General features: G+C 47.6%; 1 pseudogene; it reads right to left on the bottom strand.

Moving 5' to 3' along the window:
- Positions 1 to 28,177: 28,177 nt before the first annotated feature.
- On the bottom strand, positions 28,178 to 35,315 carry LOC139273903 (sorting nexin-18-like; annotated as a pseudogene).
- Between the last annotated feature and the right edge of the window lie 36,774 nt (positions 35,316 to 72,089).

Below are 72,089 nucleotides of genomic sequence, written 5' to 3' on the forward strand. Positions count from 1 at the left end.
TCCAACCCAAGCTTACTCACAACTGACGTTAAACTGACAGGCCTGTAGTTTCTCTCTCCCACCCTTCTTAAATAATGGAATGACATTAGCAATTCTCCAGTCCAATGGTACAAATCCCGACTCAAGAGAGTTTTGAAAGATCATGACTAATGTGTCTACAATTTCCTCACCTACTCTACTTCTTTTAATACCCTGCTGTGAAATCCATCAAGTCCTGGAGATGTATCTATCCTAAGTCCCATTATTTTCTCTATTACCATGTTTTACTAATATTGAATACTGTAAGTTCCTCCCCTTGATTTATTTTTAGTTTCCCTTTCACTGTACTTCATCCTCTTCCTCTACTCTGAAAACTGATAAAAGTATTTAATAAATCTGCCATTAACTTGTTGTCTATTACAGTATCACCTGCGTCTGTCTTTAATGGGCCCACATCTTCCTTAGCCAATCTCTTACTCTTACTATATTTATAAAACTTTGTCTATTAGCCTTTACATTACTTGCAAGATTTTTTTCATATTCCCTTTTTGCAGCTCTTAATACTTTCTTTGCGTCCCTTTGTTGTTTTCTATATTTCTCCCAGTCCTCTAGGTGACAACTTTTCTTGACACTTCCTTCAGCTTCATGCTGAATCTTACGTCACATGTTAAACATGGTTGTTTTATTATACAAATAATTGTTTTTTGCTCTTTAGGGATATGTATTGGTATTGTACTAAATACTTCTTTGAATAGCTGCCACTGTATTTCTGTAGGTTTACCTGTTAATAGCTCAGCCCAGTTTAACGTGGTCAGTTTATACCTCATTCTTTTGAAGTTAGCCTTACTTAAGGTTAAAACCTTAGTTAGTGTGTGATCTTTCTCCTTCTCAAATGTAATATCAAACTCTATCATATTATAATCATTGTTTACTAGATGCTCCCTTACTGTCAGATTATTAATTAATTCTGGCTCATTATTTATTAATAATTTGGAGCACTGATGCAGTAATGCTGGAGTGAGGCGAATCCAGCAACGCACGGCAAATCCGGCTTCCTGCTGCACCGCCGGTACAAGGTACCGCTGGGGACTTCAACGCCAGGCAGATGTAGACGTCATGCTCATTGGCCGCCCGATCTGTGAACTTGATTGTCGCCACCTACCTTAGCACCTTGACCAAATAACGCCAGGGAGAGCTGGCTTGAAGCACCAGGAAGCAGGCTCCAGAAACGTCAATTAAAGGGATCATGAGTAATGAGTCGCAGCTTGTCATGTTAGTGGAGTTTCAGTGCTTTTTTGTCAGTTTGACATTGTGCAACAGTTTAATTCAGTAATTTATAGGTTATTTTGTATGAGGAATGTTGTGGTACCTAAGAAGTAGCTACAATTATTCTTTAAAAATCAGACCGCTACACATGGCTTACATTAATGGGGGTTGTACTGGCAGTCGACCTCGCCCTCCAGGATCGATGGCGGAGGGAGTGGAGGCAGTGAGAAAGAGTGGAACATGTAGCCAGAGGGAGGAGGGCCATCAAGCCTCTCAGCAGGAAGCCTTACCCTCTGAGGTTATTCCGAGAGTACTTCTCCTACCTTCAATTAAGCGAGGAGCAGTGTATTAGGAGGCTCTGCTTTACCAAGGAGGTGGTCACAGAACTCTGCCACTTCCTGCAACCAGAACTCCAGCCTCAGTCCAGGGTGACCACGGCTCTCTCAGTGGCAGTCAAGGTCACTGGCGCTCTCAATTTCTTTGCTAGCAGATCCTTCCAGTCTGCAACAGGAGACATAGCTAACATTTCGCAGTTCGCCATCCATCACTGCATCCGGGAGGTCAGAGGCTCTCTACATTTCCTTCCCCATCACCAGAGAGAAACAGGATGAGCATGCATGTGGCTTTTCCAGGATAGCAGGCTTCCCCAACGTGCAGGGTGCCATTGACAGCACCCACGTGGCTTTGCGCACGCCGCATAACAATCCTGAGATCTTCCGTAACCGCAAAGACTACCACTCACTTAATGTGCAGTTGGTGCACCAGACCAGTGTGCCATCACTCGTAGCTGGCTGATGGGAGACAAGGGTTATCCGCTCTCCACCTGGCTCATGACCCCCCTCCACAACCCCAACACTCCTGCCCATTACTCATATAATGAGAGCCGTGCTGTGACTAGGAACATCATCGAACAAACCATCAAGGTGCTCAAGCAACACTTCCACTGCCATGAACGCTCGGGAGGAGTCCTCTGGTACTTGGCTGAGTGGGTGTCCCATTTCGTGGTCGTCTGCTGCATGCTCCACAACTTGGCAATCATGAGGGCCCAGCCCTTGCCACCAGGGATTGTGGGATCACCTCAGGAGGAGGAAGAGTTAGAAGAAGAGAAGGAGGAGGAGGAGGAGGAAGAGGAAGACAAGGAGGACGACGAGGAGGACAAGGAGAAGGAGGAACAGGAGTAAGGGAGGAGGCAGCCACTCAACCAACCTTTCGGAAGGGCAGATCCCGATTGCCTCATCAGATTGTGGTACCAATAAATTAAACCCCAGATCCCTGTTGGTCACCACATCCCATCATTCTATCCCTATCGTAAGCCCTATCACAGCGCAAAGCTGAAATTAGACACACCATGAAAGAATCCAAACTGAATGAATAAATTTATCAATGAGTGAACACGTGCTATCCCTTAGTACCTCTTGTTACTGTGCCTTAGCCTAGTCTAATGCTCCTACAAAGTGTTGGCCCAGTGGCTGCAGCAGGGCTGGTGGAAGGCTGCTGAGTCTCCGTGTGGGTGATTTCAGAGGGCCTTGCAGGATTCCCTCGACCAGCTCTGGACCTGGAAGGCCTGGCTATATACTGCACTACCTCAGCATGAATGGCAGCAGTCTGAGCTGGCTGGATAACAGGCAGCGACAAGGACAATGGTGGAGTGACAATGGTGGGAGCAGGAATGCTGTCACCCTGAGAGAGGACAGCAGGTTCCTGCTCCACTCCCCTGGGGCAGCAGATCAGCATCCCTAGCAATCTGTTGCAGCACAAATTGCTAGCCTGCTGCGACACCGTGAAAGCCCCAATCAGTGGTGGTGGACCCAGCCAGGATGGCAGCAGTCTGAGCTTGCATGGCATCAAGCTGGGACTGCATGAGAGCAGTCAGAGATTGGATGCCATTAAGCATAGACTGCATTACAGCACTAAGATGTTACGTTGCTTCCGCCTTTGCTGCAATGGAAGCTGCCACATCGCCCATTACATGCAGCATTAGGTCTGGGTTATCCATCTATCTGGAAATCCACCATTGTCTGCAGACTGGAAATGATGGGCTCCATGGTGTGTGCAGAGTCTTATGCAATATTGGATATGGTTGCCTCCATACCGCTTCATTTCCGAGAGGCTCTTGGGCACCCTTGCCTTTGCACCTATCATCTCTGTGTGCATGCCCATTACCCTTCACCTAAAGGCTTCGCCACCAAGGTCCTCATCGGAGTCCTGTGCAGCAGAACTCATGCGCGAACTCACGTTCCGGGGAGATGGCCCCCGAGCTTCCCTTTCACCCTGGCCTTCCTGCAGCCCACGCGTCCCCGGTTCCTCAGCCTGTGCAGATCGCGCAACTATACTAGCCTCTAAAGAACACATAGTACCAGTATCTGAGCTGGTGCCTGTGGGTGAGGCATGTAGTGACGTGGTGTGTTCATCCTCCTCATCTTCTCCCGCCTCACCCTCTACAGTGCCCTGAGGGACAGGCTGTTCAGGTGCTTGCTCATTATCGAAAAGCATAAAGGCGTAAGAGTCAGGTTAAGGTGAGGGGAGGGGGCAGGATGGGAGAAATGCATGCATACAGCATGATTAGCTGGAAAGTGCAAAATGCTTGTGGGATGAGGGGGAGGTGGGTTGTGAGAAGAAGTGGGAAGTGAGGATGTGGGATGTCAGACAGTGGTTGGCTGTCGGCTTGTCCCTGTCTGTGTGCTCCTGTTGTCAGCCACCTTGGCCTGCAAGGGAAAGGAAGTATGTGAGTGAGTGTGGAGCAATGTGATTGGGTGATGTGCCTGCCACAGATGAATAGCTGTCATTGTGTGCAAGGTGTGAGCTGTGGGTGTGAGTGTTGGTAGGTAAGGATTGTTGGTGGGTGAGTGCTGTGGGTGTAGTGCTTTGGGCGGTGTGTGAGAATATGTGAAGACTCTGGTTCAGATGGTGCTATGTAACATTTGTAGAAGCATTCACTCACCCTGACCACCCGAGTGAGGTTGTTAAATTTCTTCCTGCACTGTGTGTGGATCCTGGGGACCACAGTGCTGCCCGAGACATGCTGCGCTATCTCCCTCCACGTGGTGCGGAAGACCTGCAGTGAGGGCCTCCAGCCACTTGTTGGCTAGAGCACTGTCCTCCGTCTCTCCACAGTGAACACCAATGCCTCCAATGCTTGATCACAGAATCTGTGGTCTCCCTCTCTGGGGCATGGATCTGCCATGAGTACAGCTGCTTCAGTCCTCTGGCTCCTTCTCCCTGACCTCCTGTTTGCTGAGGCAGCTGCACAGCCTGTAATGCTGAGAATGAGGTTCTACAGCATCAGTGAATCTCTCCTTTAAGAACTGAAAAAAGTCTGTGGCAATGATGACTTGCAATTAGACTGCACGCAATATTGCTCCGGCCTTTGAATGTAACACCAATGAGCTTGGGCCTTAAGGCTTGAATTAGCACTCCAATCATTTCTTTGAGCAGTGAGAATGAATTTTGCATGCAGGCTAAAGCATTAGCATCTAGTGTTAATTCTCTAACATTTTTTAATGATACCACCCATTCCTGGGTTACAATGAATTTCTACCCCTTAGCTTCAATTCCTCGGGCACCACTGCTCCTTCCTCCGCTCTAACTATTTCAATAAAAATGTTGCTGCGTTTATTTGGCTGTCCGCTCTCTGCGCTCTATTTATTTCAGCTCCGGGGCCTCTCCGATGTGCTCACAGCTGTAATGAATTTAAATGTTTAAAATCAGGTAACACAGGCGACGTCATCAGCTTCTCAACTCTTTTAGAGGAGACAAAATAAAACATTTAAATCAAGTACCCCCCCAATCCTGGGGGGGCCACTCCAAACATTTTCCAATGCTTTTTTTTTTGTATTTTTGTCGTTTTTTGTTGTTGTTTTTTTTGGGCATTAAAATCGTATATTTTACAAGTGCCCCCTATAAAAGGGGAGGGGGACACTAAAACCCGGCAATTAAAACAAATGAAACTTTAAAACTCATCAGCTTCTCAAAGGCGAAGGTTAAAACACAGGTGATGCCATCAGCCTGATCTGCTGTGCCCACTCACCTTTGCTGACTTCACAGGTGCTCGAGATTGAGCGGGGCCATGGGGGGTGGGGGGGGGGAGTGGGGTGCCCAGAGCAGCAGCAATGCAGTGGCCTGAAGCAGGCTCATCTCAGGCGCACTCATCAACAGCTGCCTCAGTCACAAGCCCCCCTTGGCAGGCTCGTAGCTACCAGCCACCTCACAGGTACCCACCACAGAAAATGCACTGCAAGGACGCACCAGATTAGGTAGTTGACCACAAAACACACCAACAAGGAAGGGGAAGCACTGTAATAGCAAACACTGGTTACAGAGAAACTTCATTACGTTGGATAATAAATTATGCTCGCACAGTATTTGCAGCATTTGTGAGGCAGGGTAAAAAAGATGCAGCGAAGAGATGTGGTTTGCTGGCAGATAAGTAGGGCAGGCATGGAAATGTTGGGGGTTTTAATTTATTGTGGGGGAACTCTCCATTTCCCTGGCTGCTTGCCCAGGGGAAGGAACACAACGTACTGTTACAGCCACTGAATTTATGCTGACTGAATAAATCAAATTCCACTTCTATTACATGGTACTATGGGATTTTTACTGGCTCTTTCGAGGTTAGATTCCACAACTGTCTATTTTAGTATGAAAGTCACAATGAATGTTCTGAATGCGAGGGGGGAGGAAAGTGATCGGGAGAGAGGGGAGGAAGTGATTGGGATGGCGGGGGGAGGCAGCAATCCGGGGGGGCGGGGTAACGATCGGCAGGGGGAGGAAGTGATCGGCAGGGGGATGCAGCGTTTGGGAGGGAGTGAGAGGAATCTGGCAGCTCTCGGTGAGGGATCTGCCAACTCACAGTGAGAGAGATCTGGCAATATCCATAGTGGGAGGGAGCTGACTGGGGCTGCAGGATGGCAATTATGGAAATAGGAGTACACTGTGGGTAGGATCTGGCCAGAGCTGCAGTCCAGCACTGCCAAAAAACATTGAGTGCGAGAGATCTGGCTGGGGCTCGTACTCTTCTGTAGCTTCAAGTATTATTTAATTAAAATATCAACACAGTAAAAAAAGAACCTAAAGCCTCTGGTGCACGGAACTGTTCAGAACAGTACCACCCCAGCTCGGAGACCCAAATCAACAGCGGGGACGACCAGTAAATCACATGGAAAGAATGAGAACAATGGGCTCATAACCTGAAGCCTAAAGGTCCGCTGGGCTGATTGTGCTGCTGTATTGCCAATGGGGCAGGACTTGTGCCCACTAATGGATTGCATCCTTGACCCTGTGGAACTCGCACGGTCAGCTCATTTAAATATCGAATGATGGGGGGGGGGGACCAGGAACACAACTCCCATGTAACACAGGAGCAAATTGCTGGGGGTAGCAGCAGAAACTATCTGTTGCAAGATGTACAAGTCTGCAGCATCATAAGGTGGCAGCAGATTCCTGGTGATGCAGCAGGCAAATTAGATGTTTTCTCCAGCTTTTGTCAGAATGTTTAACTGCAGTGATTTCTTGCTGAAGAATTCATTTGTCAACTCTTCCTCGTGGCTTCAACTTCAGACATTGCTGGCCTTAGGCTAGAGGTGGCAGGAGGAGGTGAGTCCAGCATTTTGCAGATGCCGACCTACAGATCCTCCTGGATCAAACCCCACCAGGAGAGAGACCACCGGCTGGGCTCGAAGGGAAGGAGGCCACCCCAATCAGTCAGCAGAGCCATGTGGAGGGAGGTGGCAGTGATGCTGAATGCCACCTCTCTCATCCCCGGGACAAGAGAGCAATGCTGCAAAAAGCTTAAACGTGTTGATGGCAACCAAGGTAAATGGACTGCCAACTTTCCATTTTCACTTTGGCACCAGGGACCCCTTCTTTTGAGCACCTTCACTTCTCAACTGGAATGATAAGTATTTGTTCACAGTACAGTGTGATTCAATGACTCGCCAACTCTTACACCTGGGTCCAGTGTTTGAAACGCCCCTCAGAAGCCAGTTATTTCTCTCAATCTCTGATCTCACTCGCTACCGGGCCGACTGTCGCAACTGCCTGCTTATCGGGTTTGATGAGAGTTTCAGACTGAATGCAGCCCCTTATAATTCCAACCTCTCGTTACCAGGTTCTTCCATGTCTTGTCTGTTCAGTTACATCAGCTGTATGTTGCCACTGTGGCAATTCCTTTCAGATCCTACCTTCACTTACTGCTATTAATATTGTTCCAGGAGAAACTGGCACACAGTGCCCAGGTCACAAGCAGGGGTACGTCACCCTTGAGGCAGCTGAAGATTTTAAGGAATAGGCTACCGAGCACCAGGTGAGGCAACTGGCTTTGATAGTCAGTGGTGGCAAGGTTGGTAGACTACTGCCAGCTCGAGGTGAGCGGGTGATGAGCAGCACTTGTTCCTGCCATAGCACTTTAAAGGACCAAGCTGTCACAGAACTCAGTGCTCTCTGGATCTCATCGCCCTGTCTGGGTGCTGCATTGCTTGCACACTTATACTTAGCTCATTCTTCGTCTGCAGGTCCAGCACAACAAGGATGTCAGAAAAGGATCATGAGGAGGAGGTGGAAGAAGTCTTTATATGTTGCTAGATATTGATGCTGATGGTGACAATGTTGAGGATGATGACGATGACTATCCCACCTCTTGTACCTCTGGGGCCTCTATCCCATGTCCATCTGTTACACCACCTTCATCACCCGCCTATCTATCCCATACACCAATTCAGTGATTCTCATCTGGGGGACTTAAATAGTAGGGCTAAGGATATTGGACCTTTGACTAACTGAGCACAAGGAAGCTGTAAGAACGGAGAGAGGCTGAAGGCTTGACCATTCCTCAACAGAGGCTGCAGAGATACCTCCCTTTGGCTGAGGAGACAGTGAATCTCATGACTCTAATGATAGGAGTCTTATGGTTCAAGTTCACAACAATAGTCTTTAATGCCTTTATTAGCAGCACTGCAAAATATAGAAACTATCTCAGTTCAGAAACAGAAATATAGTGGTTTCAACGCGTCATTTTCTTGAGTCTGTTCTAACAAACAATGGCTATCCTAGCTGTATATATCTAACTTCATTGCCTAAAAATTACACAAAGTGACCATTAGAAGAGTAGTTTTAAGGAATATACAGCAATACAGGAATATGGTATATATATATATTTTCCTTTTTTATATATATATTCATTTTTGAGTGTCACTAGCAAGGCCAATATTTATTGTCCATCCTGAGAAAGTGGTGGTGAGCTGCCATCTTGAACTGTGCAGTCAGTGTGGTGAGCGATTTGATACAACTGAATAGCTTGCTGTGCCATTTCACAGGGCAGTTAATATGCCATTCATGGTCATGTCTTCCCAGCTGGCTGCTCGTCCTATAATACACTAACTATATCTACCTCTGGGCTGCTGCTTGTGTCAAGAATGTTGATGACGGGGAATGCTGCTTTGTAATGTGACACTCTGCTGGATCACATTGATAACTCTGGGTCCTGGCAATTCTCTGAAAGGAGAGGATTGAATGTGGGCTGGATTGTCTTCCGCTACACCACCATGACAAAAAATCACGGAAAATCAGGTAGGGAGGCTGACTACCACCTCCACCACCTAACCAGTCCCATCAGGGAGGGCCAACAACCACCCTTTCTCCTTCCCATCATTTGTAAATGATGTCAGGGACTAGGGTCCAGTAATCTATCTAATTTCTCTGTCTTCTACAGCTGGCAATGCTAACCCCAAAGACCACCAGAAGAGGGGTGATGGTCATCCCTGGGGCTGCAAAAAGAAAACTGTTGAACCCCCTATTGAAGAGAAATGGGCCCAGTAATGGGCATCTCTCCCTCTCCTCAGCCCCACAACCTTTGATCATATTGAATGGCAGAAATAGTAAAACAAGTCTATCACTAATGTATGTATGTATACTTGTGAAACTGCATTTTGCTAACCAGAAATCATGGCTGGAGATGAACATTTTATTACACTCATGCTATGATCTGCTGCTCTTCAGTTACTATATATAAGGACAGGAATAAATGTGAAAATGTTCTTGGTAACTTCCCTTTGTTTATGTGCAGCATATACTGGCTGGTTAGCTTGTGTTTTAAATTTGAATAATACTGACATTTTTATAGCACCATTTACATAGTATAATGTCCCATAGCGCCGAGCAGGAGTTAGGCGAGGTGCCTGAGAGGTCATGACATTATTGCTGACTGAATTCAGTGCTTTCTCTTGTAAAAGGGTATGGATTAATATCTTCTGTAACTTCAGGAACATTATCATATTACAAGTTGCAATAAACTTTAGCACTATTGTTGCTAACTAGCCTTTATCGACCTGACTTGCCCTGTTGTGGATAACGTTGGAAAGGGAATAGCTACGTGGACTTATCTTGGTATCAGTTGTGATTTAGGAGGATAACACTTCATTTCTGAGCACTGCATTAATATTCTTCCTTTCTTTATACTTGCCTTGATGTCTGACAGCTCTTCAGTTCTTGCAGTGGAAACATTTCATTCATATTCTCTGCCTCTTTCAATACCTGGTGTACCCTCTGAGTATTGATAGGGCTATCTATTTCCTCAAAAAGGGATTGGTGGTAATTTATGACCCCCTTATCAGTGCCTGAAAAGTATCATCTGGGAAGCAGGATTTCCTTTGTTGCTTTTCTTTCTATTAATTTAAGCAGAAAAATGTGCACCGTACAGTATTAAAGAAAAACTTACATTTATATAGCACCTTTCATGACCTCAGAATGTCACAAAACACGTGACAGTCCTTTTGCAGTGTAGTCACTGTTGTAATGTAGGAAATGCGGTAGCCAAATTGCGCACAGCAAGCTCCCACAAACAGCAATATGACAATGACCAGATAATCTGTTTTAGTGATGTTGATTGAGGGATAAATATTGGCCAGAACACCAGGCAACAATCCCCTGTACTTCTTTGAAATAGTACCATTGGATCTTTTACAGGGTAGAGGAGCCTTGGGTTAATGTCTCATAGGAACATAGGAACAGGAGTAGGCCATTCAGCCCATCAAGCCTGTTCTGCCATTCAATTAGATCATGGGTGATCTGTAGCTCAACTCTATCTATCTGCCTTGGTTCCATAACCCTTAATACCCTTGCTTAACAAAAGTCTATCAATTGTAATTTTGAAATTTTCAATTGACCTAGCTTTAACAGCATTTTTGGAGAGGGAGTTCCAGATTTCCACTAACCTTTGTGTGAAGAAGTGCTTCCTGACATCACCCCTGAACTGTCTAGCTCTAATTCTAAGGTTATGCCCCCTTGTTCTGGACTCCTCAACCAGAGGAAATAATTTTTCTCTATCTACTTTATCAATTCTGTTAATCATCGTAATCATCATCATCATAGGCAGTCCCTCGGAATTGAGGAAGACTTGCTTCCACTCTTAACATCTTAGGTGGCTGTACAGTCCAATACGAGAACCACAGTCTCTGTTACAGGTGGGGCAGATAGTCGTTGAGGGAAGGGGTGGGTGGGACTGGTTTGCCGCACGCTCCTCCCGCTGCCTGCGCTTGATTTCTGCATGCTCTCGGCGACAAGACTCGAGGTGCTCAGCGCCCTCCCGGATGCGCTTCCTCCACTTAGGGTGGTCTTTGGCCAGGGTCTCCCAGGTGTCAGTGGGGATGTTGCACTTTATCAGGGAGGCTTTGAGGGTGTCCTTGAAATGTTTCCGCTGCCCACCTTTGGCTCATTTGCCGTGAAGAAGTTCCGAGTAGAGCGCTTGCTTTGGGAGTCTTATGTCTGGCAGGCGAACTATGTAGCCTGCCCAGCGGACCTGATCAAGTGTGGTCAGTGCTTCAATGCTGGGCATGTTGACCTAGTCGAGGATGCTAATGTTGGTGTGTCTGTCCTCCCAGGGGATTTGTAGGATCTAGCGGAGACATTGTTGGTGGTATTTCTCCAGTGATTTGTGGTGTCTACTGTACATGGTCCAATCATCATAAACACATCAATTAGATCACCCCTTATTCTTCAATTCTCAAGGGAATACAAGTCTAGTCTATGCGACATGTCATAATTTAACTCTTCTAGCCCTGGTAACATTCTGGTGAATCTGCATTGCACCTCCTCCAAGGCCTTCCTGAGGTGTGGTGCCCAGAACTGAATGCAGCACTCCAGATGGGGTCTGACAAGAGCTCTGCACAGCTGTAACATAACTTCCACCACTATGTAATCCAGCTCCCTTGAGATAAAGGCCAACATTTCATGAGCCTTTTAAATTATTTTTTGTAACTGTCCACTTCCAGTTAATGATTTCTGTACTTGGACCCCTAAATCTCTTTGCTCCTCCACAGTTCCTAGTTTATGACCATGATGAAAATTTTCTGATCTATATTTCCTATGTCCAAAGTGGATGACCTCACACTTCCCCACATTGAACTCTACCTGCCATAGTTTTTCCCACTCACTTAATCTATCAATGTCACTTTGCAACTTGCTGCTCCCTTCTACGCTACTTACTGTGCTACCTAACTTGATATTGTCAGCAAACTTGGATATACAGCTCTCTATTCCTCCATCTAGTCATTTATAAATATAGTGAAAAGCTGAGGCCCCAGTACGGATCCTTGGGGTATACCACGAGTCCTCTCCTGATAAGTGGAATACATACCTATTGGCCCAGAAATTCCTCTGGGGGTCTTTCCGCGGGCAATTGCCTACTCGCTGGATATTTTAACGAATTACCTGGTGCCCTGATTTCCAATGGGGAGGCCTTCTCCTCTCGCGCTGTGAAGCATTTCCCTGTGCAGAGGATCCCGACGCAGTAGATGAGGTCATGTGTGACTGCTCAGCCAATCAGGTAAGTATTTCACAGGTTCCCATTAATAGCACTGAGACTCGCGTAACTATGAATTCTCAGTGCTATTAATGGGAACAAAAGCAATCATACAAAATAATAAAAATTAAAAAACAGACCACACATATTAATTGAAATTAAAGTTATTATGTCTTAAAAAATAAAATATTGTCCCGATTTTTAAAAAAGTTTTAAAAATGCCCATCCCAAGCTGCCTTGAGAAGGTGGAGGTGGGCCTTCTTCTTGAGTGACTGTACAGCTGAGAGCACTAAGTGTCAACAATGTAGTGTGGACCAGAGTCACATGTCAGTAATGGCCCCTCTAAAATGGGAGGGCACTTGTCACCACACTGATGGGATTAGGTTTTATTTTGGATCATTGGTCCAATCCAAATGGCACGTTTTCTCATTTGAAGTCTCCACGAATCCATTTTATATTTTCTGGGCTGTCAGTAAATTCTTGGTTGATGCTAATTGACCTGTTCCAAATGATTCAATGATAATGATGCGACAGCAATCTGGTATCAACCCCTCTTTAAGCTGCTGCAGGATTTTAAGCTGCAGCAACTCCTGATTTCCCATCCTGCAATGGCGAGCACCTGGCCACTTTGCAAAAATAAACATTTGCATTTATATAATGCCTTTAACATAGAAGAACATCCATGGTGCTTCGCAAATGCGTGATCAAAAATATTGACACTGAGCCTCAACTATTTACAAACTATATTAATGACTTGGATGAAGGGACCTAGTGTAATGTAGCCAAGTTTGCTGATGATACAAAGATGGGTGGGAAAGCAAGTTGTGAGGAGGACACAAAAAATCTGCAAAGGGATATAGACAGGCTAAGTGAGTGGGAAAAAATTTGCCAGATGGCATATAATGTGGGAAAGTACTTTGGCAGGAAAAATAAAAAGGCAAAGTATTATTTAAATGGAGAGAGATTACAAAATAATGCAGTACAGAGGGACCTGGGGGTCCTTGAGCATGAAACACAAAATGTTAATATGCAGGTACAAGTAATCAGGAAGGCAAATGGAATATAAAATCAGGGAAGTCTTGCTACATCTGTACAGGGTATTGGTGAGATCGCACCTAGAGTACTGTATACAGTTTTGGTCTCCTTATTTAAGGAGGAATATACTTGCATTGGAGGCAGTTCAGAGAAGGTTCACTAGGTTGATTCCTGAGATGAAGGAATTGACATAAAGAAAGGTTGAGCAGGTTGGATCTATACTGATTGGAGTATAGAAGAATGAGAGATGATCTTATTGAAACATATAAGACACTGAGGGGGCTCGACAAGGTAGCTGCGGAGAGGATCTTTCCACTCATGGGGGAATCTAGAACTAGGGGGCATAGTTTAAGAATAAGGTGTCACCCATTTAGAACTGAGATGAGGAGGAATTTTTTCTCTGAGGGCGGTAAATCTGTGGAATTCTCTGCCCCAGAGAGCTGTGGAGGCTGGGTAATTGAATACATTTAAAGTGGAGATAGATTTTTGAACGATAAGGGAATAAAGGGTTATGGGGAGTGGAGCTGAGCCATTTTATTAAATGGCGGAGCAGACTCGAGGGGCCAACTGGCCTACTCCTGCTTCTATTTCTTATGTTCTTATATTCTTATGAGCCAAAGAGGAAATATCAGGAGGGGGTAACCGAAAACATGGTCAAAGAGCCAGGTTTCAAGGAGGGTGTTAAAGGAGGTGTGGGAAGTGGAGAGCCCGAGGTTTTTAGGGAGAGGATTCCAGAGTATGTAGCCTCTGTAAGGACATAGATATGTTTTCACATTGTTGGAGATCTTACGGGAAAACTGACATCTTAGATGAGTTAGTGGAGATACTCGAGAAGGACCTCTTGAGTAACACCAAGAAAAACAGGACTAAGACCACTGTAATACAAGGATTGTTTGCTGTGACCAAAATCTTAACTGACACAAGTAAATGTTTAACAAAAGAGTTAAAGGAAAAAGAAAAGAATAAGAAATTGATGCAGCAACAGTTAGAAATGAAAGCACAGGAGATGAAATCCAGGAACTTAAAGATAGGATTGTTGAGCACCAAGCAGCAAGAGCAGCTTGCTCAGAAGCACTTAACATTTCTGTAGAAAGGGATTGACTCAAAATTGAGGATAAGATGTTCAGTGAAAAGAAGAACTGTGTGAGTGTTGTGTTTGTAAATAACAGACTAACTAAAACAGGAGTAAAGTAACTTAACTGTTCTTTATGGCAACACTCAAAATGGTGTCCCAAACCAGCATGAACCAGAATGATTACAGCAACTGTGAATAGCTCCCGCTGGGTCCTAATGCCTGTCTGGTATCCTGTAACAAACAGAGTATGAACACAACATATTTCCCCCCTTCTGAAAAATACAGTCTATGAGCAGACAAAGTCCTTGAGATAGCCAGGGCGTGTTCTGATACGCTGAGACTGGCGTGGAGCTTGTGGTGTTTGATTGAAGTTTTCGGTTGGGAAACAGAACGGTGCTTCTGTTCCATCCTGCTGGTCTGTTGGCCTTTGAGTTGGGATCAATCAAAGAGCGTTCCATCGAGTTCCATTATTAAGCTCATAGGTGTGAGGGACGAACTTTCGCCAATCTGTTTTGGAGGCGAAAGTGAAGATGCGAGCTTATGACTCCAGTTTGGGCGCTTACCTATGACCCATTCCCTGCTCTTCAGTTGAGGCTTTTGAGCCCTTGTTTTGTGTCAGTGTACGACTTTGCTTTTCGTTGGCGTTCCGAAATCTGGGATGCAAGTGTGGTTATCTTCATGCTATGTTTGGCTGATGGTTTGAGAATGTCCAGTAGCCAGCGAAGATTCCGCCCAATCATGAGCTCAGCAGGTGTCTTCCCCATTAGCGAGTGCGTTATCAAACGGTATGTGTGGAGAATGGTTTGAACTGCTTCATCGAATGTTTGGCCTGCTGCGAGGTTGGCTTTCAAATCCTCTTTGATGATGTGGTTAAAATGCTCAACACCTCCGTTGCTTGGAGGATTGTACCGAGCAGTAAGGCGATGTTCGATAGCATGACGAGTGAGGAAATCGCGAACTGGTCAGACACAAACTGTGGTCCATTGTCAGTGATTATGACCTCTGGGAGGCCCCACTTTGTGACCATACGCTGCGGCATAGTGACGATCGTTGATGAGATCACGAACTTGTAGCGATTTCTGGCCATTTGGAATGCAGGTCATGTACTACAACAAGGAACCACTGGTCCTGTGGAGCTGCTTCAACTGGACTGAAGATATCCAACTGAAGTTGTTGCCATGGTGTTTGTGGCCATGGAATGGGCTTCATTGGCGCTGGTCGGATGTTTGCGGCCTTTTCGCTCAGACTGCATGCTTCGCAGTGTGAGACAAACTCCTCGATGCGAGTGTCAATCCCAGGCCACCATACTGAATCGCGACATCCCTGCTTCATGCGGACAATACCAGGGTGTCCATCGTGTGCCAATGAGAGAACGCGCCGTTGAAGAGACTTGGGAATTACTGCTCTATCACCACGAACTAGGCAGCCATCGTTCCAAATGAAAAATTCATCGCGAAGTCTGTGGAAGGTTTTCAGCTCTTCTGGAATTTGCTTTGGCCACTCAGTCTGGAGGAAGTGGCTCACATGCTGCAGTGTAGCATCACTCTGTGATTCAGTTTTGAGTTTGTCGCAGGAGACAAGGTTTCTGATGGACTGAGTGATGATCGATGTAACATATGTGTCGTCATCTGTGAACAAGTCAGCACCAGAGTCCGAAGCAGATGTCGAGCGGCTGAGCATGTCATCTACATGGTTGTGACTGTCAGCGATGTACTGTACATCAAAGTTATACTGATGAAGGCGATCTGACCATTGGCTGAATCGTAGTGGTCTATGCCCAGATCCAGTTGTAACAAATAGCGTAGTTAGCGCTTGGTGATCCATATGGAGGTTAAATTTCCTGCCATAGAGGTTGATGCGCCAGTGTTCACATGCGTAGATGCAAGCGAGTGCTTCGCGTTCCCCTGTAGAGTATTTACATTCTACAGACGAGAGCGTGTGAGAGGCGAAGGCCACTGGGCATTCCAGGCCGTCAATCCATTGCGAGAGCACAGCATCTATGGCGGTGCCTGATGCATCCGTGGTGACGTATGTTGTGGCATTCGCATCAAAGTGCGCGAGGATAACAGGGGATGTGATTTTCTCCTTAAGAATGGTGAATGCCTGAGCCTGGGAATCTGTCCATTCCCAAGGGACGTCCTTGTGCAGCAACTTTCGAAGTGGTTCGACAATGTGCGCGTAGTGCGGGATGAACTTCAGATAGAAGTTGCAAGTGCTGAGGAATGATGAAAGTTCTTTGACGTTGGTAGCCTCCTGCATTCGCTGGATCGCATCAATGTTGTCAAGTGTTGGCTTGACACCTTGTGCTGTGACTCTGTAGCCCAGAAAGTTTATTTCTCCAGCAGCGAATGTACACTTATCGGCATTAAGTGTAAAGTTATGTATAGCAAGTCTAGCCATAAGTGCATGAAGTCGCTGGTCATGTTCTTCCATTGTCCATCCATGGACGACAATATCGTCAAGCAGATTGAGGGCTTCCTCTATGCCTGCTAGCATAGTAGTGACAATCTTCTGAAATGCACTTGGTGCAGAAGATAGTCCATAGGGCATACGTTGATACTGATACAGACCATCATGCTTCGTGAATGTCGTGAGCGGTTTGCTGTCCTCCGCTAGGGGTATTTTCAGGAAACTACGGCGCATGTCGAGTTTCGTAAAAACTATTGAGCCATGGAATTCTGAAAACAGTTCGTTGATGGTAGGAAGATGGTACTTGTCGGGGATGATGGCCTTGTTGATCTCTTTCAGGTCGATGCATAGGCGGATCTCCCCATTTTTACGCCAAGCAATGAGTAAGTTCAAGATCCAGGATGAGCAGATGATTCTCTCAATGATTCCCTGAGATTCGAGTCGCCTTAATTCTGCAGATACTTGGTCGCGAACCGCGAATGGGAGATGGCGAGGTTGCTGCATAACCGGTTTGACAGAATGGTCAATGTGTGGACGATGGCAGAATGTTGTTGTCACTCCAAACTCTGTGAAGATTGAGGGATACGGCTTGTCAAAGTCCACCGTGTACACAGGTGTGCTGGTTAGGTCATAAATTTTGAACCCAAGCTTATCAAAAAGGTTAACACCCATGGGGCTTCGTCCCTTCGTGATGTGAGAAATTTGCTAGAATTCTTTGAGGATGTAATGAACGGGGTGGATAAAGGGGAAGCAGTGGAGGTGGTATATTTGGACTTCCAGAAGGCATTTGACAAGGTGCCACATAAAAGGTTGCTGCACAAGATAAAAGTTCACGGGGTTGGCGATAATATATTAGCATGGATAGAGGATTGGCTAGCGAACAGAAAATAGAGAGTAGGGCTAAAGGGTTCATTCTCGGGTTGGCAATCAGTAACTAGTGGGGTGCTGCAGTGGTCAGTGCTGGGACCCCAACTATTTACAATCTACATTAATGACTTGGAGGAAAGGACCGAGTGTAACATAGCCAAGTTTGCTGATGATACAAAGATGGGAGGAAAAGCAATGTGTGAGGAGGACATAAAAAATCTGCAAAAGGACATAGGGTAAGTGAGTGGGCAAAAATTTGGCAGATGGAGTATAATGTTGGAAAGTGTGAGGTCATGCACTTTGGCAGAAAAAAATCAGAGAGCAAGTTATTATTTAAATGGAGAAAAATTGCAAAATGCTGCAGTACAGCGGGACCTGGGGGTACTTGTGCATGAAACACAACAGGTTAGTCCGCAGGTACAGCAAGTGATCAGGAAGGCCAATGGAATCTTGGCCTTTATTGCAAAGGGGATGGAGCATAAAAGCAGGGAAGTCTTGTTTCAATTGTACAGGATATTGGTGAGGCCACACCTGGAATACTGCGTACAGTTTTGGTTTCCATATTTACGAAAGGATATACTTGCTTTGGAGGCAGTTCAGAGAAGGTTCACTAGATTGATTCCTGTGATGAGGGGTTTGATTTATGAGGAAAGGTTGAGTAGGTTGGGCCTCTACTCATTGGAATTCAGAAGGATGAGAGGTGATCTTATTGAAATGTAAAAGATTATGAGGAGGCTTGACGGGATGGATGCAGGGAGGATGTTTCCATTGATAGGGGAGACTAGAACTAGAGGGCAAAATCTCAGAATAAGGGGTCGCTCATTTAAAACTGAGATGAGGAGAAATTTCTTCTCCCAGAGGGTTGTGGATCTGTGGAATTCACTGCCTCAGAGAGCTGTGGAAGATGGGACATTGAATAAATTTAAGACAGAAATAGACAGTTTCTTAACCGATAAGGGAATAAGGAGTTATGGAGTGGGCAGGGAAGTGGACCTGAGTCCATGATCGGATCAGCCATGATCATATTAAATGGCGGAGCAGGCTCGAGGGGCCATATGGCCTACTCCTGCTCCTATTTCTTATGTTTGTATGAAAGGAAAAGTTCTCTAATGTTATGTCCTTGTAGTATATTGGGACAGATATAACCCCAAGTACCTCAATTTTGGAATCGGAATACGCATGTAAAGTGGAAGTTGCAGGCTGCAGTTGACCGTGCATGAAGTGGGTTTTGTACACAGCCTCACTCAATATGGAGAATTTGGCTCCAAGGTCAATAAGGAGGCAGCAGGGCCATCAATGTTTACCTCACAGTCCTTGAATTTGCCTGAACCGATGTATGAAATGTCACTAACGGTGTAAACTATACTGGGTTCATCACTATCGGGGTTGTCCACATGTTGAATATGCTGCATTGAGTGACAGACACTAGCAGAGCATTTCTTCCAAAGTGCAGGGTATTATGTATTTCACCCCTTGTAACCCGCATCACACCTGACCACCAGAGGGCCTACCAGTTGAAGTCCCAAGCGATCCCAGCATCCCTTGGGAGCACAGTATATAAACAGGCCACCCACGAGGTACCTGCACTCTGGAACCTTAATAAAGGAGCAAAGGTCATACTTGCTCATTACACACAGTACTCAGTCTGACCATTTATTATGTGTAACAATTGGCGACGAGGTAACGAACAACCGTGCGAAAATGCAAAGAACAGTCAGCATCCTGGAAAAGTTCTCAGAGGGGCACGATTGGGAGGCCATTCGTGGAGAGACTCGACCAATATTTTGTGGCCAACGAGATGGAAGGGGACGAGAATGCGACCAAATGAAGGCCGATCCTGCTTACTAACTGTGGGGCAACAACCTGTGGCCTCATGAAGAATCTCCTGGCCGCGGCAAAACCAACAGAGAAATCCTATGAAGAACTGTGTACGCTGGTCCGGGAGCACCTAAATCCTAAGGAAAGCGTTTTGATGGCGAGATATCGGTTCTACACGTGTCAACGATCGAAGGGCCAGGAAGTGGCCAGCTCCGTCGCCGAACTAAGGCGCCTTGCAGGACATTGTGAGTTTGAGGGATTCCTAGAACAAATGCTCAGAGACTTTTTTGTACTGGGCATCAGACATGAGACAATCCTTTGCAAACTGTCGACTGTAGAAACACCGAATCTGAGTAAAGCCATAATGATTGCCCAGGCATTTATGTCCACCAGAGACAACACCAAGCAGATTTCACAGAACAAAGAAGTTTCGGACAGTAACGTCGGTTTTGAGCAGAAATGTACAGGGCAGAATGTACACACTGGCTGCTGTGGCCTGACCTCAATGGACCTGGAGTCTACTATCATCTGTTAATGCGAAGCAGTTAACACCCTGTTGGCGCTGTGGGGGTGATCATCAGCCCCATCAATGCCGCTTTAAGCACTATGCGTGCAATCTGTGTCATTACACCTCTCCTTTTGTCCAACAGAGAAGAAGGAATTAACTTGTGCAACAGGATGAGAAGTTAATATCAAGAAAAGCCTGAGTGCACTGGTTACAGCAAAGGATATGGGCCCTGACAACATCCTGGCTGTCATGCTGAATACTTGTGCTCCTGAACTAACCACGCGTCTGGCCAAGTTGTTCCAATACAGCTACAACACTGGCACCTACCCAACAATGTGGAAAACCACCCAGGTATATCCTGTTATGTCTTGAATAAAGAGTCAGACCAGATACTGCAAGCTCAAAGTAAGGTGTGACCGTAGTCCTTTATTACAGGTCTCAAAGTGTCTCTCCAGCCTGTGAGGCTCCTTATGTACAGGTGCTCCCAAGGGATTGTGGGATCCCTTGGGACTTCAGGGCATGAGCCCTCTGGTGGGTAAACATGGTATTTACAGGTTTACATATATAACAACACTCCCCCCCCTCCAAAGTCAATAATGTAACTATTTACAATATGAGTCGATCTGGGACCTTCCTTTCCCTGGTTGATTGTCTCAGTGCAAATGCTGGTTTTGGTGAGTCGTTTGTTGCGCCGTTGATGGGCTGCTGCACAGCTGGCCTTGCGGGGCTGCTGGGCGTGATGAGTCTTGCTGGGCTGCTGCGGGTGATGGGTTCTGCTTTGTGGTCAACCACTGGGTCGGTTGTCACTTGTGTGTGTGTTGGAGGGTCAAAAAAGGTAGAGTCTATTGTGGGTTGTTCTGGATAGTTGGTGAATCTGAGTTTGGTTTGGTCCAAGTGTTTCCTGCAGGTGAGTCCATTTGAAAGTTTGACCAGAAACACCCTACACCCCTCTTTGGCCAAGACAGTGCCAGAAAGCCACTTGGGACCTTGTCCATAGTTCAACACAAATACAGGATCATTAATCTTGATTTCACGTGACACATTTGTGCGATCATGATATGTATTCTGTTGAAGCCGCATGCTCTCTACCTGTTCGTGTAGATCAGGGTGGACTAACGAGAGCCTTGTCTTAAGTGCCCTTTTCATGAGTAGTTCAACGGGGGGATTCCCAGTGAGCGAGTGGAGTCTTGTGCGATAACTAAACAGGACTCGGGATAGATGTTACATTTGTGCACGCAGGACTCTCAGTCCGCATCGATACTGGGCCACCACACGTGAGATCTGGCTATCGCTTTCATCGTTCCGATGCCTGGGTGGGTGCTGTGGAGGTCACTAATGAAAGTGTCCCTGCCCTTTTTTGGCACCACTACCCGATTACCCCATAGGAGGCAGTCTGCCTGTATAGACTTTTCATCTCTGCGCCGCTGGTACGGATTTATTTCTTCCTGCATCTCTAACGGGACACTAGACCAACTCCCGTGGAGCACACAGTTTTTTACTAAAGACAGTAAGGGGTCCTGGCTCGTCCAGGTTCTAATCTGTTGAGCGGTAACAGGTGATTGCTCACTCTCGAATGCTTCCATTACCATAAATAAATCTGCGGGCTGTGCCATCTCCTCCCCAGTGGTGGGCAATGGCAGCCTACTGAAAGCATCGGCACAGTTTTCTGTGCGTGTCCTGTGGCGGATGGCGTAATTGTATGCGGACAATGTGAGCGCCCATCTCTGGATGCGGGACGAGGCATTCGTATTTATCCCCTTACTTTCAGAAAACAGGGATATAAGTGGCTTATGGTCGGTTTCCAATTCAAATTTGAGCCCAAACAGATATTGATGCATTTTCTTTACCCCATAAACACATGCTAACGCTTCTTTTTTGATGATGCTGTAGACCTTCTCAGACTTAGACAGACTTCTGGATGCATAAGCAACCAGTTGCAATTTCCAAAATTCATTAACTTGTTGCAATACACACCCGACACCATATGACGATGTATCCACATGCTAGTACCAAATGCTTACATGGATCGTACAACACAAGCAATTTGTTTGAGCATAACAGTTTCCCAGCTTTCGCAAAGGCATTTTCTTGGCTTTTACCCCATACCCATTCATCTCCTTTATGCAGTAAAGAGTGCATTGGTTCTAACAATGTGCTAAGACCCGGTAAGAAGTTACAAAGTAGTTCAGGAGTCCTAGAAAGGACCGCAGCTCCGTAACGTCTGTGGTCTCGGTGCGTTCTTGATTGCCTCCATCTTTGAATTGGTGGGCCTGATGCCGTCCGCCGTGATTCTTCTCCCCAGGAACTCCACATCAGGCACCAGGAAAACGCACTTCGAGCGTGTTTTAACCTGAACCCCACATGATTAAGCCGACTAAGAACCTCCTCCAGGTTCTGCAGGTGCTCGATGGTGTCCCGACCTGTAACCAAGATGTCATCCTGGAAGACCACGGTGTGCGGGACCAACTTCAGCAAGCTTTCCATGTTCCTCTGGAATATCGCCGCGGCTGATCGAATCCCAAACGGGCATCTGTTGTAAATGAAGAGACCTTTTTGCGTGTTGATGCAGGTGAGGCCTTTCGATGATTCCTCCAGCTCCTGAATCATGTAGGCCGAGGTCAAGTCCAGCTTCGTGAACGTTTTTCCTCCTGCCAGCGTCGCAAATAGGTCGTCTGCCTTTGGTAATGGGTATTGATCCTGCAGGGAAAAACGATTGATAGTTACTTTGTAATCACCACAGATTTTGACGGTGCCATCTTCCTTGAGGACTGGAACAATCGGACTGGCCCACTCGTTGAATTTGATCAGCGAAATGATGCCCTCTCGTTGCAGCCTGTCCAGCTTGATCTCCACCCTCTCTCTCATCATGTACGGTACTGCTCTCGCCTTGTGATGGATGGGTCACGCCCCCGGAATCAAGTAGATCTGCACTTTTGCTCCTTGGAACTTCCCGATGCCTGGTTCGAAGAGCGAGGGGAACTTGTTTAGGACCTGGACACATGAATTGTCGTCGACGGACAAGAGTGCTCAGACGTCGTCCCAGTTCCAGCATATCTTTCCCAGCCAGCTCCTGCCGAGCAGCGTGGGCCCCCCGGTACCACCCAGAGTGGTAACTTGTGTACCGCTCCATCATAGGAGACCTTTACAGTAGCACTGCCGATTACGGGAATCAGTTCCTTTGCGAACGTTCTCAGTTTAGTATGTATGGGGGTCAGGATTGGCCTTGAGGCCTTGCTGCACCACGATTTATCATTATGGACTGGCTCGCGCCCGTGTCCAGCTCCATTGACAACGGGAGTCCATTTAATTCAACCTTCAGCATTATCGGAGAACACTTTGTGGTAAATGTGTGCACCCCATATACCTCTGCCTCCTCACTCTGAGACACTGGTTCGTCGTGATCCACCATGGATCTGTCCTCCTCTGCAAAATGGTGGTTTGCAGGATTACAGGGTTTGCAGCTCGCCTGCACATATGTTGGAGGTGTCCCATTATTCCACAGCCCTCGCAGACGTATCCTTTGAAGCAGCATGAATGGAAACGATGATCACCTCCGCAGCACCAACAAAGTGTTAATGGCCTTGCATTCACCACCCTTGATGGTGGGCTCTGAGTCACCTGCGGACATGCAGCTGCAGGCATGTAAGTCCTGCCCTGTACATTATGATTCGAAAACAACATTACTTTGTTCACAGTACTTGTAACAGCACTCGTGTGTTGAGAGATTTGTTTGGTATTGTCACTGGTGGCAATAAACGCCTGGGCTATCACTATGGCTTTCCTCAAGTTTGGGGTCTCTACAGTCAAAAGTTTGCGAAGTATTACTTCATGGCCAATGCCAAATACAAAGGAGCCCCTGAGCATGTGCTCCAAGTGTCCTTCAAATTCGCAATGTCATGCAAGGTGCCTTAACTTGGCGAGGTAGCTCACCACATCCTGGCCTTCAGACCTCTTGTACATGTAGAACCGATACCGTGCCATCAGAATGCTTTCCGTCGGGTTTAGATGCTCCCGGACCAGTGTGCACAAATCATCGTATGACTTCTCTGTGCGTTTCATTGGAGCGAGCAGATTTTTAATGAGGCCATACGTTGGTGCCCCGCAAACGGTGAGGAGGATCGCCCTTCGTTTGGCAGCGTCGTTTCTCCTTCCAGCTCGTTGGCCACGAAGTATTGGTCAAGTCTCTTCATGAAAGTTTCCCAATCATCTCCCTCCGAGAATTTCTCCAGGATGCCCACGGTTCTTTGCATTGTTGCGGTCAGGTTCGTCATCTGTATCTCGTCACCAGTTATGTCTTGAATAAAGAGTCAGACCAGATACTGCAAGCCCAAAGGAAGGTGTGACCGTAGTCCTTTATTACAGGTCTCAGAGTGCCACGCCAGCCTGTGAGGCCTCCTTATGTACAGGTGCTCCCAAGGGATTGTGGGATCCTTTGGGACCCCAGGGGATGAGCCCTCTGGTGGTTAAACATGGTATTTACAGGTTTACATATATAACATATCCTGTCCACAAAAAACAGGGGTATTCCAATCCAGCAAATTACTGCCCCATCAGTCTACTCTCAATCATAGAAACATAGAAACATAGAAAATAGGTGCAGGAGTAGGCCATTCGGCCCTTCGAGCCTGCACCGCCATTCAATGAGTTCATGGCTGAACATGCAACTTCAGTACCCCATTCCTGCTTTCTCGCCATACCCCTTGATCCCCCTAGTAGTAAGGACTACATCTAACTCCTTTTTGAATATATTTAGTGAATTGGCCTCAACAACTTTCTGTGGTAGAGAATTCCACAGGTTCACCACTCTCTGGGTGAAGAAGTTTCTCCTCATCTCGGTCCTAAATGGCTTACCCTTTATTCTTAGACTGTGACCCCTGGTCCTGGACTTCCCCAACATTAATAAGAACATAAGAACATAAGAACATAAGAATTAGGAACAGGAGTAGGCCATCTAGCCTCTCGAGCCTGCTCCGCCACCCAACAAGATCACGGCTGATCTGGCCGTGGACTCAGCTATCAGCAAAGCGATGGAAGGTATCGTGGACAGTGCTATTAAGCGGCACTTACTCACCAATAATCTGCTCACCGATCCTCTGTTTAGGTTCCGGCAGAACCACTCGGCTCCACGTTGCGGAGTGGAGTGGCGTGGCCACTGACTTTTTGTGGAATGGTCGTTGATAGCCCAATTGCCCTTCCGAGGTTTCCCGGTGGTGCCCCGATCGCCCTCCTACCTCTCCACTGCTGTCAATCCGTGTTAAGCACGTTAGTACCGTGCACACCGCCGATCTACCACCCCGACATCAAAATTCCGCTCTGAAAATTTTCGGCCCGCCCAGTGATGCCAAAACAAGCTTTTCTCCGGTGGTCCAGTGAGGATATGGCCTTCTGCAATTGCGGTGCGGCTTCCCTTAAAGGAGGATGCATTGCTGCTGCCGCCATGTTTTTTTTTGTCGGCTGTCTGCCTTGTCGGCCCGACAATTATGCCCCTGGGTTCAACCGGGCTGCCAATGGGCAGCCTGGCACCCCCTCTTAGTGCCATTGGCCCGGCCCAAACCCTCCCTGGTGGCCCAGTGCACCGAAGTTTTAAAATCGCGAAGGCTCTCCCTTTAAATGAAGGGCAGAGCCTTGGTTACACAATGCCGTGACGACCTCATCGTGGCGGTCACTCCACACCCCCTCCAACTTCCGCCCCTCAAGTGTTGCCACCGCCGCATATCCGCCCCTCTAGTTTACTCACCGCCCCCATACACAACTTCCGTATCCAAGCAAAGAAAAAACAAAGATCGGAATTTCGCTCAAGAGGCGACCTCAACCACCGTGGTGGTGAAAACACACAAAATGGGGTGGGAGCGCCCCGTTTCGGGTAGGGGGCAATTTTGACCCCCTTTACTCATACTCAAATCCTCTTTCAATAAAGGCTAATATACCATTTGCTTTCTAAATTGCTTGCTGTACCTCCAGGTTAACCTTTCGAAGATGGTACAGCATCTGGGAGCCATAAGACAAAATTGCCCCCTACCCGAAACGGGGCGCTCCCACCCCATTTTGTGTCCTTGTGAGGGCATCCCGGGCAGCAATGGGCACCGCTGCTGGTGCCATGTCCACTTCAGGTTCCTCCTCCTCCTCGCCCTGTTCCATCTGCTCATCCTCCGAAAAGGCTCTGCACCTTGCTCCTCCTGCAGCTCCAATCCTCACTGCTGCGCCCCGTTGTGCAGTGCACAGCATACGACCATCGTTCTGGAGACACTGGCTGGCGCAAATTGAAGGGCTCCCCCAGATCTGTTCAGGCATCTGAAGCACATCTTCAGCATCCCGACTGTTTGCTCAATTACACATCTCGTCGTAATCTGGCTTTGATTGTAGCGCTCTTCGTCCTCAATCTTTGGTCTCCTCAAGAGTGTCATCACTCTTCAGTGGATACCCTTTGTCTCCAAGCCAAGCTCTTCCAGTACAGCTACAACACTGGCATCTACCCGACAATGTGGACGACTGCCAGGTACGTCCTGTCCACAAAAAGCAGGACAAATCCAATCTGGCCAATTATCGCCCCATCAGTCTATTCTCAGTCATCAGCAAAATGATGGAAGGTATCTTCGACAGTGCTATTAAGCAGCACTTACTCACCAATAACCTGGAGGACCTCTCAACTCCAAACCTCATTACAGCCTTGGTCCAAACATGGCAAAAGAGCTGAATTCCAAAGGTGAGGTGAGAGTGACTGCCTTTGACAGCAAGGCAGCATTTGACCGAATGTGGCATCAAGGAGCTCTAGTAAAATTGAAGTCATTGTGAATCAGGGGAAAACTCTTCATTAGCTGGAGTCATACCTAACACAGAGGAAGATGGTTATATAATCATTGAATCATAGATGTTTACAGCACGGAAGGAGGCCATTTCAGCCCATCGTATCCATTCGGCCAACAGGAGGCTATCCAACCTAATCCCACTTTCCAGCTTTAGGTCCTAACCCTTCAGGTTACGGCACTTCAGGTGCACATCCAAGTACTTTTTAAATGTGGTAAGGGTTTCTACCTCTACCACCCTTTCAGGCACTGAGTTCCAGACCCCCACAACCCTCTGCGTGTAGAAATTTCCCCTCAAATCCCCACTAAACCTTCGATCAATTACTTTTAATTTATGCCTCCTGGTTAATAACCCCTCTGTTAAGGAAAATAGGCCCTTTCTATGCACAGTATCTAGACCCCTCATAATTTTATACACCTCAATGAGGTCTCCCCTCAGCCTCCTCTGTTCCAAGGAAAACAAACCCAGCCTATCCAATCTGTCCTCATAGCTAAGATTCTACAATCCCGACAACATCCTCGTAAATCTCCTCTGTACCCTCTCCAGTGCAATCATGTCCTTCCTGTAATGCGGTGACCAGAACTGCACGCAGTACTCCAGCTGTGGCCTAAGTAGTGTTCTATACAGTTCAAGCATGCCTTGGCTAATAAAGACAAGCATTCCGTACACTATGCCACTGCAGCCAATCATAGGCGGTCCCTCAAAATGAGGATGATTTGCTTCCACGCTAAAAAAGGATGTTTCAGTGTTTCAATGAAGGACCCGAACTACATCCTCAAGGGTGGCAGATGCCTGTGCGTGGATTTCTTTTAACGTGTGGTGGCCATCGCACACCAGCCACCATACGGGTTTGACAGAGCTAGGTCTTGGTCCAGTGGCAAGGATTACCCAAGGCGACTGGAGACCAGCTTTGCTGCACAGACCTAGTGCGCACACATATCACAGTGTGGGCTGGCTCGTGCTGCTCCTGAGCCCCTGGCCCAGAACTCATACCCCCCCCCCCCCCGGGTCCCTCTACAGTCTCTCGCTGCTTCTTCGCACCGACCTCACCGCTCCTGCTGTATCTGCCCACGCTCCAATCACCGACCTGGACCTTGATGACATCATTCTTCGCTGCCATCACCCTCCTGCACCAGCTTGCGTTGCTCCCCCTGCTGCGTGAGAACACCAAGGTGGTGCCCACCATTGATGTATGACCTGCAAGGTCAATGCTGGATGTTTGGTGACAAAGGATATGGCCTCATCACCTGGCTGATGACCCACCTGTGTGATACCCACACTGGAGCCGAGAAGCGATACAACGAGAGCCACAGAGCAACTCGCAATATCGTCGAGAAAAGCATTGGAGTACTTAAGCAGCGCTTTAGATGCCTGAACCACTCAGGAGGCGAGCTCCAATACCACCCTGAACAGGTAGCTCAATTTGTGGTGGTGTGCTCCATGCTGCACAACTTGGCTATCAGGAGGGGACAAGAATTGCCAGAAGGGTCTGATGGTTCACCTCAGGAAAGAGGAGGACAAGGAGGTGGACGCTGACATCGGGCCAGACAATCAGGCTGACACTGAAGCCATGCCCCTGCTCCCCTGTACACCGCAGGAAAGGGCCCGTGGTGGCATCATAGCCTTACATCAGGAGCTCATAAATGAGCGCTTTGTCTGAAAGAATTTTGGTGTTATTTACAAAGCTGACACACTGCTGGGTGTGCAGCCAATGCAGCGGCATTGGGGCCCTCGCCTGAAGGGGGCCCACCACCTGCTTCCTCGCAAACTCGTTGGTGGTGTGGCTCAGCCGGAAAACGCTCTCGTCCATCCTCTTGGTGAAAGTTTTGAACCCGTCGACCCTGCTCTCCACCTTCTGCAGATCGAGGGGGCTCTGTGGGGTGCTGAGTGTTAGGAAGAAGTTGCTCCCCACCATGTCGTCTTTCTCGGCTTTCCTCTTTCCCTGCTTCCAAGCCTTCTCGTCGTTGCAGGTGAGGAAGTGCTGGAAGGCATCGCAGCAGGCTAGCACCGGGTGGCTCATCATTTCATCCACAGGGTCAGCCCTTTCTTCTGCTTGGCGATGACGTCCTCCTCGAAGCGGCTGGTGGCTTGCTTCTCGGGGATGTGGGGCACCGAGATGACGGGGAACTTCTCCACCAGCCGGCCGTACAGCCAGTCAAAGTGCTTGTCGCGCCGGTTGACCGGGCACTGGGTGTGGCTGGGCGCCAGGTGGTACGAGATGTAGCTCCTGATGCCCTTGAACTTGGTCTGCTTAGTGGGCTGGTCGATGGAGCAGGTAAACGGGTAAGGGTTCTCCTGCCACTCAGGGTCGTGCGCGCCGGCCGTCATGCAGATCTTGTCGCCGTCCTTGACGAAGCCAGCCCCCTCGCCCAGGATGAACGCCTCACCGCCCGACTTGACGAAGGTGGAGAAGCGGTTGAGGTTCCTGTTGACCGTGGCCGTGCTCTTGGAGGAGGAGGCAGCGGCCGAGGAGGACGATAACGGCCCGTCCTGTCGAAATCCAAGAACCCGCCGCTGCCTCTTCCGCTCCCGCCGGCCCTGGACAGCGGCTCATCCGCCACCATCGAGTTATCATCCCAGTCATCGTCCCAGTCATTGTCATCGCCGCAGCCCGACGCCTGGTGCTACAGACCCCCGAGGCCGCTGTCGCCCGTTTGGGCGAGAGGCGGGGGGGGTAGAAGGTGCTGGCGGCGGGGCAGGCCGGCCGGGGGAAGCCGCTGGGGGGCTGAGGCTGAGTTGGCGCCGGGCTGTTGTAGCCGGCGGTCGGCACGTTGGCATAGCGGGAGGCGGGAGCTCGGCGGCACCAGTACTGACACCGGGCACAGCGTCGCCCCTGCTCCCGGCCCGCAGGATCTGCACGTACGAGGCCGGGAAAAGACCCCTCTCGCCACGGCTGTTGGCCTCCTCCAGCCAGCCCTCGATGTCGTGCTCGCTGTACACGATCAGCACCTCATCCTCCCGCACCGAGATCTCACCCACATTCTCGCTCTGGAAATCGTCCCACTGTCCGCACCTGGCTTAGCTCTGCTCCCGGACCCCGCGGTAACCCCCCCACCCCGTAAACCCTCCCTCACACCGGTCCCGGATCACCCTCACACCCACTCCCCCAGACCCCGAACTCCCTCTTCGGCCCCCCAGATTCCCTCACTCAAGGGGCGGCTGCGCGAGGTCTTCCCTGGCCAGCTGCACTTTTCCGTCGTTCTGTGATTTAAAAAAAATCTATGTTTCTATTGGGGCCCACATCCTCTAGTTGTGCCAGTGATTCCGTATGCCTTCTTAACCAACTTATCTACCTGGTCTGCTACTTTCAGGGATCTGTGGACATGCACTCCCAAGTCCCTTTGTTCCTGCACACTTTTCAATGTCCTACCATTTAATGTGTATTCCCTTTCCTTATTAGCCCTCCCCAAATGCATTGACCAGTTGATTGATATCTTACTGCAGTCCGCAGCTTTCTTCTTCATTATCAACCATCCAACCTATTTTTGTATCATCTGCAAACTTCTTAATCATACCTCCTATATTCAAGTCTAGATCATTGATGTATACCACAAAAAGCAAGGGACCTAGTACTGAGCCCTGCAGAACCACACTGGAAACATCCTTCCAGTCACAAAAACACCCATCATCAATTACCCTTTGCTTCCTGCCTCCGAGCCAATTTTGGATCCAACTTACCACTTTGCCCTGGATCCCATGGGCTTTTACTTTCATGACCAGTCTGCCATGCGAGACCTCATCGAAAGCTTTGCTAAAATCCATATACACTACATCATACGCACTGCCCTCATCAACCCTCCTGGTTACCTCCTCGAAAAATTCAATCAAGTTAGTCGGACACGACCTTCCCTTAACAAAGGGTTGTGGTTGTTGGAGGTCAATCATCCCAGCCACAGCACATCACTGCAGGAGTCCTTCAGGGCAATATCCTAGGCTCAACCATATACAGCTGCTTCATCAATGACCTTCCCTCCATCATAAGGTCATAAGTGGGGATGTTTGCTGATGATTGCACAGTATTGAGTTCCATTCGCAACCCCTCAGATAATGAAGCAGTCCATACCCGCATGCAGCAAGACCTGGACCACATTCAAGCTTGGGCTGATAAGTGGCATGTAACATTTGTGCCACACAAGTGCCAGGCAATGACTATCTCCAACAAGCAAGAATCTAACCACCTCCCCTTGACATTCAACTGCATTACCATCACTGAATCTCCCACAAATTACATTCTGGTGGGTCACCATTGGCCAGTAACTTAACTGGACCAGCCACATAAATACTATCACAACAAGTGCGGGTCAGAGACTGGGTATTCTGTGGTGAGTGTCTCACCTCCTGACTCCTCAAAGCCTTTCCACCATCTACAAGACACAAGTCAGGAGTGTGATGGAATACTCTCCACTTGCCTGGATGAATGCAGCTCCAACAACACTCAAGATGCTCAACACCATCCAGGACAAAGCATCCCATCCACCACCTTAAACATTCACTCCCTCTACCACCGGCACACTGTGGCTGCAGTGTGTACCATCTATAAGATGCACTGCACCAACTCGTCATGGCTTCTTTGGCAGCACCTCTCAAACCCATGAGCTCCACCACCTAGAGGGACAAGAGCAACAGGCGTATGGGAAAACCATCACCTGCATATTCCCCTCCAAGTTACACATCATCCTGACTTGGAAATATATCGCCGTTCTTTCATCATCACTGGGTCAAACTTCTGGAACTCTTTCCCTCACAACTCTGTGGGAGTAGCCTCACCACATGGACTGCAGTGGTTCAAGAAGGCAGCTCACCACCACCTTCTCAAGGGCAATTAGGGATGGGCAATAAATGCTGGCCTTGCCAGCAATGCCTGCATCCCGGAATGAATTAAAAAAATTAGCTCTTTCACAACAGATAGAAGCTGTAAAGGAATTACATTAAAACCCCTTGGTTAGACACGCAAAAAAAAAGAATTAGGAAAAAGAGAAAATTCCTTTTGTTTTCAGTGTCTCTTTAAATGTGTTTGCTGTTTTCGACAGCTCCGTGCCACAGCTTGTTCCGCCCCTTTTCTTTTCACAGAGTTAAATCAGCTTAACCCTCTGTAGTCCCTGTCACTGATGTTAGGAATAATGTGAGCATTTTAATCATTGTGTTATCGATAAGCATAATAAGTCTTATTTTTTTCTTATGTCTAATAATATATATGTGAATGTGTGTTATTTTGAGATATTGAGTCCTTCTATTTTTGGGTCTGAACTGAATTGGAGTAATTGATGCTAACTGACCTGAATTTATAGACCGACCAAATTATCAAATGATGCATACTGGTTTCCTGTGGATGCTGCCACAGATAGCTAAAATATGTAAACAGTCCTTGGTTTACGACATGGGACTGTGTTGTAACAATTGGCACTCATTATCCACAGCAGGGAATCAATAATTTAAGCTTTATCAGCAATAATTGTTGAGAATAAATAAGGTAACGATGGTAAAGATAGGGAAAACATTTGTGACTTCATGGATAATATCGTGGAAAGTTGGAAATCAAAGAGTAAACTAGTCCCATTTAGGCATGAAATTTATTTTGGCAAAATTGATATTCATTTGATTGGGCAAATTGTACCTATGACTAATTGTTTCATGATCTTTGCACAAGTTTTATGTTAAATTGATTATAGCAAGTTTTATAAATCCACAGAATACACTATACCACTGTTAAATGAAGGAGTTCAAAAAAAATAAGGAAGCTTTGTGAATGACAAGGTTACAGTGACAGGATGACATTTTGTTTTAAGTCAAGTTGAACCTTTTCTAATCACAGTTTTTTAAAAATTTGCATACAGCGCCTAAAACTACTGTTATGGTGGCTGACTCTACCTCTTTTGTTTCTTTTACAAGAAGTAATTAACACCTTCCTTCTATTTGCCAAGTTGCAATACTGAATGTAAAGACATGTTATATCAGTTATTTTTCATTGTCGAGAATTAATTTGAGAGAGTATTTACCACATGTCAGTCGTGGCTCAGTTAGTAGCACTTTCACCTTTGAGTCAGAAGGTCATGGGTTCTAACTCCCACTTGAACACAAAATCTACTGCAGAAGATAGAGAAGATGAGTAATCACTGCAGATGCTAAACGATAACAATTTTACAATGAGATCACCATATTTTCCCACCACATTATGGATCCCCATAGAATTTGCATTTATATAGTGCCTTTCTGTAGTGTCAAGCTAAATTAGAACAATGAAGGAAGACTTTCCTTCTGCATATCCTAACATCAATAGCTTGTAAAATTCTTCTGTGAAAATTTTCAAACAAGAATACCATATCTTGCACCCTCAGTAAGCAATGCCCATCCATTCTCATTGACATAAACATGTACTAAACGTTGGGTGCCAGTTATTCAGGTAATGACCATCAGCAACACTTAACAGCAAAATGTGGAATGCTGAATCAGACACTTGATGCCACCATGTTTGTATTGACCTCCAATGTGCCAGCGCAGCCTTCGGTCACCTGGAAGAGAGTGTTTGAAGACCAGGACCTCAAATCTGGCACCAAGCTTTTGGTTTACAGGGCAGTAATGATACCCGCCCTCCTATATGGCTCAGAGACATGGACTATATACAACAGACATCTCAAAGCGTTAGAGAAGTACCACCAGCGCTGCCCTGCAAGATCCTGCAAATCCACTGGGAGGGTAGATGCACCATCAGTATTCTCGCTCAGGCCAACATCCCCAGCATCGAAGTACTGACGATGCTCGACCAGCTCCATTGGGCGGGCCACATCGTCCGCATGCCTGATATGAGACTCCCTGAGCAAGCGCTCTATTCGGATCTCCGACACGGCAAGCGAGCCCCAGGTGGGCTGAGGAAAAGTTTCAAGGACACCCTCAAAGCCTCCTTGATAAAGTGCGACATCCCCACCGGCACCTGGGAATCCCTGGCCAAGACCGCCAAAAGTGGAGAAAGAGCATCTGGGAGGACGCTGAGCACCTCGAGTCACATCGCCGAGAGCATGTGGAAATCAAGCGCAGACAGTGGAAGGAGTGTGCGGCAAACCAGACTCCCCACTCACCCTTTCCTTCAACCACTGTCTGTACCACCTGTGGCAGAGAATGTAATTCCTGCATTGGACCCTACTGTCACCTGAGAACTCACTTTTAGAGTGGAAGCAAGTCATCTCGATTCCGAGGGACTGCCTATGATGATGACTGGTCTTTGTTGGTGGTTACACAATACTTTCCTCTTTCCAGATATCCCAAAGCGCTTCACAGTACTTTAGAAGTGTAGGGAAACTATCATATGCAATGTTATAGTGAGTAAATTAAATAAATAGTATATATTTGACTTCAAATTATTATTTAAAGGACCACATTGAAAGAGATCAAATATACTAGAGGGCAGTAATATATGATGCTTAATACCACTCATGAGGCAGACCAAAGTTCACTGATGGGAATAAATCATTGAGCATATTTGCTATACGCCTAAAAGCACTGCTATTTTATTCACTGCTCCTTGCCTCAGATTGCTTCTTGCATTCAATGGAGCAATGTTTTGATTACATTAACGCTGTTACTACATGTTCATCGTACTCTTCAGCTTTTTATATTTGAAATAAGCATCTAAATGGTGTGAATGCCTAGCTGCACAGTATACATTATTTAGGATAATGCTTAAAGAATGATAGATGTCACATTATTGCCGTGCATCCAAATTATTTGCAAGAAAAGTAGGAAGTAACAATGGCAGTGATTGATTCCAGTGTCAGTTTCAATCGCACAGGGTGGAGTTTTTTATGCATTAAAAATTCAAAAACACTGCATTTAATTTTAGAATTTGATTGTTTTGATGATTTTTATGCTTATCAGGTGAGGTGAATCAGCAATGAGGAACAAAAAAGCATCTCATTTGGGCACAGTGTTGGCATCTAGCATTCTCAAGTAAGGTATAGAGCAGCCAGATGCAGAGAAAAGCTCCACCTTCTCCTTCTCAGAGAGCTGGAATAACTCCATATAACTGGCTCAATAAACCTTAGGGGAATGAAGACAAAAATTTCGGCCTCACCAGATCCGTACGGAGTGTGCACTTTCCCGGCGAGGCCGCGCAAAAGCTGGTTTTCGAGGTGCAATGCGCATGCGCCAAAAAAACAACTTTTCCAATCTATCAAGATTTCTCTTGACAGATCCTCCGCATCCCCGGGAGAAGGACATTTGTGCAGGAGAGATTGGGCTTTTTGCCCAACTCATGCCCAGTGAATGTCCTTCAAACTCTTACGTCTGGTGAAAGCAGGTGTATAGCCTACTTTTACCTGCATAAGAGTTTTAAAGCATATAAAAATTAAAATTAAAAACACATTTTTATGTTAAAAACCATATTAAAACACATTAAAAAAAATCAAAAAATATTTTTTTCTCTAAAACATTTAACTAACTTTAATTTCAATTAATTTTAAATATGTGAGGTGTTTTATTTATTTATTATGTTGTGTTTTTTGTCTTAGGTGTTTTTTTATTGATAACAATGGGAACTCGGAGAAACAGTGTTCCCATTACAAGTGCAGCACCTAAAATCCGGAACCCTCAAGACCGAGGTCATTCCAGATCATGTTTTTACGGATTTTCGAATGTGTTTCTGATGTTCGAAGTCCAGAAACACCCGAGCCCAGGTTCGGGTATTTCTGGATTTCGGAACGCCAGAAGCGCGCCCCAAGTCCAGAAATTCCTAGGCCCAGGTTCCGATATTTCTGGTTTTTGGACGTCATTTAGTAGTTCTTCTCTTTGCAGGCCTTGTAGTCCTTGCTTCTTCGCAACGCATCATAAACCTCCCTCTCTTGTTTTTGTACCTGTATGTTTTGGAAGGTTGTCTGATGCCCTGTACACCTGTACCTGTACAAGTCGAAGGGGACTGGCGCGCAGAGCTTGGTTGGTTCTGGCCGGGGACGTGTGCTGTGCAGAGTTGGTTCTGGCTGGGGACTTGCGTACGAAGTTTGGTTGGTTCTGGCCGAAGGGACATGTGTGCGGACCCAGGAGCAGCGGTGCGGTGACTGTGAAGGCCTGGCTTGGAACAGGTAGGATTGGAGTTTTTATTCTTGCAATTTTTGTTAGCTGGATTTCATTTTTTGACTATTCCCTGGGCCCGGCTGGTGGCGGTAAGGGTGTCCGGATTCGGGAACATCTTGCGGATTCTGGACGACCCTGTCATGGATTGTCCCGGAGTCCGGATTCCGGAACATTCGGGATTCCGGAACTCTGGATTTGCGATGCTGCACCTGTATTATCAATGAGAATACTGCAGAGTGATTGGTGGTCCAGGCTCACCTGACTCCAGCTCTTTTGTGCATACAGGGAAGTCCTCTTCCCGTACGCTGCGCATCGAAAGAAGGCCTCCGACCCGAATCGAAGGCACCTCCGGGGCCACCATGGACTTTCGCAAAAATATTTCGGGTTGGAGGCGTTCGTCCGGAGGAAACCTCTGACTGGAATTTTAGCCCCAATAGGTGTCAGCTTTGGCTCAGTGGTAGCATTCTCGCATTTGAGACAGAAAGTTCTGGGTTCAAGCCCCACTCCAGGGAGTTTGAGCACATAATCTAGGTTAATGCTTCAGTACAGTAGTGCTGTGCTGTCTTTTGAATTAAATGTCTCCCCTCTCAGACAGATGTAAAAGATCCCATGGCACTCTTTCAAATAAGAGCAAGGGAATTATCCTTCTGTTCTGGCCAATATTTATCCCTCAACTAGTAAAGCTAAAGCAGGTCATTAATCTCATTGCAGTGTGTGGGAACTTGCTGTGTGAAAGTTGCCTGCTGCGTTTCCTACATTACTATAGTGACTATGCTTCAAATGGCTGTGATGTGCTTTAGGGCATCGTGAGGTTGTGAAAGGTACTGTTTATGTGCAAGTTCTTCCTCATTAAAGACGTGTGTAAATAAATTACTCACCTGTTGTATAGTAATCAAGAAAATGCAAAGTGTTTTCTAATCTCAGTGTATTATTCCAGGTATTACTGTGTATGATGCTAAAAGCTTAATGCCCTGGAAGATGCTGTGAGATACAATGGCCAGTATTTCAGGTGGATGTAAATTAATGCACTTCTTACGAGGGATATCTGCTGATAATTGCAATTTAAATTGTAACATTGTGACAATTTTGTCTGTGTATATATAAATCTATCACTACGTCTGCAATGCACGTCATTAAAGTTTTGGTCAACAGTGACACACTATCAATCAATCTGCCCTCATCAGTTCTGTCTTAGTGAACAAAAAGCATTAGAGAATATGAAGAACATGTGCACCCTCACTTTTCACCTCGGTTTCTTGGCTTTACTGGACCTTCGTGCCACCTCATAAAGAAATATCGAGCTGTGTAATTGCCATTTGATTATAACATGCATGTTTTTAACAAGATTTTTGAGTATACCTTTAGTGCCTGTCTGTGATTCTCTTGAACCTACAGTAGCAGCTTCGATGTACAACAGCATCAAGTTCGAAGAATGTCAGTGCTTCACCCCATATGACGATTAGATTTTCCCTATATACCACACTTTACTCCCCGTCTTTTCTGGCCTTGTATTCCCCATCATTTGCATTTTATGATAGTACACCTTACGCCACTTCCAGTGGAAAATCCCAGATATAGTTTTGGATGGTGGGGAGCTCACAGTCCAATTTTCCTTCCAGGCAATTTGATTGAATGAAGAAAAAATGAGCAGACACATAACTGAGAATAACAGAAACAAAAGAAAAATATTGTAGATGTTGGAAATCGGAAATAAAAACTGGTGAAATGTCATCGACCTAAAAAGTTAACTCTATTTCTCTCTCCGCAGATGCTGCCTGATCTGCTGTGTATCTCCAGCAGTCCCTGTGTTTGAGAATAATAGTCGTTAGAGTCTAGAAAAGAAACAGCTGAAGAATATCTAACAACATTTTTTTTAAAAGCAAGGACTTGAATTTATGTAGTGCCTTTCATGAGCTCTCACTTTACAGCCAATGAAGTAGTTTTGAAGAGTAGGCACCGTTGCAATGAGATAATGAACAGTTTGTGCAATGCTGGTTGAGGGATAAATATTGACCAGGACACCAGGAAGTTCTCTCCTGTGTGGAAAATTGGGACCCCACGGTGGAGCGGAAACTCGTCCGCCATGCCCAAGGCCAGAAACCCAATCCCAAATTCCAGGGACAGGGTCATCGGTTTAATCGGGCCAGGCCACCGGTGCCAGCAATAACCACTCCAGCTCGAGCCGATCTGCCCCTGTAAGTCAGAGCAAAGTCTTCCAGTAGCCTAAATGAGCCGAAGAAAATTCTTCAGCTCCCACTGGAGTCACTCTGACTTGGGAAGGTCATTAAAAAATATATATTCTTGGGATGTGGGCATCGCTGGCAAATCTGACATTCATTGCCCATCTCTAGTTGTCCTGAGAAGGTGGTGGTGGAACTGAGTGGTTTGCTAGGCTATGTCATATGGCAATTAGGAGTCAACCACTTTGGTTTGGGACTTGAGTCACATATAAGTCAGACCAGGTAAAGATGGCAGGTTTCCAACCGTAACAGACAGTAGTGAACCAGTTGGGTTTTTACATCAATTCCATAGCTTCGTGGTCAATTTTACTGATAACAGCTTTTTATTTCTAGATGTTTAAACTGAATTCAAATTCTCAAACTGTCAGGGTAGGGTTGGAATTCACGTTCCCTGGTTTACTAATACAATAACATAACCACTACATTACGGTACCCTGTAGGTGTGTTACGCGACAATTCCACGCTGCTGATCCCAGTAAACTTTCTGCAATCAGCCTGATTTGAATATTTTTGGCAGGCTCCCGGCAGTATTTTTGCCTGCACTGGGGAGCTCACCGAGGGAGGAGAAGATTTTGCCAGATGCTGCAAAAGTTGGGAACCCTGCTGTAACTTAAACATCCACTGAACTCCTCGAGGGAGAAAATGGCCTTAAAAAAAAAACACAATAAATTCCCCAGACATGCAATGTGCATCGATTGCTCTGTGATCAGTTATACTCTCTGTGGAGAGTCCCATGAGTTTCCAATGCTGTCTGTAGGCTCTAGCGGTGCTGGGTGCCTGTGACTTGCTGACATTATTCGGATTTAGCTTTGCTATGGTGGTAATGATGGAGAATGTCAGTCTGACGTCAATCCCTTATTTTATGGAAGTGATGCCAGAAGATTTCTATGGGGAGAGGAGGCAAATATAGGTGGAGGCTTGGGATCCCTGCCCAATTTACCATCCCTGCCCAATTTACCAGCCCTGCCCATCCACCCACCGAGCATAACTTGGGAATATAACCACTACCTCTTCCAGTGGTGCTTCAATGCACTATGGCACTCTGCTGGTTTATAAGTTATAGCAACGGGTTACATTTATATAGAGCCTTTAATATAGGAAAACATCCCAGAGCATTTTGCAGAGTATAATCTGGAAAAAATGAATGTCTAGCTAAGGAAGAAGATGTGAAGGTGAAAAAAAACTTAGTCAAAGAGGTGGGTTTTGAGGAAGGGCTTAAGGAGGAGAGAGAGGTGGAGAAGCAGAGAGGTTTAGGGATGGAATTCCAGAGCTTAGGGCCCAGACTGCTGAAGGCACGGCCAGCAATGGTGGAGAGAAAGGAGACAGGGATGTACTAGAGACCAGATTTTGAGGAAGGCAGAGTTCTCAGAGAGTTGTAGGGCTGAAGGATATAAAGATAGGGGCGGGGGGGGGGGATGAAACCATGGAGGGATTTGAACACGAGGATGCAAATTTCAAATTGGAAGCAATGGGGGATTGCGAGCCATTGTAGGTCAGTGAGCACAGGGCTAATGGGTGAGCGCAACTGGTACATTCGGATACGGGCTGACGTTTTTGGAAGGTGGAAGATGGGTTGGTGGAGGTTGGAAGGCTGGACAGGACAGTATTAGAACAGTCAAGTCTGGAGGTGACAAGGGCATGGATGAGGGTTTCAGTAATATATGGGCTGAGGTGGGGTGGAGGCGGGTAATGTTTTAGAGGTGGAAGTAGATCTTTGCGATGGAGAGAATACGGGGTCATAATCTCAGTCAGTGGTTCGAAACAGCCTGAGAGATTAGATGGTTAGATTATTAATTAATGAACTAGTAGGAAATTGAATTTAGTTGTTAATGATAGCCATTCTAATGGGGAATCTGTGATCACTGGACTCCCCAGGGAACAACACTGAGATTCTGCTGTTCATAATCATCATTACTATTGACCTTTGTAAAGGTATTATAAATAGAATGGATGGAAAATCGCAGGCAGCGCATTAACACGTTTCCAATGTGATGGCTGCTATACCCATCCTCCCACATGTTGGGCTCAATTTTCCTCAGTGATTTGCGCCGTTGTTTTTGAGCAGGCTGCTTTTTTTGGCAAAGTTAAAAAACTACAGTTTCTCCAATCAATTTGCACCAGTGTAACTCAGTTAGTTACGGATTTTTTAGGCAAGTTTTTTTTTCAGCCAAAGGGGGCGTAACCTGCCACCCGCGCCAATTCTGACCATTTAGGCAAGTTTGGCCAGCTGAGAGTTACTCCAGTTCTTTTTAGGCCAGCATATGTGATCTCTGCAGAAAAACCTTCTGGAGAGTTAAAGAAATTGGCGCAGGTAAGTGCAGCAGATACCCGGACAACAGCAGGAAAGGTAAGAGAGGGGGAGAGCGAGGTGGGGGGTCGAGAGAGGTGGGGGTGGGGGGAGAGAGGGGTTGCGGGGAAGCCTTTCGGGTGAAGTTAGGTGCGGGGACCTGGAGGAAGGAAGCAATTCGGCCTGGGATAGGGGCGGGGGAGCGGACTGGCAAGACACTCGGGGCCAGGGTCGGGCGGAGAAACGGAGCGGCAAACCCTTCGGCCAGGGCTAGGGGCAGGGGACTGGGACCGGCAAGGCACTCGGGACTGTTGGGCAGGGAGCTAGAGCTGGACCGGCACCGGCAAGGGGCTCGGGGTGGGTTAGGCTAGCAGACCGGCAAGCCCTTTGGCCAGGGCTTGGGGCGGTGAGCGGGACCGGCTTTAATAATTGGAGGTAAGTTGCTGCAATATAGTTTGATGTGTTTTTAAGTTGCTGCAATGCATTTTAATGTGTTGTGAGCTGGCTGTATGTTTCACTTTCCAGCCTCAGCCTGCATTGTGTCCCTGGTTACCGTGGCAACCTGATCTTTTTGGCGCAGATCAAGGCTCCACCCCCAAAACTAAAGGATAGGTTAGGCCACGCCAAAATGAAAAAATCCAACGGGGAAACCTAGAACATTTTTTTTGGCGTACTTGGGTCCAAAGAAAAACGGGCATAACTTTTGAAGTACGCCAAAAAAAGCTTTGGGGAAAATTGAGCCCATTACCTTCACGTGTTTGCAAGTGACATAAAGCTGTTTGGAGAGGCAAGATTTCAATGGAGATTCATATCCAAGCAATTCGAATGAAAAATATAAAGTAATGGGTGCTGATGCTAAAGTAATAAATTATCACAATATAAACAATATAATCATTGAATACTAAATTATCACAATATAGACAATATATATACAAAATCACCACAATACAGACAATATAATCATTAAATAAAACACAGCAGGTTGGAATGATTTAGATGTTTCCCCAATGGTTTGGTGAGTAAATACAGGTTGGGTGCTCGTGAGCCAAAGAGAACAGAACAATCTACCCATACTCACTGTCCAGGCTCACACATGAAGAATGGTCACATAAAGTGAGGTGTCATAGAATGTTACCGTCATGTATGTAGACCATGTATACTAACTGTATAGTCACATACGGTGTGCCACCAGCGGACACTGCGCTGGGAGACCAGAGGGTCACCTGCATAGGTGTGCAAGGCCCAGTATAAAAGGCTGCCCACCATGCTTGTGCCTCACTCTGGAGTTACAATAAATGGGACTAAGGTCACAACAGCTCAAGTATAATATACTAGGGAAGTGACCGGAGCCCAGGAGAGGTGTGAATCTGGGGCCGAGAAGAGGCGAGGGCCCAGGGGCAGCACGGGCCAGCCCACACTGCGATATGTGTGCACGCTCGGTCTGTGCAGCAGAGCTGGTCTCCAGTTAGTCTTGGGTAATCCTTGCCACTGGACCAAGACCTAGCTCTGTCAAGCCCGTGTGATGGTTGGTGTGCAACGGCCATCACACGTTAAAAAAATCCAAACACAGGCATCTTCCACCCCTCACGATGCAGTTCGGGATCTGGAATAGTAGGTCCTTCATTGAACTCGCCTCTTTTTGGCGTGGAAGCAAGTCATCCTCGCTTCGAGGGACTGCCTATGATGATGACAATACTAGACCTCGTGGAGTCATTCATAAGAGTATTAAAGACATAACAACTGGCGACAGGATTCCGAACTTTCACGCAAAAAAGACTAACGTTGGTGCATTAGAAAGGTTTTCAAAGGGTGAAGATTGGGAAGCCTTTATGGAGTGGCTCGACCAATATTTCGTAGCAAACGACCTGGTAGGCGATGATCCGACCACGCTGGCAGATAAGCGCAGAGCTATCCTGTTGACAGTTGTGGGCCCGTGGTCTACAGTCTCATCAGGGACTTGCTTGCACCAGAGAAAACAACGACCAAGTCATACGAGGAGCTGAAAGTGCTAATTCAGGACCAACTCAAACCAAAGGAGAGCATCCTCGCGGAAAGGTATCGATTTTATACACACCGCCGCTCCAAGGGCCAGGAAATCGGCAAGTACGCTGCCGACCTCAGAAGCCTGGCAGGACCGTGTGAATTCGGCGCATCCCTCGCCGATGCGTTGCAGGACGTCTTCGTAATTGGCATCGGTCATGAGGCCCTTCTTCACAGGCTACTATCTGCCGAAACCACCGTCACTCTACAGAAGGCCATCAGCATCAGTCAGGCGTTCATGATCTCAAGCTGCAGCTCCAAGCAGATGACGACTCATTCTCAGGACTCAAACCCGGCAAGTACTGTAAATAGAATGGCGCCTTTCACAGGCAGAACTGTCGAATGTGAATCTGCCCAGGGCAGAGTGTACAGTCCCCCAAGTCCTTTAACTCCGAGTCCGCCGAGGGGTGAAAACTTAAGTCGAGTAGCACCATGCTGATGTTGCGGAATTAATCACAGGGCTCATCAATGTCGGATAAGAGACAATGTGTGCAAAGGCTGCAGCACAAGGGGCCACTTCCAGCGAATGTGCAAAAGAGCTGTGACTCACCACGTGGAAGAGGAGTCAGTAGATGACTGTGAATCCAGCGTGGATTACGAGGAGATGGCTAGAGAGGCAGCTCAGTCCCAGGACGAAGTGTATGGAGTATATACCTGCACCACAGATTGTCCTTCAGTGATAATGGAAGTCGAGATAAATGGCGTTCCAGTCTTCATGGAAGTGGACACGGGGCCGAGTCAGTCAGTAATGAGCGAGGAAGCCTTTGAGAGGCTATGGAACGATCAAGCTGAATGACCTAAGCTGGTCCCAGTTCAGGCAAAGCTATGCACCTACACCAAGGAACTGATATCAGTTGTTGGTAGTGCGGATGTAAGTGTATCCCATGATGGCGCGATGCACAATTTACCATTGTGGATTGTTTCAGGTGATGGACCAACGCTACTTGGAAGAAGATGGATGGGGAAGATTCATTGGAACTGGGAAGACTTTGTCCCTCCAGCGATCGACGTCCCCCGTGTTCAGAGGCAGAGCAAGCCCCCACCTTCGGTTGGACCAGGCACCGGAGAGCAGATCCGTGCAGCCCCCGAGGCACAGACCACTCATCACGACTGCGTGGCGATGATCCGGCCGAGATGACCCGAACGCACCTTCCCGGTTTCAGTGGCAGGACTCCTGGGGAGGAAGATTGGATCCGAGGGCGCCTTCCCAGCTTCAGTGGTAGAATCCCTGGGAAAGAAAATCGCGGCAGTCGACATCATGGACAGGGAAAAGATGGCGTCCAAACCACGAGGTGCAGCAATAATGGAGCAACGTCACGTGGTTCCACGCAAGGAAGACGATTGGGGTAAAAGTAGTAAGGCCAGTTTAAAGAAGGCCAGCAACCCGCCATTTTTGAATGAACTGCTTGAAATGGGTAACCAATGTAAAAGTCCAGCTGTAACAAGCAAAATGTTGTTGAGCAATGTCGGGTGCAAATTGCAATCAGCCAATGTAGCGGGCGAACACCTAAGGGTCGTATACAGGTCCAGCGGGCTACCCAATCCTGTAACCTGCGTTCCCGGGACCAGAACGATTATCATAAAGTGTCCCCACAGCTGACAGTAGTAGACAAGCCACACAGTAAATGATCCCCAGAGAGCAGAGGCACTGGTAGCAATACCCTGCCTCAGATTGATTTAGCATTGCAGGCACCCGATGGCATGAACCGCCATGGGCCAGAAACAGTAAACTGTGCCTATGGTCGCAGTCAGCTACCGTCACCCACCACCCGGGTGGAAAAGGCGCAGCCCACAAACCCATTCGCCACCACGGCAATGCCCAAGAGCGAAGGATCACCCGCAATGGCTCTTCTGAACGGGACCTGGACCAGCCAGGATCACAAACTAGGGAGTGCTCACAACGGTGCCCTCAAGGAAAGCGAGTCAGCAGTCCCCTGCGAACTACTAGACAAGACGAGGCAGCCCCACCGTTGCTTAGACGAACGCTCACTCGCTCAGACCACTCCCCAGGGAGCAGCAGTGACACTGTGCAAACAAAAAGTACAGGGAGGTCACAGACACATCAGCTGTCTTTGGGCCTGCCCAACACTAGGAGTAATGGCAAGAGCCCTGAGCTCCGGCAACTTGAGCAAAATGAGCTCACCTCGCCCACAGACCCACTAGCATGGGGCGCTGCACTGCCACCAGACGACCCGGATCTCATCCGGCCGTGCTGGAACTAGACTGTCCTTGTGTACCTGTACTGATATACCTGTACTGATCATGTAAATGTATCACACAAAAAGAAACGCAACTGTAATGCACCCAACAAATGTACCAAGATGTAAATGTAAAACCCATGTGATGAACTTGAATGCAACTTGCATGTAATGGGCCATTAGCATGATCGCTGTGTGGGGGGGGGAAATGGAGTAGTCATGGACTCACAACCAGAAACCAGAGTCAGACTGAACATTGTGAGCTCAAAGTAAAGTGTGACCGTAGTCTTTTATTGCAGGTCTCCAGAGTGCCTCTCCAACCTGTGAAGCCTCCTGATTATGGGATCTCTTGGGACTCCAAGGGATGAGCCCTCCGGTGGCTGTACAGAGTAAATACTAGTCCACATATATAACAATGGGGACCTCCACTGGCAACAAATCTTACTACCAACCCACCCAAGCTAGAAGCAACCCTTCAATGGTCAACCAGGAAGAGCAAAGCCTGGGTCACCGTCAATGTACAAGTCAATTTGCATTAAAGACTTGGGGGGAAGTGATATCATGTATGTAGACCATGTATACTAACTGTATAGTCACATAAGATGTGCCACCAGATGGCACTGCGATGGGAGACCTGAGGGCCACCTGAATAGGTGTGCAGGGCCCAGTATAAAAGGCTGTGCACCATGCTTGTGCCTCACTCTGGAGTTACAATAAATGGGACTAAGGTCACAACAGCTCAAGTACAATACTAGACCTCGTGGAGTCATTCATAAGAGTATTAAAGACATAACAGTTACTCTAACAAGAATCAGCAACTTTAGGAGAGAAGATGGAGAGGAGGAAAGGGTGAAAATTGGAAAATAAACGTGTGACAGCTGACCAAATCAGTTTGTGCATTTTCAACTCAGCCCCTGGAGGCCGTTGACCCACAGCAAAATCTGGCCATAACGGAATACATACTTGCACAAAGTTGTCAATCTTACTCAAAAAGAACCCAAAGAGAAATGATGTGAGAAATGGAAAACTCCACATTGATTTGGGGAGGGAGGACATGCTTCTGAGGGAGATTGGTACATGCTTTGTTGGAGCAGGAAAAGGGATCCTTCTTTTGTCTCTGGCTGTGTTATAACTTACAGTGTCTGTCTGATGTTAACACTGGGTGCACTTAGTGGAGAAATACTCCAATCCCTAGCATTCACATCCAGCGGAACAACATTTAAAAGGGGGAAAGTTATGGCAGACAAATTATCGGATGTATAAAGATGGACGAGATAAAGTTACATTAATAAGGTTTCGGAAAATATTGGTGAAAGCACAAGAGCTCTGAATCTAAAGTTGCTTTCATACCGCCGTTGTTTACTTCAGATTCTGGGAGACTACTGTCTAGCTCTCCGAGTTTACACTACTAAATCTGCCTCTCTTATCCCAGTGCTTGAATCATAATCCAGTTTATCATAAGAACATAAGAAATTGTAGCAGAAGTAGGCCGTACGGCCTCCTGAGCCTGCTTCATTCAATAAGATCATGGCTGATCTTCTACCTCAACTCCACTTTCCCGCATTATCCCTATATCCTTTGATTCCCTCAGTGTCCAAAAATCTATCGATCTCTAAATTGAATATATTCGACGACTAAGCATCCACAGTCCTCTGGGGTAGAGAATTCCAAAGATTCACAACCCTCTGAGCGAAGAAATTTCTCCTCATCTCAGTTCTGAATGGCCGACCCCTTATCCTGAGACTGACCCCTGGTTCCCGACTCTCCATCCAGGGGAAACAACCTCTCAGCATCTATCCTGTCAAGCTCTATAAGAATGTTATACTTTTCAATGATATCACCTCTCATTCTTCAAAATTCCAGAGAGTATAGGCCCATTCTACTCAATCTCTCCTCATAGAACAACCCTCTCATCTCAAGAATCAATTTAGTGAACCTTCGTTGCACCCTCTCTAAGGCAAGTATATCTTTCCTTAGGTACGAAGACCAAAACTGTACACCGTACTCCAAGTGTGGTCTCACCAAAGCCCTATATAATTGCAGCAAGACTTCTTTACTCTTGTACTTCAATCCCCTTGCAAAGAAGTCTAACCTATTGTGCTAACATACTCCACTGATGTAAACTCCAGGAGGTGATTCATGAATGCTGCTCTCCCACAATACAAAATAAATCAGCACTGTATTAAAGTGGCTCAAAGGAAAGAAAAAGAATTACATACGTTTCTTCAAGGTATTAGATTAAAGACAAGTCTCAGAAGCAGATAAGAATCTGTTGGAAAAGCCTTTAATGGTAATAGAAATTCAGAAAGCTATTATCTCATTAGCTCTGGGGAAATCTCCAGGAAGAGATGATTTCAGAGTGAAATGGTATAAATCCCTTGGGTAATACACTATCGTCCACAATGCTGACTATGTATGAGAACACTGATGCAAAGGACAACCTTCTGCTAACATTATCCTGAACAGCAGCCTCTATTTTGCTGAAGACAGGGGTAGAGTACAGCAGCTTAGGGCCAATATCACTCCTTAAATTAGACTGTAGCATCTTGGCTAAGCTTCTGGCAGCGAGAGTACAAACAAAACCAATGATTTGTTAGGATCGCAAGATTATAAGATAGGTTCAGAAGAAGGCCCTTCAAACCATTTGTTGAGGATACAAACTCTACCATCTTCGCATCGCAGCACCCACCTGTTTCTTCAATGAGTCCCGTACCCAGGCCTCTACTGCACTCCGTGGCAACCCCATTCCAGCTGTTCATCGCCCTCGGTGTAAAGAAATACAACAACTTGCATTAATAAAATGCCTTTAACATAGTGAAACGTCCCAAGGGTGCTTCACTGGAACATTATCAAAAGAAAATTGAAACCGAGCCACATAAAGAAAGACTTACATTTATATAGCGCCTTTCACGACCACCAGATGTCTCAAAGCGCTTTACAGCCAATGAAGTACTTTTTGAAGTGTAGTCACTGTTGCAATGTGGGAAACGCGGCAGCCAATTTGCGCACACCAAGCTCCCACAAACAGCAATCCTATAATCTGTTTTTGTTCTGTTGATTGAAGGATAAATATTGGCCAGGACACCGGGGATAGCTCCCCTGCTCTTCTTTGAAATAGTACCATGGGATCTTTTACATCGACCTGAGAAAGCAGGCGGGGCTTCGGTTTAACGTCTCATCTGAAAAACAGCAACTCCAGCAGTGTAGTGCTCCCTCAGCACTGAACTGGAGTGTCAGCCTAGATTTATGTGCTCAAGTCCCTGGAGTGGGACTTAAACCCACAATCCTCTGATTCAGAGACGAGTGAGCTACCCACTGAGCCACAGCTGACACAGGGGCAGGTTCAGGGTCTGGTTCAGGTTCGGAGTCCGAAGCGGGCTCAGGGGTCGAGGTCAAAGGTCAGGGTCAGGTTCGGGTTCAGAGTCAGATTCAGGTTTAGGGTCTGGTTTGGGTTTGGGGTCCGGAGCGGGTTAAGGTTCTGGTTCGGATCCAGGGATCAGGGTTTGCAGTTCAGGTCCAGGATCTGGTTTGGGTTCCGGGGTCAGAGTCAGGGTCTGGCCTGTGTTTGCTCACTGAGCTGACAGTATACCTGGCTTGTTTGGGCCTGTCCCCCTGAGCCCCAGCCTGAACTGCAGCCTCCCCCCTTCTCTTTGCCCCACTGCCCTGCTGCTGCCAGCTGTCCGGACAGTCCTCCCCCACCGCCGCCTCAGCCCTCAGACCCCACACTACCCACTGCCCACCCGGGCCCCCTCTCATATTAGGACAGGTGACCGAAAGCTTGGTCGAAGAGGTAGCTTTTAAGGAGTGTCTTAAAGGAAAGAGACTTAGAGCAGAAAGGTTTAGGGAGGAAATGTCAGACCTTAGGCACTAGGCAGCAGAAGGCACGGCCGCCAATGGTGGAGTAATTCAAATCAGCAATGTGCAAGAGGCCAGAATTAGAGGAGCGCAGATATCTCGGAGGCTTGTGGTGCTGGAGGAGTTTACAGTGATAAGGAGGGATGCGGGCATGGAGAGATTTGAAAACAAGGATGAAAATTTTAAAACTGGGGCGTTGCCGGACCGGGAGCCAATGTAGGTCAGTGAGCAGGGCTTTGGTCCGAGTTAAGATACGAGCAGCAAAGTTTTAGATAAGCTCAAGTTTATGGAGGCAGCAAGGTGGGGGGCCAGCCAGAAGAATATTGGAATAGTTGAGTCTCGAGGTAACAAAGGCTATATCCTGTACTCTGTCTTAAATTTGTTGTTCAGAACCCTGAACCTGTGTCCTCGTGTTATGTTGCCTTGATGTATCTCAGTCCCATTACATACCTTAGATACCTCAATAGGTCCTGTCTAATGTTATGTATGAATAAAGAGTCTGACCAGATACTGTGAGCTCAAAGTAAAGTGTGACCTTAGTCTTTTATTTCAGGTCTCCAGAGTGCCTCTCCAGTCTGTGAGGCCTCCTTAGGTACAGGTGCGCCCAAGGGATTGTGGGATTCCTTGCGACTCCAGGGGATGAGCCCTCTGGTGGTTACACAAGGTATTTACAGGTTTACATATAAAACAACACTCCCCGCCGCCACCCCCACCACCCCCCCCCCCCACTCCCCAAAGTCAATAGTGTAACTATTTACAAGGTGAGTCGATCTGGGGCCTTTCATTCCCTGATTGATCATCTCGGTGCAACTGCTGGTTTTGGTGAATCGTTTGTTGGGCCCTCGCTGGGCTGCTGTGCAGCTGGCCTTGCTGGGCTACCTAGTGTGGTTAGTCCTGCTGGGCTGCTGAGGGTGATGGATTCTGCTTCATGGTCAACCGCTGTGTCGGTTGCCACCGGTGTGTGTGTTGGGGGGGACAAAAAAGGTAGAATCTAATGTGGGTTGCTCTGGATAGTCCGTGAATCTGAGTTTGGTTTGGTCCAAATGTTTCCTGTAGATGAGTCCATTTGAAAGTTTGAACCAAAACACCCTACTCCCCTCTTTGGCCACGACAGTGCCGGGAAGCCACTTGGGACCTTGTCCATAGTTCAACACAAATACAGGATCATTAATTTCAATGTCGTGTGACACATTTGCGCTATCATGATATGTACTTTGTTGAAACCGCCTGCTCTCTACCTGTTCATGTAGATCAGGGTGGACTAACGAGAGCCTTGTCTTAAGTGCCCTTTTCATGAGCAATTCAGCGGGTCGAATCCCAGTGAGTAAGTGGGGTCTCATGCAGTAACTAAGCAGGACTCGGGATAGGCAAGTCTGCAGTGAGCCTTCAGTTACCCTCTTCAAGCTCTGCTTGATTGTTTGCACTGCTCTCTCTGCCTGATCATTGGATGCAGGTTTGAACGGGGCAGATGTAACATGTTTGATCCCGTTGCAGGTCATGAACTTTTTCAACTCGGCACTGGTGAAACATGGCCCGTTGTCGCTCACAAAGGCATCAGGCAGGCCGTGCTTGGCAAACATGGTCCGCAGGCTTTCAGTGGTGGCAGCGGATGTGCTTGCCGACATTATCTCACATTCAATCCATTTGGAATACGCATCTACAACCACTAGGAACATTGTACCCAAGAACGGGCCTGGATAGTCGACATGGACCCTAGACCACGGTTTGGAGTACCAAGACCATAAACTTAGTGGCGCCTCCTTGGGTGCATTGCTTAACTGTGAACATGTGTTACATTTGTGCACACAGGACTCTTAAGTCCGCATCGATACCGGGCCACCACACTTGGGATCTGGCTATCGCTTTCATCATTACGATGTCTGGTTGGGTACTGTGGAGATCACTAATGAAAGTGTCCCTGCACTTTTTGGGTACCACTACCCGATTACCCCACAGAAGGCAGTCTGCCTGTAGAGACATTTCATCTTTGTGCCACTGGTATGGCTTTATCTCTTCCTGCATATCTACTGGGACACTGGACCAACTCCCATGAAGCACACAGTTTTTTACTAAGGACAGTAAGGGGTCCTGGCTCGTCTAGGTTCTAATCTATCGAGCGGTAACGGGTGATTGCTCACTCTCGAATGCTTCCATTACCATGGCTAGATCTGCGGGCTGTTCCATTTCCACCCCGTGGTGGGCAATGGCAGCCTACTGAGAGTATCGGCACAGTTTTCTGTGCCTGACCTGTGGCAGATGGCGTAGTTGTATGCAGACAACGTGAGTGCCCATCTCTGGATGCGGGCCGATGCATTCGTATTTATCCCCTTACTTTCAGAAAAGAGGGATATCAGTGGCTTATGGTCAGTTTCCAATTCAAATTTGAGCCCAAACAAATATTGATGCATTTTCTTTACCCCATAAACATACGCTAACGCTTCTTTTTCAATCATGCTGTAGGCCCTCTCAGCCTTAGACAGACTTCTGGATGCATAAGCAACCGGTTGCAATTTCCCAGATTCAGTAGCTTGTTGCAATACACACCGGACACATCACATGCTAGTACCAAACGCTTACATGGATCATCCAACACAAGCAATTTGTTTGAGCATAACAGTTTTCTAGCTTTTACAATGGCATTTTCTTGATTTTATCCTTTCATGTATGTAACCTCTATGTAACACCACTGCAATATTGTATATACTTAAGCAATGCACACCTTGACGACAGGGGGTGAACTTGTGGGAGACACTCCTTACCTGGTCATCCAGGTATATAAAGCGAGGTCCCACGCAGGGTCATCACTTCTTGGTCCTGTGAATAAAGGTTCAGGTCATAGAGTGACCTTGTCCATAGAATGTGCCTCATGTGGGTTTGTGCCATTGAGTAAGGACTTTACATTGGCGACGAGAAACGAGAATCAACGACCCACGGGAATGGCCACCGGTAGCACAGAGGAACGGTACTGTGTTGGTGAGGACTGGGACGATTTCATTGAGAGGCTCCAGCAAAGCTTTGTCACGAAAGAATGGCTGGGAGATGCAGTGGCTGACAAGCGAAGGGCCCATCTGCTGACCAGGTGCGGACTTAAGACTTACGCGCTCATGAAGGACCTACTAGCACCCGAAAAGCCAGCAGATAAAACCTTTGAAGAGCTCAGCAAACTAATCGGTGAGCACCTCAAACCGGCGAGCAGTTTACACATGGCCCGACACAGATTCTATACCCACCGACGTCGTGAAGGACAGAGCATACCGGACTTCATTGCGGACCTCCGGCGTTTGGCCAGCCTCTGTAAGTTCACAGACGCCTGCAGGGGGGAGATGTTAAAGGATTTCTTTATTGAGGGCATCGGTCATGCGGGGATTTTCCGAAAGTTAATTAAGACCAAGGACTTGACTTTGGAAGCGGGGGCGGCATTGATGGCTCAGACTTTCATGGCGGGGGAGGAGGAAACCAAAATAATATACGTGCGCAATTCTGCCTCCAACGCGGCGGGGGATCAGGGAGTCAATATCATAAACGCGACTCAGGCAGGCAAGGGCAGTTCGACACACCCCAGGCAGCAATAGATCCCAGAGTAGGTTTTCAACAGAGACAATGGCAGGCTGAACGGACATTTACACCTTCACAGTGGACAATGCGGTCCGGGATGGGGACATTGACACCCATTAACAGGGTACTCAAGGGCAGTCAAAGGGACAATCAGCGAGGAATGCTGGGTCATAGCTCCTTTGTTCACAACAATGGGAATCTCAGCTCATGCTGGAGGTGTGGGAGCAAAAACTCTGCCAGGACTTGCAGGTTTCAACAATTTGTCTTCAGAAATTGCAACCTCAGTGTCCATTTAGCTCGAATGTGCAGGAAACCTGTAACCAGGCTAATTTATGATGGACCAGAGGAGGGGTCTGTGAGGCAGGATGACTCTTGGGGCAAATCAATGGACATTGAAGTTCAGCGGGTTCATGTGGCAAACATTCACATCTCATATACCAAAACACCACCAATGATGATGAAGGTTTTATTAAATGACATCCCTGTATGCATGGAGCTGGACATGGGGGCCAGCCAGTCACTCATGAGGGTTCAACAATTCGAAAAGCTATGGCCACTCAAAGCCAGTAGACCCAAACTAGAACGGATTGAGACACAACTACGGACGTATACCAAAGAAATCATTCCAGTGCTAGGCAGTGCAATGTTGGCTGTCACACACAATGGATCAGTGAACCGGCTGCCGCTCTAGATTGTCCCGGGCAATGGTCCCGCACTGTTGGAAGGAGCTGGTTAGCTGAGATGAACGGGAAATGGGGGGGATGTTCTCGCAATGTCATCTGTGGAGCGAAGCTCGTGCTCACAAGTCCTACAACAATTTGAGTCACTATTCCAACCTAGCGTTGAGACGTTCAAAGGTACCAAAGTAGTGATATGCATCACCCAGGATGCCAGACCAGTGCACCACAAAGTCAGAGCGGTGCCGTATGTGATGCGGGAGAAAATTGAGAGCGAATTGGACTGTTTGCTGAGAGAGGGCATCATCTCGCCCGTTGAATTCAGCGACTGGGCAAGCCCCATCATTCCCATCCTAAAAGCGGATGGTTCTGTCAGGATCTGTGGCAACGACAAGGCCACTATCAATTGGGTGTCCCTACAAAACCAATACCTGCTCCCGAGAGCGGAAGATCTTTTCGCCACGCTGGCAGGCGGCAAGCTGTTTACCAAGTTGGATCTCACTTCAGCCTACATGACCCAAGAACTGGCCGACAAATCTAAACTACTGACCACCATCACTACGCACAAGGGACTGTTCATTTACAACAGGTGCCCGTTTGGCATGTGATCAGCGGCCGTGATTTTTCAAAGAAACATGGAAAGTCTGCTTAAATCCATTCCTGGAACAATCATATTTCAGGACGACATCCTCATCATGGGTCGTGACACCGAGGAACAACTCCACAACTTGGAGGAGGTGCTACGCCGACTGGACCGGGTAGGCCTGCGATTCAAGAAGTCTAAGTGTGTGTTTTTGGCTCCTGAAGGAGGTCAGACCGGTTCACAGGCGGATGGATGAGCACTCAATCCAAGCTGACTGCCTACTATGGGGCAGCCGGGTAGTCATGCCCCAGAGGGGCAGGGAGGCATTCATCAGGGAACTCCACAGTGAGCATCCAGACATCGTTCTGAAGAAGGCCATTGCCCGGTCACATGTTTGGTGGCCGGGAATTGATTCAGACCTGGAACACTGTGTTCGCAGGTACAAGACGTGTGCCCAGCTGGGTAATGCCCCCAGAGAGGCCCCGCTCAGCCCGTGGCCCTGGCGCACCAGGCCATAGTCACGTATTCATGTAGACTACGCGGGCCCGTTCATGGGAAAAATGTTTCTCATTGTGGTCGATGCGTACTCGAAATGGATCGAGTATCATTTTGAATTTGTGCACGACATCCACCACTGTGGAGAGTCTAAGTGCAGTCTTTGCAAACCATGGCTGGCTGAACATCTTTGTTAGCGATAATGACCCATGTTTCACGAGCTACGAATTCAGGGAATTCATGTCGGGCAATGGCATCAACCATGTCAGGACAGCACCGTTCAAGCCGGCCTCCAATGGCCAGGCAGAACGTGCGGTCCAAATCATTAAACAAGGCATGCTCAGGATTCAAGGACCCTCCGTTCAATGCCGCCTATCGCGCCTCCTGCTGGCCTATAGGTCCCGACCGCACTCACTCACGGGGGTCCCGCCCGCTGAGCTACTTATGAAACGAACACTCAAAACTCGGTTGTCCCTCATTCACCCAGTCCTGACTGACATAGTTGAGGGCAAGCGCCAGTCCCAAAATGAGTACCATGACCGAAATTCAAGGGGGAGATGTATAGAAATAAATGACCCCGTATTTGTTCTCAATCATGCTGTGGGGCCCAAATGGCTTGAGGGTATTGTAATAGACAAAGAGGGGAACAGGGTCATCGTGGTTAAACTTAACAATGGGCAGATATGCCGTAAGCATCTGGAACAAGTAAAAAAAAGGTTCAGCATAGACACTGAGGAACTCGAGGAAGATCATGAAATGGTGCTCACACCACCGCCAGTGAACGAGCAACAAGAACATTCAGCAGCATGCACAGTCCCTGCGGTCAGCCCAGACAGGCCAGAATCACCACAGGTGACGGATACTCACGCCAAGGCTCAACAACCAGGGCCCCAACTGCAGCGCTCCACGAGGGAGCATAGACCACCTGAAAGACTTAACCTATAATCCCAATAAGACTTTGGGGGGGAATGATGTCATGTATGTAACCTCTATGTAACACCACTGCAATACTGTATGTACTTAAGCAATGCACACCTTGACCACAGCTTGTGGGAGACACTCCTTACCTGGTCATCTAGGTATATAAAGGGAGGTCCCACGCAGGGTCATCGCTTCTTGGTCCTGTGAATAAAGGTTCAGGTCATAGAGTGACCTTGTCCATAGAATGTGCCTCGTATGGGTTGTGCCATTGAGTAAAGACTTTACATACCCCATACCCATTCGTCTCCTTTACGCAGTAAGGCGTGCAGTGGTTCTAACAGTGTGTTGAGACCCGGTAAGAAGTTATCAAAGTAATTCAGGAGTCCTATAAATGACCGCAGCTCCGTCACGTTCTGTGGCCTCGGTGCGTTCTCGATTGCCTCCGTCTTCGAATCGGTGGGCCTCATGCCGTCCACTATGATTCTTCTCCCCAGGAACTCCATTTCAGGTGCCACAAAAACGCACTTCGATCGTTTTAACTTGAGCCCCACGTGGTTGAGCCGACTAAGAACCTCCTCCAGGTTCTGCAGATGCTCGACTGTGTACCGTCCTGTAACCAAGATGTTGTCCTGGAAGATCACGGTGCGCGGGACCGACTTCAGTAAGCTTTCCATGTTTCTCTGGAATATCGCCGCGGCTGATCAAATCCCAAACAGGCATCTGTTGTAAATGAAGAGACCTTTGTGCGTATTGAGGCAGGTGAGGCCCTTCGATGATTCTTCCAACTCCTGCATCATGTAGGCCGAGGTCAAGTCCAGCTTCGTGAATGTCTTTCCTCCCGCCGGCGTCGCAAAAACGTTGTCTGCCTTTGGTCGTGGGTATTGATCCTGCAGGGAGAAACGATTGTTAGTTACTTTGTAACCACCACTGATTCTGATGGTGCCGTCTCCCTTGAGGACTGGAACAATTGGACTGGTCCAGTCATTGAATTCGATCGGTGAAATGATGCCCTCTCGTTGCAGCCAGTCAACTTAATCTCCACCCTCTCTCTCATCATGTCCGGTACTGCCCTCGCCTTGTGATGGATGGGTCGTGCCCCTGGAATTAGGTGGATCTGCACTTTTGCTCCTTGGAACTTCCCGATGCCTGGTTCGAACAGCGAGGAGAACTTGTTTAAGACCTGTGCACACGAAGTGTCGACAAACGAGAGCACTTGGACATCGTCCCAGTTCCAGCGTATCTTTCCCAGCCAGTTCCTGCCGAGCAGCATGGGACCATCGCCCAGTACCACTCAGAGTGGTAACTTGTGCACTGCTCCATTGTCGGAGACCTTTACAATAGCACTGCCGATTGTGGGAATCAGTTCCTTTGTGTAAGTTCTCAGTTTAGTACGACTGGGAGTCAGGACTGGCCTTGAGGCCCTGTTGCACCACAATTTATCAAAAGTCTTTTCGCTCATAATGGACTGGCTTGCGCCCATGTCCAGCTCCATTGACACTGGTAGTCCATTTAATTCAACCTTCAGCATTATCGAGGGACACTTTGTGGTAAATGTGTGCACCCCATATACCTTCGGTCTGAGGCTCTGGTTCGTCGTGATCCACCGTGGATCTGTCCTCCTCTGCAACATGGTGGTTTGCAGGATTAACAGGGTTTGCAGCTTGCCTGCACATATGTTGGAGATGTCCCATTGTTCCACAGCCCTTGCAAACATATCCTCTGAAGCAGCATTAATGGAAACGATGATCACCCCCGCAGCGCCAACAAGGTGTTAATGGCCTAGCATTCATCACCCTTGATGGTGGATTCTGAGACATCTGCGGACATGCAGCTGCAGACATGTACGTTGTGATTTGAAAACAACATTACTTTGTTCACAGTACTTGTAGCAGCACTCGTGTGCTGAGAGCTTTGCTTGGTATTGTCACTGGTGACAATGAATGCCTGGGCTATCGCTGTGGCTTTACTCAAAGTTGGGGTCTCTACAGTCAAAAATTTGCGAAGTATCACTTCATGGCCAATGCCAAGTACAAAGAAGTCCCTGAGCATGTGCTCCAAATGTCCTTCAAATTCGCAATGTCCTGCAAGGCGTCTTAGCTCGGCGACATAACTCGCCACTTCCTGACCTTCAGACCTTCTGTACGTGTAGAACCAATACCTCGCCATCAGAACGCTTTCCTTCGGGTTCAGATGCTCCCGGACCAGTGTGCACAAATCATCGTATGATTTCTCTGTGGGTTTTGCTGGAGCAAGCAGAATTTTCATGAGGCCATAGGTTGGTGCCCCGCAGATGGTGAGGAGAATCGCCCTTCATTTGGCAGCCTTCGCTTCTCCTTTCAGCTCGTTGGCCACGAAGTATTGGTCGAGTCACTCCACGAAGGTTTCCCAATCATCTCCCTCCGAAAATTTTTCCAGGATGCCCACTGTTCTATGCATCATTGGGTTCATCATCTGCATCTCATCGCCAGTTGCTATGTATGAATAAAGAGTCGGACCAGATACTATGAGCTCAAAGTAAAGTGTGACCTTAGTCTTTTATTTCAGGTCTCCAGAGTGCCTCTCCAGCCTGTGAGGCCTCGTTAAGTACAGGTGCTCCCAAGGGATTGTGGGATCCCTTGGGACTCCAGGGGATGAGCCCTCTGGTGGTTACACAAGGTATTTACAGGTTTACATATAAAACATCTAAGATGTCTCTTTTTAGGCTGAAAAGAATAACTTATCAATTTATTCCTGATAGCTATTGGGAACCAGTCTCTGCATTGCCTCTAGGCCTAGATGGTTTCTTTATGACACCAGAACCATACACATACTGTTTAAAGAGAATGTAGTACAGGTGTAACATGACCTCTGGCATTTGAACTCGACTGATTTCCAACCATGACCTAGCATCCTATTTGCTCTCCTCATCAGTGGTGAGTGAGGTCAACGAATCCCACTCCCCCATAAATCTCTGTCACCTCACCATTGGCAAGTTCTAACCCATCCATGGAGCACACGTGCCTCCTACTGTTATAATACGCGCTGTACATCACATTTATCTAAAGTGAACTTTATTTGGGGAGTAACTATTGATGGAGAGAACTTCTGGCTTGCGAGGTATTCACGGAACTCCATTCTTACCAATCATGCGCATTGTGCTGGGCCCTCCTGGTGATCCTTCACTAAAAGCGTGCCTGAGAGCCCAACACCAGAAACACAGCTGATGAAATTAGCCATAAGTTGGGGAGGAAGAGAGCAGAGCACAAGGACTAAATGCAGCAGAGCTCAGAGGGAGCAGTGTTTGGGGGTGGGGGCAAGCAGGAGCCAGGAGAGAGCGTGCGGTATCGGGGAACGTTATCCAGGTCTAACTGTGGGGAGTGACGATTCACATTCTACTACACCCACCTTAGACCTGGATCACATTCGGCCCCCATTAAACCTGGATCATTTTACACCTCCCCCACCCCCCATCCCCCCGCCCCCCTCCTCTGGCGCCAACCCCCCCCCCCCCCCGCCCCCCGCCGTTAGACTTCAATCATGTTCCTTCCCCATTAGACCCCCACGTCCCATCCCCCTGTTAGATCTAGATCACATTCTTCCACTTGTCCCCTTGTTAGACCTGGATCATGCTCTTGCCTATGAACGGCAGCAAGTTGATTTCTCGGAAGGCCCAGTGCATGCGCGGCCGGTGACATCATTGGACCGGATGACATCTGGTAGATAGGACACTGTCACTATTCACTTCATAAGGTAAAAGATGACTCCTCCCTCTCATCCTCACACACACAATAAAGCTGTTCACAATCTGTGACACACACACACACAGTGCTCCATCAGTCACCGCAGCTCTCACCCAGAGGGTTTAGTTTGATGGAGTGATTAGTGACAGTGTGGCTACTTCCTGTTTTAAGTCAACCTGTGATGTCATCTTTGTGTGCATGAGCCAGGCCACACAATGACGTCACTCTCAGCGCATGCTAAAAAGCTACAATGGTGTCACCCTTCACCTGTTCGCATTGAATGAAATGCACCTCACTAAACCAACCTTGCAGCTTCAATTATATAAAATAGTCAATGGTGTGGATTTGTCAAATTCAGTCTCATGGGGTTACATATTTGAAGGGGCCCACAAGACGATTGCTGAGTTGGCCTGGTGTGAAAGGTTTTCAGGGACGAAGCGAGGTGAGAGGCTGCTCAATGGGGAGGCCTCTCTCTCTCAGCAGACAGGGGAGTTTTGTGGGAGCTTTTACAGATCATGTTGGTCATGCACCACGTGTGACTCCAGGTACACAATGATTTGCACAAATTGGTGCCATGAAGCCCTCTATAGTGTACGGCCTGGCTTGCCAGATGGCCAGTCATCATAGCTGCTTCATTCACTTGGTCAGCCCTAAACCAGGGAAGATAGCTGCTGTACTGATTCTCCACCTGGTCACTGAACTAGGTTTGTGTCTCTGCACTGTGCTCACTTAGTATCTTGGTGCATGAAACTTCAACGATTACCACCCACCTCCAGGTGGGCAAGGGCCAAGATTCTGTGAGAATCACTGTAAAGCCTTTACAATGGCAGCAAACAGCTCTCATAAGAGCATAAAAATGATGAACAGGAGTCGGCCATTTGGCCCCTTGAACCTGCTCTGCCATTCAATAAGATCATGGCTGAACTTCGACCTCAATTCCACTTTCCCCCCGATCCTCATATCCTTTGATTCCCCTCGAGTCCAAAAGTGAATCGATCTCAGCCTTGAATATACTCAATGACACAGCACCCACAGCCCTCTGGGGCAGAGAATTCCAAAGAGTCACAAAGATTATTGGATGGCTCCCAGAGCAGCAGTGAGCAGAAGGAGCTGGGAGACATCTGTCTCCCCCCCAGAGGTGACATTCAACGCACTCCTGGCCGGCCTCCCATCTTCCACTCTCCATAAACATAAGCTTATCCAAAACTCTGCTGCCCATGTCCTAACTCGCACCAAGTCCTGTTAATCCATCACCCCTGTGCTCACTGACTTACATTGGCTCCCGGTTAAGCAACACTTCAATTTTAAAATTCTCATCCTTGTTTTCAACTCTCTCCATGGACTCGTCCGTCCTTATCTCTGTAATCTCCTCCAGCCCCACAATCCCCTGAGATTCCTACAATCCTCCAATTCTGGCCTCTTGCACATTCCAGATTTTAATCACCCCACCATCGGTGCCCGTGCCTTCACCTGCCTAGGCCTGAAGTTCTGGAATTCCCTCCCTAAACCTCTCCGCCTCTCTACCTCACTTTCCTCCTTTCAGACGCTCCTTAAAACCTACCTCTTTGACCAAGTTTTTGGTCATTTGCCTAATGTCCCGTTACGTGGCTCGGTGTCAAATTTTGTTTGATAATGCTCCTGTGAAGCGCCTTGGGATGTTTTGCTATGTTACTGGTGCAATATAAATGCAAGTTGTTGGAAAAGCAAGAGGCCTCAGCTGAGGATTCCAAGACCAAGATCTCAGAGGCCTAGGCAGCTAAAGATCCATGATTCAGGAGCATTGGTCTCACATGCTGGCAGTGGAGACAATCTCTTTTCTCCTGGTGCTGATGAGGGGACAGTGGGAGCATTCCAGAACTCACATCTGCAATGCAATGAAAAGGCAGGACATGAAGTGAGGAAGTCACAGGTGACTTTTATTTAAGAAGGGTAGGAAAGATAAACTGGGAAATTGTAGGCTTATTAGTTTAATGTCAGTTGTGGGGAAGTTATTAGAATCTGTTATCAGGGACAGGGGGCTAGAACCTCCACTTTTGTGCTTATCGGCCAAAAATGGGTGATATTTCCTGCGTGGGCGGTAAAAAAGGGTTTTCAGATCGCCGGATTCTCGCTCATTCTCAAAGCACCTAGTCTCCATTTTTTAAAATGGGCGTTACCGTGAGCGATATGAAATGGGCGTTGTTATGTATTTAACCCCTTGTAAGCTGTATGAGACCTGATCACCAGAGGGCCCAACTGTTGGAGTCCCAAGGGATCCCAGCATCGCTTGAGAGCATGGTATATAAACAGGCTACCCAAGAGGTACCTGCACTCTGAAATCCTATTAAAGGAGCTAAGGTCACACTTGCTCATTGTACACAGTACTCAGTTTCATCCTTTATAATGAGTGTACCAATTGGCGACGAGGATACGAACAACCGCGTGAAAATGCAAAGGACAGTCGGTATCCTGGAGAAGTTCTCAGAAGGGGATGATTGGGAGGCCTTCGTGGAGAGACTTGATCAATACTTCGTGGCCAACGAGCTGGAAGGGGACGAAAACGTCACCAAACGAAGGGCGATCCTCCTAACTGTCTGTGGGGCAACAACCTGTGGCCTCATGAAGAATCTCCTGGCTCCGGCAAAACCAACAGAGAAATCCTATGAAGAATTGTGTACGCTGGTCCGGGAGCACCTAAATCCTAAGGAAAGCGTTTTGATGGCGAGATATCGGTTCTACACGTGTCAACGATCGAAGGGCCAGCAAGTGGCGAGCTACGTCGCCGAACTAAGGCACCTCGTAGGACATTGCGAGTTTGAGGGATTCCTAGAACAAATGCTCAGAGACTTTTTTGTTCTGGGCATTGGACATCAGCCAATCCTTCGATAGACATGTGAAGAGAAAAAGATTAGTGAAGACAAACGTAGGTCCCTTGCAGTCAGATTCAGGTGAATTTATAATGGGGAACAAAAAAATGGCAGATCAGTTGAACAAATACTTTGGCTCTGTCTTCACGAAGGAAGACACAAATAACCTTTCGGAAATACTAGGGGACCGAGGGTCTAGTGAGAAGGAAGAGCTGAAGGAAATACTTATTAGGCGGGAAATTGTGTTGGGGAAATTGATGGCATTGAAGGCCGATAAATCCCCGGAGCTGATAGTCTGCATCCCAGAGTACTTAAGGAAGTGGCCCTAGAAATAGTGGATGCATTGGTGATCATTTTCCAACAGTCTATCAACTCTGGATCAGTTCCTATGGACTGGAGGGTAGCTAATGTAACACCACTTTTTAAAAAAGGAGGGAGAGAGAAAACAGGTAATTATAGACCGGTTAGCCTGACATCAATAGTGTGGAAAATGTTGGAATCAATTATTAAAAATGAAATGGCAGCGCATTTGGAAAGCGGTGACAGGATCGGTCCAAGTCAGCATGGATTTATGAAAGGGAAATCATGCTTAACAAATCTTCTGGAATTTTTTGAGGATGTAACTAGTAGAGTGGACAAGGGAGAACCAGTAGATGCGGTGTATTTGGAATTTCAAAAGGCTTTTGACAAGGTCCCACACAAGAGATTGGTGTGTAAAATTAATGTACATGGAATTGGGGGTAACGTACTGACGCGGATAGAGAACTGGTTGGCAGACAGGAAGCAGAGAGTTGGGATAAATGGCAGGCAGTGACTAGTGGAGTACCGCAGGGCTCAGTGCTGGGACCCCAGCTATTTACAATATACATTAATGATTTAGATGAAGGAATTGAGTGTAATATCTCCAAGTTTGCAGATGACACTAAGCTGGGTGGCAGTGTGAACTGTGAGAAGGAGGCTAAGAGGCTGCAGGGTGACTTGGACAGGTTAGGTGAGTGGGCAAATGCATGGCAGATGCAATATAATGTGGATAAATGTGGGGTTATCCACTTTGGTGGCAAAAACACGAAGGTAGAATATTATCTGAATGGCAGCAGATTAGGAAAAGGGGAGGTGCAACGAGACCTGGGTGTCAGGGTACATCAGTCATTGAAAGTTGGCATGCAGGTACAGCAGGCGGTGAAGAAGGCAAATGGTATGTTGGCCTTCATAGCTAGGTGATTTGAGTATAGGAGCAAGGAGGCCTTACTGCAGTTGTACAGGGCCTTGGTGAGGCCTCACCTGGAATATTGTGTTCAGGGTTGGTCTCCTAATCTGAGGAAGGACGTTCTTGCGATTGAGGAAGGTTCACCAGACTGATTCCCAGGATGGCAGGTCTGACATATGAGGAGAGACTGGATCGACTGGGCCTGTATTCACTGGAGTTTAGAAGGATGAGAGGGGATCTCATAGAAACATATCAAATTCAGACGGGACTGGACAGGTTAGATGCGGGAAGAATGTTCCTGATGTTGGGGAAGTCCAGAACCAGGGGACACAGTCTAAGGATCAGGGGTAGGCCATTTAGGACTGAGATGAGGTTAAATGTCTTCAGTCAGAGAGTTGTTAACCTATGGAATTCCCTGCCACAGTTGATGCCAGTTCATTGGATATATTCAAGAGGCAGTTAGATATGGCTTTTATGGCTAAGGGGATCAAGGGGTATGGAGAGAAAGCAGGAAAGGGGTACTGAGGGAATGATCAGCCATGATCTTATTGAATGGTGGTGCAGGCTCGAAGGGCCGAATGGCCTACTCCTGCACCTATTTTCTATGTTTCTATGTTTCTATGCAAACTGTTGATTGTAGAAACTCTGAATCTATGTAAAGCCATAACGATAGTCCAGTCATTTATGTCAACCAGCGACAACACCAAATCGATTTCGCAGAGTAAAGAAGTTTCGGCCAGTACTGTGCATAAAGTAATGTCGGTTTCGAGCAGAAATGTACACGGCAGAACGTACGCGCCGGCTGCTGCTGGCCAACCTCAGTTGACCCAGAGTCCACCATCAATCGTTAATGTGAGGCAGTTAACCTTGTTGGCGTTATGGAGGTGATCATCGGCCCCATCAATGTCGCTTCAAGCACTATACGGGCAACGGTTGCAGAACAATGGGACACCTCCAGCGAATGTGCAGGCGAGATGCAAACCCTGCAAACCCTGCAAACTACCATGTTGCAGAGGAAAATCGATCCACTGTGGATCAGGCTGAATTGGAGAGGAGGCAGAAGTGTACAGGGTACACACATTCACTACGAAATGTCCACCAATAATGTTGAAAGTTGAATTGAACGGTATTCCAGTATCTATGGAACTGGACACGGGGGTAAGTCAGTCCATAATGAGTAAAAAGGCCTTCGACAGGCTGTGGGGCAAAAAGGCACACAGGCCCAAGCTCAACCCCATTCACACCAAACTAAGAACTTATACAAAGGAACTAATCCCTGTAATTGGCAATGCTGAAGTCAAAGTCTCCTCTGACGGAGCAGTACACGAACTCCCCGCTATGGATTGTGCCAGGGGATGGCCCCACGTTGTTTGGCAGAAGCTGGCTGGGAAAAATCCGCTGGAACTGGGACGACATCCGAGCGCTTTCATCTGTTGATGACGCCTCATGTGCCCAGATTCTGAGCAAGTTCCCATCGTTGTTTGAGCCAGGCATTGGAAGCTTCTCGGGGACGAAAGTGCAGATCCATTTGTTCCCGGTACGCGATCCATCCACTACAAGGCACGGACGGTACCATATATGGTGCATGAGAAAGTGGAAATTGAGCTGGACAGGCTGCAGCAAGAAGGTATCATCGCGCCAGTGGAATTCAACGAGTGGGCTAGTCCAATTGTCCCAGTACTTAAAGAGGAAGGCACGGTTAAAATTTGTGGGGACTGTAAAGTAACGATTAACCGTTTTTTGTTGCAGGACCAGTGCCCACTACCCAAGGCAGACGACCTATTTGCGACCCTGGCTGGAGGGAAGACGTTCACCAAGCTGGACCTGACCTCGGCCTACATGACGCAGGAGCTGGAGGAGTCTTCGAAAGACCTCACCTGCATCAACACGCACAAAGGTCTGTTCATCGATAACCAGTGCCCGTTCGGGATTCGGTCGGATGTAGCTATCTTTCAGCGGAACATGGAGAGCCTGCTAAAGTCGGTTCCTTGCACCGTGGTTTTCCAGGACAAAATACAGGTTACAGGTGGGGACACAATTGAGCACTTGAAGAATCTGGAAGAGTTTCTTAGTCGGTTGGATCACGTGGGGCTCAGGTTGAAACGCTCAAAGTGTGCTTTCCTGGCGCAGGATGTCGCGTTCTTGGGAAGAAGAATCGCAGCAGACGGCTTCAGACCCACTGATGCCAAGACGGAGGCCATCAAGAATGCACCGAGACCACAGGACATGATGGAGCTGCGGTCGTTCCTGGGACTCCTTAACTATTTCGGTAATTTCCTACCTGGGTTAAGCACCTTGCTAGAACCCCTACATGCGCTACTGCGCAAGGGAGACGACTGGGTATGGGGGAATTCAGAAGAGGCTGCCTTTAACAAAGCCATAAATCTGTTGTGTTCAAACAAACTGGTTGTCCTGTATAATCCTTATAAGCTATTAATGCTAGCTTGCGATGCGGCATCATACGGGGCCGGGTGTGTGTTACAACAGGTTAAACGAATCGGGGATTTTGCAACCGGTCGCTTATGCGTCCAGGAGTTTGTCCAAGGCCGAAAGGGCCTACAGCATGATTGAAAAAGAGGCTCTGGCATGAGTTTACGGGGTGAAAAAATGCACCAGTACTTATTTGGCCTCAAGTTTCAGCTTGAAATTGACCACAAGCCGCTCATATCGCTATTCTCTGAGAGCGAAAGGATTAACATCAATGCCTCTGCCCGCATCCAAAGATGGGTGCTTACGCTGTCAGCATACAACTATGTAATCCACCACAGACCAGACATAGTGAACTGCGCAGATGCTCTCTGTCGGCTGCCATTGCCCACCACCGGGGTGGAAATGGCACAGCCAGCGGACTTGCTCATGGTCATGGAGGCATTCGAGAACGAGAAGTCCCCCGTTACGGCCCGCCAGATCAGGACCTGGACCAGCCAGGATCCTTTCCTGTCCTTGGTAAAAAACTGTTTCCTCCATGGGAGCTGGACTGGTGTTCCAGTGGAGATGCAGGAGGCGATTAAGCCGTTCCACAGACGCAAAGACGAGTTGTCCCTGCAGGCAGACTGTCTATTGTGGGGTAATCATGTGGTCTTGCCCAAGAAAGGCAGAGATATGTTCATATGTGAACTGCACAGCACCCACCCAGGCATTGTAATGATGAAAGCCATAGCCAGATCCCATGTGTGGTGGCCCGGCATCAACTCAGATTTAGCGTCATGCGTGCGCCAGTGCAACACTTGCTCTCAGCTGAGCAATGCACCCAGAGAGGCATCGCTAAGTTTGTGGTCGTGGCCCTCTCAACCATGGTCGAGGATCCATGTGGACAATGCGGGCCCATTTCTAGGCAAAATGTTTTTGGTTGTCGTGGACGCTTACTCAAAATGGATTGAATGTGCAATAATGTCTGTAAGCATGTCCACGGCCACTATTGAAAGCCTACGAGCCATGTTTGCCACGCATGGCCTGCCTGATGTCCGAGTCAGCGACAATGGATCGTGCTTCACCAGTGCTGAATTCAAGGAATTCATGACCCGCAACGGGATCAAACATGTCACATCTGCCCCATTCCAGCCCGCATCCAACGGCCAGGCAGAACGGGCAGTTCAGACCATCAAGGAAAGCTTGAAACGTGTGTCGGAAGGCTCCCTGCAGACCCAACTGTCCTGAGTGCTGCTCAGCTACCGCACCAGACCCCACTCACTCACCGAGGTTCCCCCAGCCGAGCTGCTCATGAAAAGGGCACTAAATACAAGGCTCTATCTTGTCCACCCTGATCTCCATGATCACATGAAGGGCAAGCGGCATCAACAAAGTGTGTACCATGACCGCGCAAATTTGTCACACGATATTGAGATCAATGACCCTGTGTTTGTGCTTAATTATGGACATAGAAAATAGGTGCAGGAGCAGGCCATTCAGCCCTTCTAGCCTGCACCGCCATTCAATGAGTTCATGGCTGAACATGAAACTTCAGTACCCCCTTCCTGCTTTCTCGCCATAACCCTTGATCCCCCGAGTAGTAAGGACTTCATCTAACTCCCTTTTGAATATATTTAGTGAATTGGCCTCAACTACTTTCTGTGGTAGAGAATTCCACAGGTTCACCACTCTCTGGGTGAAGAAGTTTCTCCTCATCTCGGTCCTAAATGGCTTACCCCTTATCCTCAGACTGTGACCCCTGGTTCTGGACTTCCCCAACATTGGGAACATTCTTCCTGCATCTAACCTGTCTAAACCCGTCAGAATTTTAAACGTTTCTATGAGGTCCCCTCTCATTCTTCTGAACTCCAGTGAATACAAGCCCAGTTGATCCAGTCTTTCTTGATAGGTCAGTCCCGCCATCCCGGGAATCAGTCTGGTGAATCTTCGCTGCACTCCCTCAATAGCAAGAATGTCCTTCCTCAAGTTAGGAGACCAAAACTGTACACAATACTCCAGGTGTGGCCTCACCAAGGCCCTGTACAACTGTAGCAACACCTCCCTGCCCCTGTATTCAAATGGTCCCAAATGGCTCGCTAGCACGGTCACAGCCAAAGAGGGGAGTAGGGTGTTTCAGGTCAAATTGGCCAATGGACAAACGTACAGAAAACATTTGGACCAAATCAAATTGCGGTTCACCAACAGCTACGAACAACCTGAAGAAGACACCACCAACTTTGACCCTCCAACACACACACAAATGGCAACTGACATCATCGTTGACCACGAAGCCGAACTCACCATCCCCAGCAGCCCGGCAAGGCCGGCTGCCCAACAGCCCAGTGAAGAACTGACTAACTCACCCACACCCGCATTTGTACTGAGATGATCAACAAGGGAACGAAAAGCCCCAGATCCTCTCACCTTGTAAATAAATGTACAGTTGACTCCACGGGTGAGTGATATTATGTATTTAACCCCTTGTAACCTGTATGAGATCTGATCACCAGAGAGCCCACCTGTTGGAGTCCCAAGGGATCCCAGCATCTCTAGGGAGCACGGTATATAAGCAGGCCACCCATGAGGTACCTGCACTCTGGAGTCTTATTAAAGGAGTTAAGGTCACACTTGCTCATTGTACACAGTTTCATCCTTTATTATGAGTGTACCAGGCGTTAGCGGTAAATTTTTTTGACCTGCTGCCGTAAAGTGTCGCCGTCCTTAGCAACGGCATGGCAACGCTCGATTCCCGCAATTCAGGAGGTCAAGGGCCATCATGACATGCACAGAAGAGGAGACAGAGAGAGAGGAGACAGAGAGAGAGGGAACTCAGAGGCACTGAAAGCATGTGTGGCTGTGGTGTGTGCTTGTCTGGCTGTTGTGGGAGGCATGAGGGAGATTCACCAGCAGCAAAAAGCCTACTAAGCATCAAGAACATAGTTGGCACCAAAAAATAAGATATAACATGGAAGGGATAAAGGAGGCCCTGGAGTTGGTAGCCAGGAACACTGGTGGCAGAAGGCTCCCAGTGGTCCCGGAGCGCAGCACTGCACCCCAAGGTGCTGCACCCCCATTGCCAACCACACGAGAGCCAGCAACAACATCTTGCTTCCGGCTCGGAGCACGTTCCCACCTCAGGACTGTCCTCTCCCGTTTCCGTCCAAGCAGCATTTCGGCCGTCAACCCCCCCGCCCCCCCCCTCAATGAAGCATCGCCTGAGGAGCTCCTCGGCCAGGCGGCTTGGAGTAAGGAGGGGAAGGGGAAGGGGTAGAGATGGGGAGGAGAAGCGGGAGGTGCGTGGCGGAGAGGGTTGGTTTGTACAGAAATACTGATGATTTCAGACTAATGTTCAGTTTAAATGTTTTTTATTTAACAAAACCTTGTAGCGCATTGGCTCAGATAGCTGCACCGTTACACGCTGGTGATTCCTTAACATCAAATCGTATAATTACACTTAACTTCAATCAACTTAAGCTTTAACTGTCACCAAGGTGATGCCTATCATTGATGTATGACCTGCACACCCCGCAGTGTGTCAGGCTTGTAAATAACACCAACGCTCTTTCAGTCAAAGCGATCATTGATGAGCTCCTGACGTAAGGATCTTGCAGCTATCATGCCACCATGGGCCCTTTCATCTGGCCTACAGGGGGGTGGGGGCAAGGCTTCAGCATCAGCCTGATTGTCTGGGCCGATGTCAGCATCCGTCTCCTCATCCTCCTCTTCCTCTCTCTGGTGAGGTGGACTGTCAGACTCATCAGACAATTCTTGTCCCCTCCTGATAGCCAAGTTGTGTAGCATGGAGCACACCACCACGAATTGAGCTACCTGCTCACAGTGGTATTGGAGCTCGCCTCCTGAGTGGTCCAGACATAAGAACATAAGAACATAAGAATTAGAAACAGGAGTAGGACATCTAGCCCCTCAAGCCTGCTCCGCCATTCAACAAGATCTGGCTGATCTGGCCATGGACTCAGTTCCACTTACCCGCCCACTCCCCGTAACCCTTAATTCCCTTATTGGTTAAAAATCTATCTATCTGTGACTTGAATACATTCAATGAGCTAGCCTCAACTGCTTCCTTGGGCAGAAAATTCCACAGATTCACAACCCTCTGGGAGAAGAAATTCTTTCTCAGCTCAGTTTTAAATTGGCTCCCCCATATTTTGAGGCTGTGCCCCCTAGTTCTAGTCTCCCCTACCAGTGGAAACAACCTCTCTGCCTCTATCTTGTCTATCCTTTTCATTATTTTAAATGTTTCTATAAGATCACCCCTCATCCTTCTGAACTCCAACGAGTAAAGACCCAGTCTACTCAATCTATCATCATAAGGTAACCCCCTCATCTCCGGAATCAGCCTAGTGAATCGTCTCTGTACCCCCTCCAAAGCCAGTATACCCTTCCTTAAGTAAGGTGACCAAAACTGCACGCAGTACTCCAGATGCGGCCTCACCAATACCCTATATAGTTCAGCAGGACCTCCCTGCTTTTGTACTCCATCCCTCTCGCAATGAAGGCCAACATTCCATTCGCCTTCCTGATTCCCTGCTGCACCTGCAAACTAACTTTTTGGGATTCATGCACACGGACCCCCTGGTCCCTCTGCACCTCAGCATGTTGTAATTTCTCCCCATTCAAATAATATTCCCTTTTAACATCTAAAGCACTGCTTCAGCACTCCAATGGTTTTCTCCATGATATTGCGAGTTGCTCTGTGGCTGTCATTGTATCGCCTCTCAGCTTCGGTGTGGGTGTTACGCAGGGGATCATCAGCCAGGTGGCGAGGCCATATCCTTTGTCACCAAGCATCCAACATTGACCTTGTGGCTGATTGTTAAACAAGTCAGATACAATGCTCTCACACAGGATGTGAGCATCATGGATGCTGACCGGAAATTGAGCATTCACTGCCAGTATAATTTGCTGGTGGTCGACAACCAATTGGACATTCAGGGACATTCCCTTGTGATTTCTGAAAACCTCAGCATCCTGAAAAGGTGCCCGCATCACGATGTGCGTACAGCTTATTGCTCCCTGCACCTTGGGGAAGTTTGCAATTCTGGAGAATCCTAGAGCCCTCTCACTCTGTGACTCCCTGGTCATAGGGAAGCTGATCAAGTGTCCCCTGTGTGCGTACAGGGCTTCAGTGACCTGTCTAATGCAGCTATGTGTGGCATGCTGAGAACGTCCGCAAATGTCGACAGCAGTCGCTTGAAAAGAACCTGAGGCTTAGAACGACAGTGCCGCGGTGACTTTGACCTCAACGGACAGTGCAGTACTGATGGTGCTGGCAGGCTGCAGATCTGCCCTTATCAGTTGGCATACCTCAGTGATAACCTTTTTGTGCAAGTGCAGTCTCCAAAGGCAGGTGGTGTCAGGCAAGTCGAGGTAAGAATGCTTCTCCTTATACTTGCGGGGGGTGTAACGTCTGGTCCTCCTCATCTGTCTGTCACGTCTTACGTTGGGCACGTAATGTAGTGGAGCGTTCCTTCGGCGATCTCGAGTCTGCTGCATCTAATTGGTCACCAAGAGAGGGTGAGAAAGGACAGGACCCATTGCAGTAGCTCTGTTTTCCACCGATTGGTCACAAACAAGGAATTTCCTGATGAAGGCACCTATTCAATTCCAATCAGTCACAGTATGGTCAAGATGTTTGTAGAGATGTTCACATCAACTCCAACGACCTGCAGAGTACATCCGAACTCTGCTGAGGTTGAAACAAAGCAGTCTTTTAAAGGATGCAACATGTAATCTAGAACATGGCGTCCATAACGCTGTGATTAGTTCCAGTTAGTTTCACTTTTTCTAGGCGATTTTTTGGGCGAGCGATATTGTGGGCGATATGTGTGCGAGGTGGTGAAATTGACGCTGGCCGATCTCATGGTCACTAGTTTTGGTAAATATGCTCTTTACGACAAAGAAAAGTGGGCGGGAGGTATTATTGAATCTCGGCGTTAAATCAGTGCGGAAATTAACGCTGGGCGATATTATGGGCGTTGATTTTGCCCATTCTGATGATTCCGCCCAAAAAAAAGTGGGCAGGCGGTAATATTTTTTCCCGGCATTAAGCACATGGGGAAAGTAAAGCTCGGCGATAAGTTTCCAAAAAATGCCCGCCAGTTTCCATTTTGTGCCAAAATGGGCGATATATGGGCGTTATACCTCATTTCAGCGGTAAAATGGGTGTTAAGTGGGTGTTAAGCATGCAAAAAAAGTGGAGGTACGAGCCCATGGTGAGTGAGCATCTGGATAAATATGAGCTGATCAGAGAGCCAGCATGGATTTGTAAAAGGTAAGTCATGTCTAACGAACCTTGTTGAATTTTTTGAGGAGGTAACTAACGTGATAGATAAAGAAGTGTCTGTGGATGTTATTTATATGGTCTTCTAGAAAGCATTCGACAAGGTTCCACATAAGCGACTGTTAACTAAACTGAGAGCGTATGTAATTGGAGGCAACCGATTGGCTTGGATCAGAAATTGGTTAGGAGGTAGGAGACAGAGAGTAGGGATAACAGGCATGTACTCCAATTGGCTGGATATGACTTGTGGTGTCCCCCGGGGATCTGTACTGGGGCCTCTGCTTTTTACTATATTTATAAATGAATAGAGAGCCCTAAATCCATTGACAGCACCAAGTTAGGTGGCACAGTAAATAGTTTAGATGGGAGCAGAAAGTTTCAAAGCGACACTGGGTGACTGGACAAAACTGTAGCAGATGGAGTTTAATGTGGGAAAGTGTGAGGTCATCCACTTTGGACTTAAGAAAGGTAGATCAGAGTGTTTTCCAAATGGCCAGAAGTTAGGAATTGTGGATGAGCAGAAAGATTTAGGGATCCAAGTACAGAAATCACTAAAAGGTAGTGGACAGGTGCAAAAAATAATTTAAAAGGCCACTGGAATGTTGGCCTTTATCTGAAGGGGCTGGAATACAAAGGAGTGTAAGTTATGTTACAGCTGTACAGAGCTCTGGTTAGACCCCATCTGGAATACTGCATTCAGTTCAGGGTGCCACACCTTAGGAAAGATATATTGGACTTGGAGAGAATGCAGATTCACCAGAATGATACCAGGGCTAAAAGTTTTAGATTATGAAGACATGTTGCATAGACTAGGCTTGTATTTCCTCGAGTATAGAAGATTAAGAGGTGATTTAATTGAGATGGATGATAAAAAGATTTGCTCGTGTAGTTATAGAGAAACTGTTTCCTCTGGTGGGAGAGACCAGAACAAGGTAGCATAACCTTAAAATTAAAGCTCGGCCATTCAGGCATTGTTATATATGTAAACCTGTAAATACCTTGTTTAACCACCAGAGGGATCATCCCCTGGAGTCCCAAGGGATCCCACAATCCCTTGGGAGCACCTGCACTTAAGGAGGCCTCACAGGCTGGAGAGGCACTCTGGAGACCTGCAATAAAAGACTACGGTCACACTTTACTTTG

Source organism: Pristiophorus japonicus, chromosome 9 (genome assembly GCF_044704955.1).
Source record: "Pristiophorus japonicus isolate sPriJap1 chromosome 9, sPriJap1.hap1, whole genome shotgun sequence".
Classification (NCBI taxonomy): Eukaryota; Metazoa; Chordata; class Chondrichthyes; family Pristiophoridae; genus Pristiophorus; species Pristiophorus japonicus.